Here is a 72,089-nt window from a genome sequence, read left to right as displayed (position 1 = left end):
AAGAACCCAAATGATGGATACAATATCTACTTTGGTGGTGTTTGTTTACAATGCAACCTATCATCAAAGCATTCAGATGACCCCATTCCAAGCTTTGTATGGGCAAGAATGGCTAACCCCACTGAAGTTTTCTAATCCTACCCTAAAAGGTAGAAGATGTTGGAAGAGATGGATGAATAAGTTAAGGTTATTAGACAAAATATCTAGGCTACCAAAGATTAATAGAAAGCATATGCTGATCTAGGAAGACAAGAATGGATTGTCAAGGAAGGAAACATGGTTTTTGTTCATATATGTCCTAAGAAGAGTTATTTATCCTTGGGAAATTTTAATAAACTAAGCCCAAGATATTATGAGCTATACAACATTCTCAAGTGTTTAGGACTCAATGCTTACAAGTTACAACTTTTGGAATACTTGAAAGCTTATAATGTATTTTATGTCATCCTAGTAAAAGCTTATGTGACCAATCATAATCATGTTCTTGATTATCAACAAGTTGTAATGCCAAGCTAGGGAGTCCTTGATTTTCAACATAATAGAATACTATGTAAGAGAATACATTCTTAGAAGCAAAATCCTTAGGTAATATCTCATCCAGTGAAAAGACTATCCTAAAGAGGATGCCACTTGTATTGATGAAGATACCCTATGTAAGAAACATCTCGAGTTCCTTTCGAGATGAGGATATCTCGATTCCTCTAAGGGGAGGAGGATGTAGTGATCTCTCTTTTCCCCCCGCTAGATGAATGGCCACCTAGGAGGGTCCCTCTTGTAGGGCCAATTATTACCCAACCAAGACCTATGACATTTATGAGCAACGGGTAGGACCCCACCGTAAACCAAGGGCTCATGCAACCACTAGCCCCATTAAAGGTTGTAAAACCTAGTATGGGGGTGGCTCTTGATGCAATTAATTATGAAAAATCTACATCAAATATTGTAGAGGAAGTTAAGGACATGATGAAACATTACACTTACATGATTGCTAAATAATATTGGCACATAGCAATGGATGTTAATTTCTTGAACCATGAGCAAAATATAATGGGCATTAGAAAGCCTAATGATACAAGTTCATCAAGATTTAGCTATAAGTGGTATGGTGGTCAGCACCTCTCATGGAATTATCCTCATGTGAAGCGTGATATATGTGGGAAGTTAAGACCTATGGCTAATATATGTTGGAGTAGAATTAGTTTACTACAAAAAGGCAGTCAACAACCTAGGCGAGTTAATCATCATGCAAATTATATGAATACTCAAGGAAAGGGCCCTAAGAAAATTTTGCAAAGGGGAAAAGTGAAGGATATTATTAAGGCTATCAGAAAGCCAAAAGAGAGGATGGTGTGTGTCAAGAATCGCGTGGTGGAGAGGGTTGCTCAAGATGCTGCGCCGAACACACATAGAATGCACAAGGAGAAGCTCACTCAAGAGACAAGAAGAGAGATGGAGGCCAAAACGTTTTCTTGCTGATTTCTTATTCTTCTTCCACACTCTTTACAATGTACACAAAGTATAGATAAGATACAACATAAAAGGAAAGTGGCCTACTAAGTCAAACAATGCATAACCGACTACACTAGTCGAATGGCGCTATAACTATGCCAGCTGTAAATAGGTGTAACAACCTGAATATAATAAGTAATGAGTCAGTGGCCATGTGAGAGTCATAATGACCACCGACGTGCTAAGTGTAGACGTCTGGACCCATCTAACCAGGCGGTCCATCATCCATGTCCACATGTGTTGAGCTTGCCATCTCAACACTCCCCCTCAAGCTCAACTGCATCTCTGCAACTCCAAGTAAGCTTCGAAACTTTTGAAGCTTCTCTGTACCCAATGCCTTCGTGAAGATATTAGCTATCTGATCCTGTGTGCTGACATATACCAAGTCAATCTCACCTGCTAGTACCTTCTCTCTCACAAAGTGGTAGTGTACCTCAATATGTTTTGTCCTGGCATGGAACACAGGGTTCCTAGCCAACTGTATACTGCTCATGTTGTCACAATAAATGACAACTGGACCTTCCACCTGCACATCCAAATCAGCCAGTAACTTTTGCAGCCATACTACCTCACATGCTGCAACAGCAGCACCTCTATACTCAGCCTCTGTACTCGACAAAGCAACTGTAGATTGCTTTTTGCTGCTCCATGCAACTGCTGCACTACCAAGAGAGAACATGTATCCGCTGGTAGATCTTCTATCAGACATACTACCAGCCCAATCTGCATCTGTGTATCCAAACACCTGTACATCTGTACCTGCCTCATAGAAAAGTCCATAATGTAATGTGGACTTCACATATCTCAATATGCGTCTGACTGCATCCAAATGTGGCTTTCTAGGTACTTGCATAAACTAACTCACAAGACCAACATCATAGCTCAAGTCTGGCCTTGTAATGGTCATGTAGATCAAACTCCCCACTATCCTCCTGAACATAGTAGGGTCTTCTATCTCATCCCCAACATCAGCACTCAGCTTTACATTCTGCTCCAACAGGACTGAAAGTGGTTTGCATGCAGTCATACCATACTTGGACAACATATCCAAGCCATACTGTCTTTGGGACAGCCATATACCATCATCACATCTGATCACCTCAATGCCAAGGAAGTACCTTAGCTCACCTAAATCCTTCATCTCAAACTTCATCTTCAAACAGCCCTTGACTTCAGCAATCCCACTATCACTATCACCTGTAATAATCAAGTCATCCACATAGATGACTATGATGACCAAACCTGCATCTCCCTTTCTCACATAAAGTGAGTGATCAGCATCAGAAACATAAAAGCCAATATTGACAAGATACTCTCTGATCTTGTCAGACCATGCTCTAGGTGCTTGCTTGAGCCCATAGAGTGCCTTCTTCAACCTGCACACATACGTGGGATGCTCTAAATCTTCATAACCTGCTGGTTGATCCATATACACTTCTTCCTGCAAGTCACCATGCAAGAAGGCATTCTTTACATCCATTTGCTGCAACCTCCAACCTTTGGCTGCTGCCAAAGCAATCACACATCTGACAGTTGCCATCCTAGCAACTGGACTGAAGGTTTCATCATAATCTATGCCATATGTTTGGGCATAGCCTTTTGCAACCAGCCTAGCTTTGTACCTGCTAATAGAACCATCTGCATTGTGCTTAATCTTATAAACCCACTTACATCCAATAGCTTTCTTTCCCTTCGGCAATGATACTAGATCCCAAGTCTTATTGGCCTCTAATGCAGCCATCTCCTCATCCATTGCTGCATCCCAATGAGCATGACCAACAGCCTCCTCAAAACATGTGGGCTCAACATCCTCAACTAGTTTCACCATATAAGCATAATGGTGAGCTGCATAACCCTCAAAACCAAATCTTTTAACAGGGTATCTCACCCTGCTAGACTTACGTACCACTGGATCACTCAATGGAGTCTTTGCATTAACACATGCTCTCTGCACACCTGGAGTCCTCACTGAAGGAATGCCAAGCTCATCATCCAAGCTCTCTGAGCCACTGGAGTCTCCATCAAGAACTGCATCAATGCCTTCTGACACTTTATTCTTTCCTTTGTCTTTACCTGTAGTGCTACTAGATGCACTCGAAGATGTAGAGGTACTCCTTAGTCTCCCAGACCAAGGACTACCAGATGATGTCTCTGGTCCGCTAAGAGTTCGTGATTCTTGCTTTTCAGCCTGCACATGAGTGTCATGATCATCATCATCATCCAATGCATCACCACTAGATGCATACCAACTGCTCATTTCATCAAAGATGACACCTTGCTCACTCTGAACTTACATTTGACAAGGTTGTAACAGCGATACCCTTTCTGCTCTAAAGAGTATCCAATAAAGACACACTTTTCAGCCTTTGGATCCAGTTTCTTCCGCAACTCATCAGGCACATGAACATACGCAATGCAGCCAAACACTTTCAAGTGTGAAACATCAGGCTTCTTACCTGTAAAACATTCTTCGGGGGTCATACCATGAACTGCAGCTGTGGAAGTTCTGTTCATAATATAAACAGCAGTATGAATAGCCTCAGACCAAAAATGCTTAGGCATATTCTTTTCAGCCATCAAGGCGTGTGCAACTTCTGCAATATGCCTGTTTTTCCTTTCTGCAACCCCATTTTGCTGTGGGGTATACCTGCATGTGAACTGTCTCTTTATCCCATGAGACCTCAGAAAATCACTGAACTCATTTGAGAGGTACTCTCCCCCTCCATCTGACCTCAGGCACTTTACTTTCAAGCCTGTTTCTCTTTCAACTGCAGCCTTGAAAGTTCTAAAGTGCTCAAAAGCTTCACTCTTTTCCTTCATAAAATATACCCACAGCTTTCTAGAACAATCATCAATGAATGTGACAAAGTATGAACTGCCTCCAAGAGATACATTTTGTGTAGGCCCCCAAATGTCTGTATGCACAACATCAAGGATATTTCTGCTTACATCTCTGTCATGTGAAAAGGGTTGTCTTGCCTGCTTACCAAACTGACATGCTTCACATACCTTCTGAAATTCTGCAACTTTAAATGTAGGCAAACCTGTAACCAACCCTTTGGACTGCATTAATTTCAGCCTTTGTACATTTGCATGTCCAATGTGTTTGTGCCAAATTTCAATGTCTGCAACAACACCTTTTCCTTTGGCATACATAGCAGCATTCATAGTAGGAATTCCAGCATCTAGAGTGAACATACGTCCAACTCTACTTCCCTTTGCTACCAACCTACACTTGTCATTAAAGTCTTCTACAAAGCAGCCCTTTGCATTAAATCTGACTTGCAGCCCTTGCTCTACCATTTGACCGACTGACACCAAGTTCTTTGTAATAGATGGTACATGTAATACATCTGAAAGACTCTTTGTCTTACCATCATGCAAGGATAAGGGAACTTTTCCAATGTGTGAAATTGGGTGGCATGAGTCATCACCCGTCTGCACATAACCTGCATTCTGCAAATCCTGCATCTCTCCAAACCATTCTGCATGGCTGGTCATATGATTGGATGCACCTGAATCAACATACCAAACATCTTCATGCGTTCCCTTTCCTGTAACAGCATTCAGCATATGCTGCATAACGAACAAACGTTCATTTTTGTCTTCATTCTGTCGTGAAGACGATGCATAGTTTCCTTGCTGCAACTTACCACTGCGGATATCATCTCTCTTAGCATAACATTGGGCTGCAATATGACCTGTTTTGCCACAGTAGTGGCACACAATACCAGAGTTGTTAGAACCTCTGTTCTGCCATCCACCTCTTCCTCTAAAGCTCCCCCTGCCTCTAAAGTTACCACGACCTCTTGAAACCTGCATATCGCCAAATTGCTGATTCAATCTGTTTTGCTGGTTGTCACTACCACCTCCTATACCACGGCCTCTTGAAGAGAACCTGCCACGTCCCCTTCCAGAACTGGAGTAGAAAGCTTGGACCTGTTCACCACTTCTTTCAGATGTCTCACTCTGCATGTTGATCTCTTCAGTGATCATAAGGGAGACCAATTCATCGAAATCTGGAAATGGCTTTTTGACATATACGGAAGTTACAAAAGACTTCCAAGCCTTTTCATTGTTAAGTCCACCCAAGGTAGACGACACCAAATCATCATCATCGGGCATTGCATCAATCGCTGCCAATGCATCTGCAATGCTTCTTACTTTCAGTGCATACTCATTGATAGACATCTTCCCTTTCTTCAATGTATTCAACTCTTGCTTGAGTTGAATCTTTCGTGCCTTTGTATTTACAGAAAACATACTTTCAAGTATGGTCCAAGCTGCATATGCATTCTCTGCATTTCTAATGTGTCCCAGCATGTTATTGTCAATTACTGCAGATAACCAGTACATGACCTTCTTGTCTTTTGCATTCCATTCCTTTCGTGCCTTTGTCTCTTCTACAGTTGGAGGATCACTCACCTCCGGCTCCTTTTCTTCACCTGAAACGAACTCGTAGAGGCCTTTTCCAATAAGGAAGTTCGTGACACGAAACTTCCATGATGGGTAGTTATTCTTGTCGAGCTTCTCAATGATGGGGCTTCCACTGTTCTCTGCCATTATCACAAAACTAATACCAAACAGCAAGCAAATCTTCTGCAACCCTTGACCTGTAGTGCACAGCAATACACCAGACAGCCTTTTTTACTGTCTGCTCAACAATACATGCAATCTGCAACCAGTTTGCAGATAAACGTTGTGTTTACTCACTGATAAACACCTTTGAACTTACAGATCTGAAATCTGTGACATGCGCACCCACGTTCGGTCAATACAGTTGAAGTCACAGTGTACCCCGAAACTATTGTCCGCAACCTTGCGGCTCTAAAACGGGCCCTGAAACGGCCTCAAATGCCCAAAATCTCTGTGGGCAAGCCCTAAAGGGCTTATTTGCAGAATACACAGCGCTCTTCGCGCACACCAAATCTCACTGCAATCTGAGATTTTTGCTCTGCCCTGCTTCCGGTGCCTCCACAGGTACTATCCAAGAGAAAGAGTGGAAGGATGGGAGAGCTTCTTACCCGTGGCTTGCTTGCTCGAACCTTGCTTCTTCCCCTTTGCTTCAACCTTCGAAATCAGCCTCTCTCAGTGGTGCGGCTCTGATACCATGTCAAGAATCGTGTGGTGGAGGGGGTTGCTCAAGATGCTGCGCTGAACACACACAGAATGCACAAGGAGAAGCTCACTCAAGAGACAAGAAGAGAGATGGAGGCCAAAACGTTTTCTTGCTGATTTCTTATTCTTCTTCCACACTCTTTACAATGTACACAAAGTATAGATAAGATACAACATAAAAGGAAAGTGGCCTACTAAGTCAAACAATGCATAACCGACTACACTAGTCGAATGGCGCTATAACTATGCCAGCTGTAAATAGGTGTAACAACCTGAATATAATAAGTAATGAGTCAGTGGCCATGTGAGAGTCATAATGACCACCGACGTGCTAAGTGTAGACGTGTGGACCCATCTAACCAGGCGGTCCATCATCCATGTCCACATGTGTTGAGCTTGCCATCTCAACAGGCAAGAGAAGAAGACTATTGCAAACTTTCATGACTTTGACCTAGAAAATGCACTATGTGAAATCAAGCTGAATATGAGCATACCATAATTAACCCAGTTCATTACGAGACAAACAAGGAGTTCAAGAAAATTCTATGAATGGGTTATGTTGTAGAGCTTGTTGTTGTCAATCAAGTGGACAGTGAATGGTGGGAGTATGTGGAGAAACACTACCCTAGGATGCATGCGTATATTTTTCATGAACATAATGAGCATGCACTTATTGGAAAGGTTTGGTCAACTCATCCAAAAGGATCTGACAACGATATTAAAATGGCCGATGATAGTTTGAGACATCCAAAAGGAGTGCTATCTCAAGTACATATAACTATATTTCATATTGAGTGTGTTTTTTACTCCATGTTATTCAATTTGTTAGGAAGCTAAGCTATTAGTTGTTGCTTGGACCGCCATGGATCTTACACTATATTTTTTGGGTGGATATCCCAACTAGTCAATCGATCTTTAGGCATCTTCAACTTCTTCATTCCTGAGGCTCCACTCTTGAGACTTGTCAAGGATATTTGTGATAGGTATAGTATCAATGTTAGATGGTAGAATAGAGCATTGGCTTGCCTTCAAGAATTTATAGAAGACTTCTTGGTGGACTTTCTTTAGGATACCTATGTTCATTCTACCCATGCACACATCATAACAATGGTGGACAAGAACATGCACACTACAAAACTTCTCAGGTACAGGTTTGTGTTGGTCCCAACACATACAACCAACAAAAAGGCCTATGAGATTCTAAATATTCCCTCTAGAAAGAGGCCAAATAAATCCAAAAAAATCATAGATGTCCTACATATTGAAGAGGGGAGAGAGTGAAAATGATAGGAAAAATAAGGAGGCCAAGGTTGTATGAAGAGCACCCTGCCACGGCACAAATAGAACCACGAACCGGCTAGGTAGAGGCTGCAAATACATTGCTGGCCATGAAAACCTGCAAGAAAACTCTCATTCTCACCAAGAATCCATATCCTCAAAACACACAAGAGGAAGGCACACAAGAAATTGAACCATTCTTCCATCCTCACCCTCTTCCTCTTCCTCACTCTCCATTAGAAATGAGCATGAAGCACAAGAGAGGAAAGCAAGAACAAGAAAGATGAGAGTTGTGCCAAAATGAGAGAGGGAGAAATGAACCGTGACAAGAGAAGATAAAGGAAGAGAGAGGGTGTAACCACCTCAACCTCCCACCTCCCCAAATCCCACGGATACAACCACCTCCTTTTCCTTTCTTGAATTATGAAATTCAAATTTGCATACATTGGCTAAGGTCTAAGGACCTTTCAATTTTTTTAGCATGAGACAAAAGATTTGACCTTTCCTTTCCTTTCAACATTTTTTTAATGTGAGCCTTTTGGACTACACATTTTACATTGCTTCATATTTGATTTTTGACAAAGAGGTACAATTGCAATGAGTCATTTTACAAAAAGTTGTTTCCATGTGAGCACATTTTTGTGCCTTTATTTGCACATATTTCCTGGTCATCATTCCTCCCACGCTTAAATGTGAAGCGTCCCCACGAACAAATTTGAAGAAGAACCACAATCAGCTCTTGGAAAAGTCTTTGTCTTCATCTTCGTCTTTGGTCTTCATTGTCTTTGAATTGTCATTGGATTTGGATAGGAAAATAATCACAAAAATACACACACAACTAGGACGTTGAAGCCTAGGTTTAAACACATGCCAAATAAAACTACAAGAAAATACCCAAAAGATAGGGCTTTTCAACAATTTTGCATACAAGAACAATTTCACACTAGCATGAATTGAAAAACAACCAAACATGAAGTACAATAATAGAACCTCGAAAAGATATGAATATGAAGCATGCCCTTACAAAGGATATGACAATAGTTTTCTCCCACCCAATTGTATTGAAAAGGAAAGAGAGGTAGGCTGTATTGAAAATAAACTAAAAATTAGGAAATAAATCTCTTGTGTGATGAAGCTGAGCATTGAAATTCTTGATTGAAAAGAAAGAGCATAAGGAAGAGGAAAACCAAGCATTAAAACAAGGCATTATAGAGGAAATGGTTTATTTAGATTAAATAGTGTTATATTAATGTTCATTTCTGAATTAAACCTTTGAGGATAAGGCAAGAATATGAGGCTGCTAATGACGTTTCATGGAAGATAAGGAGACACAGGTCACCCCAACAGAGTGCCGCGTGAAGGAGAAAACATGAGGATCTAGAGAGAAGAAGGAGACGAGGTATCCTGCACTACGTGGAAGATACGCCGTTGATGACCCACAGCCAATGTAGCATTCCCTTGCATCACGAGACTCAATCGTCCTCCATGCGGCTTGCCCTTAGCGCTTAATGTAAAGCTGATTCGCCCTATCCAATTGCTTCTCTTGACAGAAGGCTCGAAGCCCCCATCGATGGCCTGCTTGTGGAAGACATTTCCCTTATTGCACAAATTGGCGTTGGGCATTGTGATACTACCAGTCTTTGAGGCTTGCCCACCCCTCCATTATCTCTCTAAAAACTCCTCTGACTCGAGACTCGAGGTCAGGGAGAAGGCAGAGAAGAATCGATGAAGGTGTTAGAGGTGTCAGACTGACGTGTGCACGCTGAAAGGGGACGTGAGGACAGATGGGAGGACTGCGACGATTTCAGTGTACGCAGAAGCAGCGGCAAGATCGAAGGTGGAGGAAGCCACGGTGGTGAAGGAAGAGAAGGTGTTAGAGCTGGGAATACTATGGCAGTTCTAACGTTGAGTCCCATGGTATTTCCTCTGCACCATATCCTAATCTGTATCATTCGCTTGAGATGCAGATATGCCTTTTTTCGGAGGCATGGCCATTAGGTACTCTTTTTGCAGCAACCATCTTCTTCTCCATCTTCTCATTGATAAAACACTCTTCTTCTTTACCAAACCCATCTTTCCTTCATGAGCGTACAACCAAGCAATAAATCTTTCCATGGCCCAAAATATGGTTGCAAATCCTTCTCTTACAAGCTCCATGGCCACCTCCATTCCCGATCGGTGCACCAAATGAAGAGCACCCTACCACGGCACAAATAGAACCACGAACCGGCTAGGTAGAGGCTGCAAATACATTGCTGGCCATGAAAACCTGCAAGAAAACTCTCATTCTCACCAAGAATCCATATCCTCAAAACACACAAGAGGAAGGCACACAAGAAATTGAACCATTCTTCCATCCTCACCCTCTTCCTCTTCCTCACTCTCCATTAGAAATGAGCATGAAGCACAAGAGAGGAAAGCAAGAACAAGAAAGATGAGAGTTGTGCCAAAATGAGAGAGGGAGAAATGAACCGTGACAAGAGAAGATAAAGGAAGAGAGAGGGTGTAACCACCTCAACCTCCCACCTCCCCAAATCCCACGGATACAACCACCTCCTTTTCCTTTCTTGAATTATGAAATTCAAATTTGCATACATTGGCTAAGGTCTAAGGACCTTTCAATTTTTTTAGCATGAGACAAAAGATTTGACCTTTCCTTTCCTTTCAACATTTTTTTAATGTGAGCCTTTTGGACTACACATTTTACATTGCTTCATATTTGATTTTTGACAAAGAGGTACAATTGCAATGAGTCATTTTACAAAAAGTTGTTTCCATGTGAGCACATTTTTGTGCCTTTATTTGCACATATTTCCTGGTCATCATTGTATAACTAGAGAAAGACACTTTAAGTGTGCAAAAATTGATCAAGACCTCATGGTTTGTAGGGAGGTAGTCTAGACAAATTTTTGCAAACGTTTGTTGCATTTTTATTTTGTTTGTTGGCCACAAGTGGAGGGTCTTCTTTCGAGAAAATATGAAATAATTTCTAATGATATCTTATAAGTCATGAGTCCTATCTTATAATATTTTCATTTTTGTTTGAAGGTTTGAATCTTATGCTACCACTTGAGAAGTTTTTTTAAAAAAATTATGGACCCTCTAGTCTCTACCAAGGAAATACAAATAGTTTTGAAATTTTCTTGCAAGGATTAAAGCCTAAGAAAGTCCAATTTATCATTATTTCTTATCATGAGGGATAAGTTTAATATTCACATAATGCTTTTTGAACATGTTAGAATTGAAAAATAGTTTAACTTATTTAACTTACCTCTAAATTTGGATCCATGCAAAACACCATAATACTACATTTTTGGATCTTAAGTTCAAGAAAATATGTTTAATAAATTCCATCCACGGTTTCCATGAAGATGTGATAATGTAAGTATAAATTTATTTGTGATTCTGGAGTTTTTGTAGAATCCTAAGAGTTTACATCCTCATATGGATGCAAGGCTATTGTGAGTTCCCTAATATTTTTGGATGCAAAGTTCATGGTTAGAGATAAAGAATTATTGTAAGATATCGGCATACTACTTTCCAATATAAAAACTATCTCTTAAATATTATTACTATAATTTTCCAAGTTTACATAGGACTACTACAAAGAAGACTATGTTTGGCTAGTAAGAACTCAAGCAATTAAAGTTCTTCTTGATAGGCATGTTGAGTTCCTCTAGACCTTAGTTCTTTACAAATGTAAAGAGATGCGTTAGCTAAGAAACCATCTATAGCTAAGAAGCATACTCAAGTGAGAAGCCACTTGCAATTAAGAAGCCAATTGCATCTAAGAAGCCTATTATAGGCAAGAAACATGCTACATCTAAGAAGCATGCTACAAGCAAGAAGCCAACTTGTAATATTCCTGCCATAACACTTCATAAAACAAATTCAGGCTTGAAATGTTTTAAAAATTAATTGTTGAGTTATCACATAAGTGACCGCATGTAATATCAAATCTTGCATTAAATCAATTCTGCAATCCGACATGAGAAGACGCCTCATTGAACCTAGCCAACAAAAAAGTAAATATACCTCATAAATAATATTACGATGGCTTGATCATAATATTTCCCGCATTATATTTGATTTGGCATTCCTGATTCCATTTAATGCATCAAAGATCACATTGATTTTGCAATGGCAAGACAAATTGCAAAAGCCTTAATCGCTAGACAAAGAACGCGTAAGAACAAGCATGATATTGAGTAAGTTAAGTATCAAAGAGTATGGCATGACTTTATAAACTAGATAAGTCATGAGGTAACTTGGCCAAAAACTACCAGATGAGGTCGTTTTGATGAAGAAAAGAGGTTTTTGAAAAAATAAGCCAAAAATCATGACCTTTTTTATGCTTGGAGGGAGAGAAAGCATTTTAAAATCATCCCCATGCCACCATCCAACAAGTAGGCACTCAAACAGTATTTTTTATCAAGCTTACTTAGCTCTTGACAACTAGCCAACACGCGTGTGATTATAATAACTAAAAAAAGATAGACTGTGTTAAGGAAGGGAATATTTTATAATTTTTCCCTAAAAGTGACTATCTCTATTTCATTTTGCTAATGATAAATAGATGTATATGACTCTTATAATAATTTATAGAAAATCATTTAGATAATATCATGAAATAATCAATGCATTAAATCACCAGAAAATTGTATAGGAAAATATATACCAGACACGCATAAATTAGGTGCATAGTAATATAATTTGATGTCTGAAAGATGAAAGAAAATTTACACTTATGATTTTTGCATTGCTTAGAATAAAGTTTTCAAAAAAACAATTAGCATTGCATTTATGACATAGCTAAATGAAAATTGATCTTCCTACAGATAATGTTGAAAGTTCGACAAATGATCAAACATGGTCGATTAAACCATAGAATATGAGCAGAATAAAATAAAAATTATTTTCTTACTGAAAACACACACAATGTTAATATTAATGGTTACATTAGCGAGAGCGTCAATATCATGAGTCAACCCACATATGAATCAATGAGAAAACCTTACCTAAAATATCGAGGATGTTGAAGCAAAAACAACTATGAAATACTCAACAACCCTTAAACTATCAGTATCAAGAAATTAAAGAAATATCGAAAGTCTATAAGACTTATTGGACATTCATAGGAATTTGTCGATACAAATTCTAATGTCTAAATAGACTTGGAAAAGCATTTGAAATCTTGCTAAGTGTGGGTTAGGGCAAGGCAACGCATGAATTGCCTGCCATAGGTATAAATGCCCATATTATCTTTAGGGCAAAAATACCAAGTTTTCATAAGAATAAAATAGACTTCAGATTCGCGAAATAACTTGCGGATCCGGAAAAAAGAGTTGCAAGCAAGAATCAAAACCCTAAGAATAAGGTGGGACCTTAAAAAAGAAACCCTAGAATTGGGTGGGTTGCTTCCTATGCTAAAAACACTTGCTGTCGTTTATTTTTTTTATTTGTGCATGTATTGATGGTTGCAAAGAATGATTAATTGTGCTTGTAGCAGTTAGATCTCATTGTAAATATATAATCAAGATAATAAGAGGAAAGATCGCGATATGCCTCCCCCATAGCTAGATGCGAAACCCTACTCCAAGGGGGATTGTTTTGTACCGCCACGAGGAGCTTTGGACCGGCCTTGATGGTAAGAGGTCACTTAGTGAGGAATCCATTAGGCAGGAGGAGGCGGGAATGCCAGGGAGCTCTGGCCGTCTCTCGATTGCTCCTAGGAACTGCCTGACCCTCACGCGAATCAAGATGGGATCCTAGAGTCCCCATCGATCGCTCCTCGGAACTGCCTGACCCTCACGTGAATCAGGATGGGATCCTAGAGTCCCCACCGGTACTAATGAAGGGACAAAAATCTTGGAGGGTTTGCTTTCTTGTGCACAGACAAAATAGATTTTTTGATGAACAGAGGTTTTAACGTCTGCATAGGCAAAAGGGAAAAAGCATTGTAAATAACTTTTGCAAAATAATAAATAAATATGTTTTGCCAAAAGATTGTTTTTCCTTGTCTTTGTGTTGTGTCATAAAATTAAGCGAAGGAACCTATGATAATGGGTTAATTAACAAAGCTTATTTTATATGTCATAACTTAATGTGATAGGTAATTAGAAAACTAAATAAAATTGTTTGTGGGAAGCGGGTGGGCGCGATCCTTGACGAATCCGTCCTACAAATGGGTGGTCCCGGTAAGCTGGGAGCTTCTTTCAAGAGATTGAATGAAACATTAATTAGGAGAAATTAGGTAGATCTGAGCATTGACTTACCTAGGGTCAGATCTTAAAACCTTGATCAATAATTATCTTAGGGGAAAGGTGTAGCGGCTGTGCTACCAAAACTCCATTAAGATTCCTTGAATCCTAACTAGTTGCTGGAAAAAAGCGTTGCACTCCATGAAGCAAGGGTAACTACGATTTTGGACAAGAAGCCCTTATGGGACACCTCCGATGGAGTTAGCTGATACATCAAAACCTCAATTGTCAAGTTAGGACCTCGAGCTTGCAAGTTGATCCTCATGGGAACGGCCGGTACCTTCCGTTACGGGGTGGACTTTGGGAACCTAAACGATATGCCCTGTGCATTCTTGCGAGTGCCGGGAGAAACCATCTAGGATAGTTCCCCGATGGACCACTAAAACGTGCTAGCTAGGGAACTATTAGGTAGGCACCTGACACAACTATAGCCAAGAAGATAGCTCCAAAAAGAATGGCAAGAGGATCACTAATGAAATTTAAGAAAAAACTAATTAAAAATTAGACAAGGGATGAAAAACTAGGCTCAAAAAGTGCACAAGACAAGGAAGGGTAGAAGGCTCCCAAGGAGGAAGCCCAAGCAAAGGGCCTAAGAAAGAGTCCATTAATACCCCTCAAAGCACCCTAGAAAACACCCATAAAATGCTCGAAAGAAGATCCTACATGGAGTCTTAGCCTCCAAGTAGATAGTCATAGTACAATGACATTTTCTTTTCTCAAAGTCCAAAGACACCCATGCACCCTTAGTATTCTTCCATTTTCTATACTGGAAAGAAAGATTTAGTGGTTGCCTTAGAATATTTTATGATAAGGTAATGAGATCCTCTAAATGCAAATAAATAAATTGCCATTTTCTACTTTCTCCATTGACTTCCAATCTGCTCCAAATATTTCAACTAATGTGCTAACTAAGAATTTCCTACACAACCACATTGTTTTTATTCTTTGGAATCTTTTTGCATAGAAAATTTATTTAAAAACATGAATGGGATGAACAAGAAAAACTAACTCTCTACTTGATATTCTCCATTCTTTGTAAAACTTTGAATAACTTGAAGCTCTAGATGGTTCCATCATCTAACTTATCCCAATTTCTCAGTCCATTGAGATCAAGTGATGAAAGCTTGTCCAACCTTCCAAATGCTTGTTAATTTGTTGGAAAAATGTAAGCTATAAATAAAAATAGAAATTCTTTGTAATGGAAAAGGATAATTGACAAGTAGGGAGGGTAGATAAGGTTACCAAATTCAACATACATGGCATTGAATGTACTTGTGAATGGCTTGAGTGGCTACCATTCCACACATTGATGGAAACATATCTACACAGAGTACCCAAACATAGTTTGCAAGGTTAATGGAACAATATAGACTAAAATAAAAAGACACAAAAAAAAATTAATCTTGCTTGAAAGGTAAATTTCATTATCTTACAATGAAGTGGGGAGTTAAGACTTTCATTTAATAAGGATGTTCACAAGGTAAACAAGAAAATTATGTCTTTTATTCATGATTAATTTGCACATAAAGTGTTTTTTAATTAGGCATTGAATGCACATGGTAGTAAGGTATATATGTAATGAGCACACCCCCCTCCATTAGCTCAAATTAACTAGTTGTACCATTTTAAGTGAAAATCCAAGCCATCATAAGATCATTGTTGGAATCTGATCTTGAAAAGTGAGAGACCAAGTTCTTTCTTAAGTCATATGAAATTGGGTCTTTTAAAATTACATAAGCTATTTTAAATCCCCCATTCCATAGAATGTTCTCCCTTGGCATTTGTATCCCACATTTCATAGAATGTGCTTCATTAGCATTTGAACCCCACCATTATACACACAAGCCTTAGTAGGGCTTCCACCTAATGTAGTTATTGTTAAGAAACTAACTATACCATGTGTGTACAATGCCCTATAAATAAATCCATTGTATATATGTTTGAGGTATTCTAGTGTCTTGTCATATGTAGAAAATATTGTGCTACTTGAAGGATCTCCCTATGTAGAAAATATTGTGCTACTTAAAGGATCTCCCTATGTACTCTTTTTCCTCCTTGGATTTAGCTATTCTTCCTTTAAAATATTATGTGCAACTACATTTCCTTTAGACTTATATATTACAACTTAAAACCATCTAAATACTCATTAGCTTATATAATTAAAATATTGTGATCGCCCTAAGGGTTTGCCTCAACTCTAAAATAAGTATTGAGACCTATTTATCCAACTATTTGTGTGGCTCATTTAATATAGGACCTAACAAAGACTTAATAAGCAAAATGTACACCTACCGTGCCTATCAATATCTTGCAAAAAATAACTCTCAAAATGGTTAAGCATCTCACAAACTTCCTTCTATCCATAACTCATAGAGAATATTTCTTCATTTTTATTTCTTAATTATATTGAATATAGAGATAGACTTGTAGATTTATCTCAATAGTTTCGAATTGTGCTATGTAGTTGCTTAGACAAGTATATGTGCTATATACCCAAAGTGCCTTTCAAGTCACTATTTAGGGAAAAAAATAGGGACCAATGATGGTATGTCCATGGTGTAACTCAAAGGTGACTATATCTAATTGTTTTGCATCAACTCAAAGGTAACTATATCCATTTGTTTCACATTATTGCACCAGACCTTTAATCCACTTTTTTTTTAAATTACTACATCTCACGTACTATTGTCCATCATAGCTTTACCTCACATTATTTCATTTATTCCTTTTCAATCTAACATTTTGGCTCTCCACTTTGTCAAATCAAAATTTGCCATGTGGTCTCTTCCACTTTAGTTTGCCTCGTGCTATGATGTATGACTATTTTTTAGAAAATCTCACCAATGTCCAAATCAACAATCCCAAGGACAAGAATGTAAAGTTTCCTATGCTTCTTTTGCTTTTTCACAGTCCATTATTCTTAGATGATTAGGATAGTTCATTGGAGCAATTGTACCTATAAGATCCTTACTTTTTCCTAATAGATTCGAGGCTGAAGATTCCCCATTGCATACACAAGAAAAAAAAGGTCCTCCTTGATGCATACAATGCATCATAAACAGTTGCCAAAGACTCTTTGATTCTTAAAATATTTTTATTGCTATAGTTGTGAAAATATTTCCATTTAATATAGCATTGATTTTTCCATACCCATACCTTAGATTTATTGCTTTACCATAAAGTGGAAGACTCAATTATATAGCATACTTTTAGCTCATTAAGTTACCCTTTTCAAGTACTAAAACATATTTTTACCTCCATGGTAAAGAGTCTCCTTAGGGTTCAATAAAGTAAAAGTAATGTTCTCTTTGAATAATATGATACATGTAATGCTAAGACAACCCAAGACAAAAGGATTTGCAAAACGGTAGTACACATTAGAAGGTACTTCAACAAACATGGTTTTTCAGCTATGCTTGGTACATATAGAAAATGGATTTTATTAGTCCCACTCACTTTATTCCATTGAGTAATTTGGGCTTGATACTTTTAGTTTGTCCTAGTTACTTTGTTGTTCATTGTGTAAGTCAATTTTGATATGCACATGACACAGAATTCATCTCATGCTAGAAGCTTATCAACTAATTACATGGATTGCAAGACTAAACGAACTAAACTACTGGAAGTCTAAATGTATGTTTCCATTTTATTTTTTAATGAGAGAAAATACATCAACTGAATATACCATAAGAAATCTCATAGGGAAGTGAAATTCCACTAATAATTTCATTTTGTGCAAATGTCAAAATGTTGGTCTTCTATTTTGGGCCTATTCTAGAAGCCAAAAAGCATATACAATGTGGTGGGGGTTGACGAAAGTCTAGATCATGACCAAGTGTGCACACTCTATTAACTATGAATACATTACTTATTACTAGTTTCAAAGCAAGTTTTTGAATGTGATCTATAGTTGAGAAAATATTTAGCACATAATGTTTTTTGGCTCAAGAAAGTGTGGTCTACCCACTTATTGGTTGAAGCTCTAACTTAGCCACTTGTTAAATCCAATGGAACATGCCAATATTAGCTCTGATAACTTTAGTTTGGATCATTACTGATTCTATAGTACCAATACATTCAATCTGAAACTATCATTGTGCATAGTTATAACTTTATTAACATTTGGATTCTTTATGGAATAACTAATGGTCCTTACATGCTATCACTGACAAGGATCCCCTAGGACATTAGTGGAATATTTGCATCACATAACATCTTGTTAACTTTGTAGGAAAAATTGTGTTGTAAGTGAAGAGAAGTTGCTTGCAATACTTCCTTCTCCAATGTTGGTTCAAATCTAGAAACAAGTCATTACATGTAATGATGTAAATGAAACACACATAGCACAACAAAATTAAGTACCTCTAAGGGAAATGTAAAAATTTATATAAATAATGAGCATGAGAGTCTAGTAGAGTTCATCTGGAAGAGTTTTCTTTTTCAAGAAGGAGCTTAATCACTTAGCAAAGTTCCTAGATGACAAAAAAAAGGAAGATATAACACTATGGAAGAAAATATAGCAAGTTAAGATTCTCAACATGAACATATCATAGTAAGACAATATAAACTTTCTAATGCAACTATTTTCTTTACAATACCTTTGTAATGGAGAGAGCATCACCGAATATAGGAAGGCAAATTTTCCACATTTGCAAAAAATTATAGAGTTTGAGCTCAAGGTTGCATCTTTAAGAGAAACCTTCTATACAAAGTGCATTCAAATGGTATTTAAAAAACCCATTTCCTTACATGTTATAAGCAAATAAAATGAGCCCTTCTTCTAAGGAGATTATGAGTTTTTAAAAATTGCAATCAATTTTTTTTTTTGTAAATGTAGATATATAGATTCAACCAATTATTCCCAATAAACTAATCATTTTTTTATCTTACTTTGTACGCATATATTTTTTGAGGTGCACCCCTCATATTTTGAGTTACTAGGAACCACCCAATCTTGATGCTAGGAATTTCCTTGAGTTATATAAAAGTCTCAAACATCTCATTAAAAGTGACCTATCAAACATGGAGACTCTTTCTTGAATTCTCATTGTTCTAGAAATGATTAAAACTCCTTTACTTATTTATGACCAATTATGAGCACATATATTTCTAAATGTCATAATATAGCACCATAGTGAGATTTATAATGAAAAATCTATTGGTTGGTAGAAATACTTATTCTCTATGATTACTATAATCTTCAATATGTTTTTAGGTCTTGTCACTTTTTGAGAAGGCTCCAAAAATCACCAATTATGTGCTATGGAACATGTGCAAGGTCTTCAACTCAATCCCATATGGCTTTATTATTTCACAAAGTCACATTATGCATATCTAGAAAACTCTTATTGAAGGGTCTATCTAGCTCTAAATCTCCCTAATTTAGCATGTTCACATTCCAAGAGTTTAGTAACCCATGGCTAATTGTTGTGTATATCATTATATCATCTAGATATTGATACAAACTACCCAGAAAATGGCTATTATGAAATCAATAGTATAAAAACTTACGTAAATGCATATTACTTTTGTATTGATTTCTTATATATTCTATTGCTCATTTTCTAATGCCCCTTTCACTCATATAGCCAAACCAAGGGTATAGAGGGAATGCAACTCTTTAAGCTTGGTGATATTTGGCTACAAGCTACAACTCAACTTCTAGGTAAGATTACATTTTCCTATGTATCTAGGCCTCCCATCAAAGTTGATAAGCATGGTGAATGTGTTGAGAATAGTGTTGAGGATGATGTTATACTAGGACATAGCTTGAAAATTGTATACACTTGAGTTTAAGTTTATGCTCACAAGTAATTTGCAAATTGAAGCTATTGAGGCATGGATAAATATATTTAGTTATTCTTTCAAGTGAGTTAAGATCCAAAAATGGAGGTCAATGCCCCAAATTTTGTAAAAGAGGGAGTCCTAGTCTAGCTTATTTTTATCCAAGGAATTAAAAGCAAATACTCCTAAACTCTAAAAATTGGGGGAATCCATAGCCAAAACTGTATTAACTATGAAAAGGAAAGAAGAATAGGAAATAAATCTTGAAACACACCCCAAACAAGTGAACTCTATAAGAAGTTGGGAAGAAGATATGTTTGGTGTGGAATTATTAATAATACCTTGTCATATTGCAATAGGTATAAAAGGGAGAGACAAATAAAATTTCACATATTTTGAACATTAATATATTTATTGTCTCTTACCTCATCTTCTTGTTCACAGTATCTATCACTTCTCTCTTCTTTCTTGTCTTTCTCTCTTCATTTCTAGTATTTCTCTCTCCTCGTTCTTCTTTTTCTCTCCTCTGCTCTTCTTTCTCTCACCTCTCAATTTTCTCCTTGACAAGTGTTATCAGAGCCTAGGATTTTGGTCCATTTTATTTTATCATTTCAATTTTATTTTCTCCAATTTTTCTCCATTAAATCTTGCACAATAGATACAAGAGTCACCTGGCAAGTACTTGTAGGAGTTCTACTTGAAGCATAGACTAATCTTGGGGCTTTGACAAAGATCTTGGAGAGATTTTGCCAAGTCGTGGCTAAGATACTAAGTCATGCATCCATTACAGTCTAATTTGAAGGTAACTTGGTCAAATAGGAGCTAACCGGACTTGGAAGAGAAACAAACTGTGGTTACTTTTCAAGGAGAGGGTTCTCTTTCCCCTTTCTTGGAGCTTTCCTATAGGTTCCATAGAGTTTTTATTCAATATCTCTTCTTACCACACAAATCTGAACCTTAAAACTTTATCCAAGTTGACAATCAATTTCTTTATCTCACAGGCTTCAAGCCTACAACCATTCTGAAGGGATCATTGTTGTCTAGGTAGACAAAATAGCCTCAAAAATTGTGATGCAATTTTTGGCCTAATTCTTGCTCAATATCTCTCTTCCCTTATTGATTTTCATCAAAGCTTGATTTCTCCAATATTTAGCAAGTGGAATCCCTCAGTAATCATCAAGATTTTCACTCCATTCTTCATCTTCAAGCTCTCTTGAGACCCTAATTGTATAGTCCATGGACAGCCATGAAAGCTTCATCTCAAGATTCAATTTCTTTAAGATCCTTTATCATTTCAATCTAGGATTCATTTTAGTAAAGATTCTTGAAGAAATTGCAAGGATTAAGCAAGAATGGTCAAGATTCAACCTCAAGAGCTTATATGGAGTCAAGATATGGGTTAACAGGTTTAGTGCTTCAATCTTAAGCTTTTGAAGTTTGAAATTTTCTTCTAAGCATTAAATGCACAAGTATTGCAAATTATTTCAGTAACATTGAGCAACCAGAGGCTTCATCAAGCATTTGGGGATTATTCAAGCCTTCGTCAAGCTAACAAGAGGTATTTTCTTCAATTCTTAATCTCTCTCATTCATCCAATTGGTGGGCTTCATCCGATTGTTTGAGAGATTAAAAAATGTAAATTTTCCATCAAACCTCAGCCCATCATTGCTTAAATAATCACATTCATGGAATGCATTGATTACTCGATTCAAACAGTGAATTAGAAGCTCTTGCTTGAAGTTTTAGCATAACATTCAATCCCATTGATTAAAGCCCAATTCATTGATTAGTTTGCTTACTCTAATCCATTGATTTACTAATGATTGTTTAATTCATGGAAAAATATATCATAATCCATTGTAAAGGGTAAGTCACCAGTGAGTCACTGCTTGCGTGGTAAGACCCTCTCCCTATTCATTTTGTCAATTTCAATCCTCTTGCATTTCATGGAAAGAGATGAATGAATAGTTCAATAATTCATATCATGCTAATTGATCAGAGTAGCGTGTTACTACCATGTTGATATTCCCATTGAGGAAAAAGGTGGATGTTGAGGGAGATAGTGGGACAATAGAGAGGTGACCCTCCCCCACTATTAAAGGGGGGAGGGGGACTTTGCCAACTTCCCAGTGATTCAAAGCCCACCATCTAGGGAGTCTGTACTATCATTTCATCCCTCACACATATATAGCAATTGAAAATTTAAATATGGAAGCACTATCAAAGACTCAAGTACATTGAAGATCAAAAAGGGCAAAAGAGAGATTTTGCAGGACACTACAAGTTATATACAGGTTATTATAGGCACCATCTTCATCATTGAAGTACAAATGCAGGTACTACATGTTTTTAGAGGTCCTATCCAACTCCCCATAGGTTTTGGAAGTCCTGAGTACTACCATCTTGCTCTCACATGTGGAAACAGGGTACTTATAGGTTAAAATAGGGTGTATGCCATTTACATAGAATCTCTAGTAAATATGATTTTATCTTATCACCATTCAACAAATCAAGGAGTACAAGAGGTGTTCACAATTTTTTATTTTTCACTTGAATAAAGAGATTGAAGATTAGTCTAAAGCTTCAATAGATCATCCAGATTTGAAAACTCTTCTTGAGGAATATAGGGATTTGTTTGAAGTATCTACTTCATTACCTCCTAAGAGAGCAGTGGTGGATTACCCTATTTATCTGGAGCCAAACTCAAAGCAAATCAATAAGCCACTCTACAAATTGTCTAAGTGTGAGCATGAAGAAGTAGCCAAGCAAATCAAGGAGCTTCTAGAGATGGGCCTCATTGAACCTAGTTCTCAGCTTATGCATCTTTGGTCTTGTTAGTGAAGAAGAAAGAGAGATCCTTGAGGATATGTATTGACTATAGGGATCTGAACAAGATCTCATTGAAGAACAAATACCTAATACCCAAAGTTAATGATTTTCTTGATGAGCTCAAGGGGGCTAGATTATTTACCAAGATTGACTTGAGTTCAAGGTATCATTAGATCCATATGTGAGAGGGTAATTTAGTTCATACTACCTTTAGGACTGATCAAGGGCTATAACCATTTTTTACTTATGGCATTTGGGCTTATTAATTCTTCAGCTACCTTTTAGAGTTTGATTAACAATATTTTGCAGCCTTTCCTCTTTCAATTTGTCCTAGTTTTCTTTAATGACATATTGATTTATAACAAGACTCTACATGACCATTTATCACATATGAGGAAGGTTTTTGATGTGTTGAGGCATCACAAAATTTTTGCTAAGGAGAAGAAGTGCTCTTTCATGTAGACTATGGTGGAGTACTTGGGTCATATTGTCAATGAAAAAGGATATAGGCTGACCCTAAGAAGGTGTAGTGTGTTAAAGATTGGCCAACACCTACTACCACTACCTCACTTAGAGGGTTTCTTGGTCTATCCTCATTTTATCACCGATTTACTAAGTATTATGTAGCTATTGCAACTCCTTTGACTAACAAGTTGAAGAATGAAGCTTTCTTTTGGGATGCACTTGTAGATGCTACCTTTAACTAGTTAATGAAACTCCTTACTTCTGCTCCTATTTTAGTATGCTTGAATTTTTTGAATGAGTTTACCATATATTGTAATTCTAATGGCCCTGGCATAGGGGCTATTTTGTTACATGAGCATGGAGTTATTGCCTTTGAAAGTCACAAGCTTACAAATAAGGAAATGGCTATAAATGTCTATGACCAAGAGATGTTGGCTATCTTACATGCGAGTAAGAAGTGATACCATTATTTGTATGACAGTCGATTTAGAGTTGAAAGTGATCACAAGATCCTAAAGTATTTCCTCACTCATTCCAATCTTACTCCTAAGCACTATAGTTGGATAGCTACTCTACACAATTATGATTTTGACATCACTCATACGAGGGGCAAAGACAATGTAGTAGCTGATTCTCTTTCTCACATGTGGGCATGTAATGTTTTAGCTATGATTGAGCTACATAGTGACTAGATTGAAGAATTACATGAATAGTTTCTTTTGGATGATGAGCTCAACCATGTTTTTTAGAAATTACAACAAGGTCTCATGGAATCAAACTCACATTATCAGCTTTAAAATGGCCTAATCTAGTTAAATGGCAAGATTGTTATTCCCTCTACTTCTTCTTTTATACGGAAAATTATGGAGGAGATGCATTCTTTGTCTTTAGCTGGAGATTTTGGAGTTTTTAAAACCTATATAAGCAAAAGCCTTTATTGGAAAGGATTGTGAAAATATGTTAAAGATTTTTTCATGAACTGTATGCCTTGTCAACAGAACAATGACAACACCCATAAGCTAGGTGATTTACTACATCCACTACATATTCTTGAGGGAAAGTGGACTCACATTACCATGGATTTCATTATTGGTTTTTCTACTACCAAAAAGGGATGGAATAGTATATATGTGTTGGTAGATAGACTCACCAAGATAGCCCATTTATTTTTACCAAAACACTATTCTCACTGCTTCACAGGTGGATATTTAGTTTATGGAGTAGATCTTTAGATTACATGGATTACCACAGGTAATATGCATGACATAGATTCAAAGTTCATGATAACTTTTGCCAAATAGTATTAAGCTCTATGGGCACTAAATTGGACCCTTCTATTGACTATCATTCACAAGTTGATGGCTGGACAGAAAGGGTAGACAAGTGGTTGGAGACTTACCTTCACCATTTTTATCATGATGTGTAGCATTCATGGGATTCTTGGTTGCATTTGGTTGAGTTTGCCTATACTAACTCTACTCATACTAGTATTGGAATTTCACCCTTTGAGGCTATGTATGGTTATAAGGTGCCCTTACGCCCACAATCATTTTCAATGAGAAAATTAATCCTCATGGGAAAGAAGAATTTGAAATAATGCAGACCCTTCTTCACCAATGTAAGATGAATCTTAGGATGACCTTGTAATGAATGAAGCTAAGAGGAGAGGGGAGACAAAGCTGAAGAGAGAGAAAGAGCAAGAAGGAGAGAAAGGAAGACTAGAAGAGGAGAGAGAAAGACAAAAAAGAGGGGAGAAAGAAGGAGGAAGTCATGGAAGCTGGAGATAAAGGTGAAGAGTATGTTCTTGATAATAACTTGTTTCCCTAATCTAGGACTCTTACACCTTATATACATTGGTCAGTGTCACTAGGTGTCTAATCCCTAGTTTCCATGTATCCAGCTTGTTACAATCCATCCCCACCCAAAAGGTTTTTCCCTCAAAAAATGAAAAGGACTCAGAGGGGAGTGATGGGTGGGTTTAGGGAGTAGGGTGCAGAGTACTACTCTCGGCCACATTACAATGGAAATTGGTGGGTAAAGAGACTAGGGATAGTATGTTGTCCATGACAAGCCTACTGAGGTAAAATTCTCATAACTTTTGATAGGCTACTTCAAATGGGGCATACCACATGTTGAAACAAAGCTTATGAAAAGCACTTTTAGCCAGGTAGAATGCATATTCCTCAGTTTTGAGCAAGTACAAAATTATTCTAAAATAGCGTGCAGACTACAAGCAGCAGGGGGGTGGTCAAACAGGGGCATAACTAGCTAGTCTTCAGTCCATTGGGCCTCTTGAAGGTGACAAAATTCATTGATAATGGTGAATGGGTGCCATGAGGATTCTTCCAAGGGTAGGCCTTTCCATTTGATGAAGTATTCCTTGATGGATTGAGACCTTAAGTGATTACCTCATTGCCCAATGATTGCCTCAGGGATATACTAAATGATATCTTCTTTATCTATGGGGGAAAGTTCTTCCACATAGTCCACTGAGGTTCCCATGAAGAGTTCCAGCTAGATGACATGAAACACATTGTGGATTTTGGTACTGGGAGGAAGCTCTAATTGGTAGAACAAGTCACCAACTCTCTTTAGGATCCGATAGGGGCCATAAAAGTGATGGACTAGCTTATTCCTACTGCCCTCTTTGAGAGTGGAGTAACGGGACTTGGGCACTTTCAAGAGGACCAGTTTCCCTTCCTAGAATCCCAAATGACTTCTTTTCTCATCAGCATAGAGATTCATGTGATTTTGTGTCCCTTTTGAATATTTACTTTGCATTACTGAAGTAGGGCATGCATGCGATCCAACTCGGCTTGACTCTGAGGGTTGATCTTATCATTGAATAAGACTATAGGGAGGGGGATCTTATACCCATCTACGGCCTAAAAATGAGAAAATCCAATGCTAAAGTGGGTGGAGTTGTTATAGGCAAACTCAGCCAAGTGGAGCCACTTATCCCAACTATGTTGTACATCATGGTAAAAGTGTCGCAAATATGTCTCAAGCCATTCATTTACTCTTTTAGTCTAGCCATCAGTCTGAGGGTGGTATGCAATGGATGGGGCAAGATTGGTACTCATAGATGTGAAAACTATTTGCCAAAATTTTCTCATAAACTTAGCATCCCAATTATCTACTATGACTTGTAGTCATCTATGCAACTTGAAGACATATTCCATAAACTGAGTGGCCACTTGAGAGGCAGTGTATTGGGTATTAGATGGGATAAAGTGGGCATCTTTGGTGAGGCAGTCAACTACCACACAGATATTGTTCCAACCTTTCTTGGTCACGGGGAGGCCAGTGATGAAGTCCATTGTGATATGAGTCCATTTCCCTTCAGGAATAGGGAGGGGCTGCAAGAGACCAACAGGCTTGAGTGTGTTGTCCTTGTTCTACTAACATGGGACACATTTGGTCACAAAGTCCTTGACATCCCTCCATAAGTATTTCAAATAAAAGCTCTTGTAAGTCTTGTCATATATTTTGAAAACATCCAAATGACGAGTAATGAGGCAATAATGCATCTCTTCCATTATCTTCTGTGTGAAGGGGGAAGTGTGTAGGATGGAGATCTTGCCATGAGACTGAATAAGGCCATGCTTTAGCTGATATTGAGAGTTTTTAGCTATGACCCCATGCTGTAATTTTTGGAAGATGTGGCTGAAGTTATGGTCTAATAAATAAGCTTCATGAAGCTCTTCAATTAAGTCACTATGCAACTCTGAAATAGAGGATACTTTGCACGCCCACATCCGAGAGAGTGAATTAGCCACTATATTATATTTGCCTCGAGTGTGAGAAATATCAAAGTCATAGTTTTGTAATATTGCCACCCATCGTCTTTGCTTAGGAGTCAAAGTAGACTAAGTCAAGAAGTATTGGAGGACGCAAGGGTCACTTTTTACTTGGAAGCAGCTGCCATACAAATAGTGGTTCCATTTCTTGATAGCATGAAGGAATGCCAACATCTCCTAGTCATACACATTCACTGCCTCTCCTTATCATCAAGCTTGCGGCTCTCAAATGCAATCACACCATGCTCTTGCAGCAATACTACACCAATACCCCTGTCGCCATTGGCATCACAATGAATAGTAAACCATGATGGGGGTGTGTCCTTTAACGGCCTAAAGCTATGGTCAGTAGTGGCATCCCAAAAGAATGAATCCCTTTTTAAGTGATCAATCAAAGGTACTACAATGGTGGCATAGTGCTTAATGAAGCGTCTATAGAATGAAGAGAGACCAAGCCATGCAATGAAGTGGTGGTGGACTAAGTAGGCCAATCTCTAACACATTGCATTTTCTTCGGGTCAGCCTGTATGCCATTTTTGCTCACAATGTGTCCCAAGTACTCCACAAATGTCTACATGAAGATACATTTGCTCTCCTTAGCAAACAAAGAGTCGATGCTCTCTCAATATGTCAAACACCCTTCTTGTAACTTGCCCACTCGAGCTTTCCTTGGTAGGTTGCTCTTAGTAGTCCATCAAGAGATGTCCCAAGAAGTGTCGTCTAGGATTTTCATAAAAATCCTGGAGTTTGCTTACTAGGCTCTCTTAGGTCTATCCCATAGTCAAAGTTTTGGCCGGTCCCACGAGGATAGACCTGAGTCTTTCTGGTCAAATCTATTACTAATGGTTGAATAGTATTAGAGGTTTGAGATTCCATCTCCTATAGAAATTTCTAATTGAAGCGGACTTACGTTGTGTTGGATTCAAGAGAATGGGAGAAGTATGACACTTTAATCCCTTCTACTTAGGGTTCTAAAGTGATGTGAGCCAACCTTTCTAATCTCTAAAGGTCTATCAAAAAAAGTGATTTTTATTCCTTCTTAGGAAAGCTCTCGACTTATCGAGACCACCCAACCATAGGTCTAGATTTGTTGAGGGTCCATCCTCCCACTTTCTTTGAGAGAGTAGTTTTTAGTTACCTAATTACCTACCACTTTAAGTTCAACATATAAAAACAACTTCTTTGAATTATCTCCTAATACACATTCATTACACGCCTTTAATTCACGACACAAAAATAGAGTAACAAAAAGATTATATGCAAGAATTGAATAAAATGTTATTTCACGAATGCAGCTTTTATTGCATGTTCATGGGACGAAGGCCTGCTAGCTTTTTTTTTAAATAGTACTTGAAGATCCATGACAAGTGCTTGGTTGATGGTATTCAGAGCTTTGTTTGTAATACCCGTACTTGCCATTATGTTTGTAGTAATTGTGTCTGCAGTGTTATTGGCAGCTCCTGCCTCCATGATCTTCGTAACTTTCTTCTTCAAGGCCATGGTCTTTAATTGCAAGTATTGAAAAGGGGATCTTGGCGAAGGAGCTTGGGGGTAATTAGATTGACGAAAGTTTGATTTATGGGGAAAGGTGATCACTAAGATTTTAGAAAACTCGAGAAGAGTCTTGATTCCACAAAGAAATAGGATAGAAAGGATGGGGGATTTGAATTCAAGAGCGTGCAGAGTATCCTCTTCCTTGTCTTTGTGAGAAGGGTTCCTGTCCTCGTGCTTCTCTTGCCCACTTCCTCTCACTCTATACTCCTAAGAAGGGCCTCTCCTCTCTGTTTGGAATGCCCCAATGGCTTCTCATGCCTCGTATTTATAACTAAATTGAAGGACAAGGATTGTGGCCAAGAAGAAGAGCTCTTTATGGAGGGTATCTTCGCAAATTAGTAATCTAGAAGCTTTCAAGATGCAATCTAATGCTAGCGATTTGATCTTTAAGTCCCATAGAGGCTACCAAAGATGCCATGACTAATTTTCCTAGCTCTCAGATGATCTTGCTTCAATCCAAGCCTCTCATCAAATTGAGAAGAGGGGGAGATTTCTAGAGTTAACTACTAAATTATTGAAGGTGAATTAAGGATTTTTGATTCAGAATTAGAGGGTTCATGGCATCATTTTTTTCCATTAAAAGAGAGGGGAGGGGGAGTGATGGTCTATTCATGACATCTTCTTCTCCTTCTTGTTTATTCATAAGTTTTTTAAGCTTTTAAGCTTAAAGATTTGTAATTTATTTGACTTGCCAAGTTTAAAATGTGTTTGGTCAAATTTGACTTATGGCTCACAACTCTCGTTCACGTAGTAACTTCCGTGACGGATGGCTATAGTCCTTGTCAATCCCAAAAAATGTTGGGTTACGAACATTGGACCATTTTTCTCAAGGTATTCTTCATTTAATGATTTAGAGTTCTTCAAGTCCATTTTGTGAGAAGTCAGGAATATTTGAAATTAAAGTCGAGATATCACAACCTCTCCCCCTTACAGTAATTGAGATGTCCTCATCTTGAATGAAACTAGGGGCATTGGTTACATAGTGATTTCTAGTCAATCCAAGTGGAATCCTCTCCAAGGTAGTCTTTCCATTGGACGACGAGATACTCTCTAAGAGTTTTGCTTCTTAGAGTCTTCTCCTACATATCAAGTATCTTTTCTAGTTGAAGTTCGAGGACTCCTTGACTGGGCATTACAATTTGTTAGTTGTTAAGTACATGGTCTGGGTTAGGAACATAAGCTTTCAATAAACTAACATAAAATACATTGTGTACTTTCAAGTTATTAGGGAGTTGCAGCTTGTAGGCATTTGGTCCTAGACACGTTAGCACCTTATGTGGCCCACAATACTTGGGACTTAGCTTCTTGAATTCCCCCAAGATAAGGAACTTTTCTTTGGACAAACTCGTAGGAAAACCATGTCACCTTCTTTGAAAATGCATTCTTTCCTTCACTGATCGGCATATGCCTTTTGTTGATCCTTGGTGGCTTGAATATATTGCCTTATAGCTTTCACTTTGCTGATCCATTTCTTCTAGCATTTGCCTAGATGCTTCTACCCGTAGGGTAGGATTGGAAAAATTTAATGGTATAAGACAATCTTGCCCATATAGTGCCTAAAAAGGAGCCATTTGAATACTTTGATGGTATGATGCATTGTAGGAAAATTCAAGTAAGGGTAGGTATTGGATCCACCATTTGGGTTCCCTATTACAATAAGCTCTCAGTATGTCCTCAATAACTCGGTTGATCTGCTCTATTGGACCATCGGCTTAGGGATGGTAAGAAGCACTGAAGCAGAGCTGGGTTCCTAGAGCTTTGAACAAACTCTTCCAAAAGTCTGAGGTGAAGAGAGAATCACGGTCACTAATGATTTTTTGGGTAATCCATGTAACTTGAAAATTTCCTTAATGAAAAGCCTCGCAATATTGAAAGCCTTGTAATTGGTTTTTATAGGAATAAGGTGTGCAACTTTTGTTAACATATCAATGACTACTGTTATAGAGAGATATCCTCCTTATACCGAAGGTAACCCAACTATGAAGTCCATGCTAATATACTCTCATTTCATTTGGGGGATGTCAAATGGCTCGAGCTTTCTTGGCAACTTGACATATTCAATCTTAATTCATTGGCAGTTTAGGCATTTGGTGACATACTTGAGTACATCACCCTTGAGTGTTTCCCAATAGAAGATTCTTCTGACTGTATTAAGAGTCTCAGCATAACTAAGATGAATGAAAATGGAGAATCGTAAGCTTCCCAAAGTCTCAGCATAACTAAGATGAATGAAAATGGAGAATCATAAGCTTCCCAGAGTATTTTCCTTTTGAGTTCTTGACTTGCAAGAATACATAGTCTTGTCCTATAATAGGCAAGCTCCTTGTTTATGGAAAAATCTTGATATTTAGTCTTGAGTTTTGGATTTGAATCCTTGATTGAAATTTCTCTTAAAAATCTTTGATAGCTTGGATCTTTCACTGCCTCATCTTTAGCCATTTCTATGAGAGGGTTACTGCGCATAAAAAGCATTGTAGTAAGAGTTCTAGGCCTAGAGGATTTTTTTAGGATTATAGCATTAAGGAATGATTTACAGCTTAGGGCATCTGTAATCACATTCTCCTTACCTGGTTTATACTTTATTTCAAAGTAAATTCATGCAAGGTCTCAATCCATCGACGTTGTCTCATATTGAGATCTGGTTGAGTAAAAATCCACTTTAGGCTTTTATGATCAGTGAACTAGAGAAAACTTATTACCAAGCAGGTAATGTCTCCATAATTTAAAGTCATGAATTACAGCAAGTAATTCTAGATCATGTGTGGCATAGTTTCTTTCGTGGATCTTTAATTTTCTTGAAGCATAGGCTACTGGATCTTCTTCTTGCATAAGCACACAATCCAAAGCAAGAGAGCTTGCATCAATTATGACTTCAAATTCTTTGCCTAGGTCGGGTAGACTTAAGATAGGGGAGGTTGCCAAACTCTGCTTAAGCTTCTCAAAGCTAGATTGTTCATCGAACGTCCATTAAAATGGAGACTTGCTTTTTGAGAAGGTCAGTGAGAGGCGTGGTGATTAAGGCATAGTCTTTAATGAAGACTCTATACCAACCCATTAGCCCTAGAAAGCTTCGCACTTCCTTGAACATTGTTAGGGTGGCCAGTCTTGTACATCTTAAACCTTGGCAAGATCCACTAAAATGCCATCTACTGATACTATGAATTGTAGATATTCAAACTGCTTCTTGAAGAATGCATGTTTCTTCTTTTTAGCATACAATTTGTGGGCCCTCATTGTTTCAAGAACTATTCGTAGTTGTGGCCCATGGTATTCTTTATTCTTGGAATATGTTAAGATATCATCAAAGAAGACGAGGATGAAGTCGTGAAGATAGGGTCAAAAAATATCTTGCATCAACCTATTGAAGGTGGTAGGAGCATTTGTTAACCCAAATGACATCACAATAAACTCATAATGACCATACCTTGTGTTAAAAGAAGTTCTAGGGATATCTTCCTCCCTAATTCTTATTTGATAATATCTTGATCTGAGATTGATCTTTGAAAATACCTCTACTCCTTGGAGTCGGTCAAGCAATTCATCTATCCTAGGAATTGGATATTGGTTTTTCACTGTCACCAGGTTTAATCCACGGTAATCGATACAAAGGTGTAATATTCTGTCTTTCTTTTTTTGAAATAGTACCAAGGCTCCCCATGATGAATTACTTGGCCAAATGTATCCCTGGTCTAATTGTTGCTTGAGTTCTTCTTTTAGCTCAATGGCTTCACAAATTGACATTTGGTAGGGCCGTTTGCGATGGGGGTAACGCCTGGAGTGAGTTGAATTTTGTGATCTACTTCCCTTGTTGGTGGGAGCTCTGGCTAGATCTTATGGAAAAACATCTGTATATTCTTTTAGCCAAGATGGTTGATCCTTGGCTTCACTATCATGCTTAGCCTTGTTGATTTTAATTTCCAATCCCTTTACTATTCGGGAGGCTTTAGCCAGCTAAACCTTAGGGTTTCCTACTTCTCCCTAATGACTGGTTACTTGTTCTCCCTTTGAGTTTTGGAATGTGATTTGGCCCTTTCCGCAATGGATATGGGCATTATTTTGGAATTAACCAATCCATTCCTAGCAAACATTCGTAAGCCCCGAGGTTCATAATTCAGAAGTTCATTTTGGAAGAATTGCCACCCATGGTGATTATGAAAGAGTGGATACTTCCATAGTCAATTAAAATTTGAAAGGATTTACCATGATAATTTGCTAGCATTTGAATTACTTAGAATTGGCGATTTGGACCCTTCTTATTGAGAGTGGCATGTACTCTGGCTCTTTCCATATCGGATTCCATGTGGGATCTTTATCATTACTGACCTCCTTTAGGTTTATTTTGGCAACCTTTCCCTTGGCATCTTGGCCTTGCCCATGAAACTTGCCTTGGCCAAGATTCGGGCAATACCTCTTAAAATGTCTTAGTTCCTTGCAATAGAAGCACCTCGGAGTCTCATTGCTCCTTCCTATGGGTATAAAGCTTCCCACTGCATTTAATTTGGCCTTCTTTGTCTTGTTTGGTTGGTACTACCCTTGGGCTCTTTTTGCATAATCTTGGAAGTTGCCCTTACCCTGACTATTTCTATTCCAAAATTTTGCACTTCTTGGTCTTTGTTCAATCTCCTAAACTATTGGAGATGCTCGAATCAATGCATCATGTAAATTTGATGGCCTTGTTGATTCAAGATGTGTATTCAGGTGTGGATTTAGACCATTGCAAAATTTGCATACTTGTTGTGAAACATCCATCGTAGGTGCATATTTTAGAAGTGTTACAAATTTGTAGTAGGCTTCTCGGCTCAGGCTAAATTGCTTTAGATTTAAGAACTCATTCATCTTTTGGGCTTGATATGTGGGTGAAAAATATCTCCTATGCACAACATCCTTAATCTTGTTCCAAGTGATAGCGCTTTCAGACGTTCTTTGGTCCTTGCACCATTGTTTCCACCAAAGATGGGCATCTACTGTGAGTTTTAGTTTGGCTATCATGGCCTGATTTGACGGTGCAGTTCCTACAACAATGAAATAGTTTTCCATAGATTCTATCCATGTTTCTTCTTCAGCTGGAATGTCTCTCCCTTTACCATCAAACTCTGGTGGCTTATATTGCTTGACAAGAAATTTCTTCTCTTGAGCTTCTATAATATTGAGGTTCGGGGTGACGTTATAAGGAATTATGCAATTTTATGATCAATTTTCTCTCCAACCATATTCAAGAAAGATGTTTATGTACTTAATCTACCTCATTAATTTGGGAAGGAAATTACGTACTACTTTCTTTTGATAATGATCAAGGGTTTATGCTTCAAAAGAGACATTTAATTTTAATCAAAAAAATCTCATCGAACAAATAATATCTATCCGCTATTTTTTATTTATCAAACATATGGACAAAAATAACAAATGTCATAAAATTTAAAAGTTGATCAAGAATATTTTTTACGAACCCAAAAAACAAATCTTGTTGTATGTTTACCTTATTCACTTCTTTATGGTAGTCTCATCTTCCACCAAAATAAAGGGAATCTTTCCTACAATGCCATGTTTTTCTTTCTCCTTCCGATATATTTCAACAATGGTGTCAAAAATATATCCATGTATATGATGTATGAAGTGGGTGGCTTGTCTATGGGCTCTCTTTGTCGTTGAGAGTGAAGGGCCATTGAGGTTAGTAGTGAGGAAATCATGCAACCTTGGTCCACTCCACATCTTTGCAACCTCAAACAAAGCTTTGATATTTACACTATATCGCTGGTCTCCCTTTGATCGTAACATATTTGTAGCTATGTCTTGCAAGAAGACCCATAGAGCAGGTTTTCCACCAAATTTTCCCAATCTATGGGCTTCTATTATATTGTTACAAAATCTCTTTACATCTCTTCGATTAAGAGACTCCATGTTGGCTTCATGTAAGCTCCTTATTTTCACTGAAAGAGCTGCAAGTCAAATCTTATGCTTGCATAGTTTAAAAGAAAGTTATCTTATATGCTTTTTGGTGTTGTTTGTTTGAGCTCCTGTTTAGTGAGATAATCTACTCTTCTTCCAGATCTGGTTCCCCTATCCCCTCTCTTCTCTTGGGCTAAGTTCTCCCTATATACTCTCATCCTAAAGTCACAAAGCTTAGATATACCTTTGCAATGAGCATAAGAGAAGTTTGTGAATGGTTGCCCACTATTTGAAATATGTGGACAATCAATGTGATGAAAGCAACCATCTATTTGAAAGCATGTATTTCCATAATTCAGATTTTCCCTAGTAAAAGGCTTTGAAAACCAAAGTTTTCCACTACATTGATCATCTAATAAAGATTTCACATTGATGCTCTTCTTGCTCACCTCAATTATGTGACTCCATAAATCCCAACATAACAAGTCTAAACTTACCAATGAATTTTCATCATCTTCATGGTCATTTAGAGATGAGGCCAATGGATCACCCTATGTTGAATTTCTAGCCTTTGTAGAGACTATGAACTTGCTCAGAGATGTTTGTTTTGGATCATGCACTATACCCTTTCAAGGACATCCATGCAATCCTGTGAGAAATGGCTTGGATTTTTCCTCCTCCTTCAAAAATGCCTTTATGTGCAATATTGATTTTGTATGCTCTATCAAAATTGTATATAGGTCGTCAGAGATCTTGAAGGACACAAATGTAGCCACATCTCATCGTACTTGCACCTTACATGAGCAAAGCTTTTGTCTTTGAAGTCATGTAGCATAGCTTCAATGACCTCAAAATCCCAATCTACATGAAAAGTAGAGTTATATTATATAATGAGTTTGATATTTAAAAGCCTCATCTAATGCACAACCTATTTTTCAATAGAAAGAATTACATATATGAAATCAAACAAAGAAAAAAGATAATACCTTCATGTTTCTCCATGTAAGAATGTAACTTCTCTATTGAAGTCTCTATTTATTTCTCATCATCTAGCTCTTGATCAACTATAGTATATTGTATATCCACTTTTGTAAGCCCTTGAAACATAAGATAATTTTTTTCATGACGTTTATTCTACATGATGTGTGTCCTCGTGAAGTTAGAAAGACAAGTATATGCTACATGCTTCCCTTCCATTGAGCCCTTCCCATACAATGAGTTACATTCGTTAAACCAAATGCAAACTCGAGATTCTCCATTGATATCTTCATTGTGTAATTCAAACCTATCATCCCTTGAGATTGTTGATTGTTTTAACTTTAGCCTTATTCTATTGCATTCATGTTTCCAATTCTCGAGAGTGCTTGGACTTAACAATTTACTTTTTATTTTTGAAGTGCGGTTGCTTAAAGCTTCATTTTTATCCTCTACAACTTGTTCTAAACATTGTTGCTTATTTGGAGAATGGGGTTCATTCGTCACACTAGCACACCTCTTGATGCAAACTTGAATATTATCACTTAGAGTCCACTGCTCCTCTTGTCACTTTTTAATAATATAATTGACCTCAATGAAGGTAAAAGATCCATCTATGAGCTCATCACCTTCAATTTGTTCACAAATTTGAGCAAAGATAGGTTCGGATCCATCTTTTCTTAGTCTCACAAGACCTAGATTTTATTGAGTATCATTGAAGATTACATGAATCCTATAAAAAGTTCCCATGAAATCCAAATGAAAAATCACTTATTCAATTGTAAAACCTGCATTCAACATTAAAACATTGTTATGGGAGCATATCTTAATTGAACGAGAAAATATGATATTTTTAAGTGTTATCTTTATAAATTATAAAAAGTGGAAAGCATTGTGGAAAGATCGTGGATCTAAACTCTAATTATCAAGATGTGATTAATAATAGTAAACTTCATATATGAGTCAAATGGCTTGAAGCAATCCATACAAATATTACTCAAGCATGTAGAGCATTTACATTATATGTGATGTCATGGAGATGAATTATGGTGCTCATGAGATGGCACTATATATTACAAATTACAGGTTGTATTCCATATTACAAACCACAAGCCTATTCCATAGAGCTTTACAAAAACTTATGATGTGTTTCAAGGCATCTTTGGATCCATGAGTCATAGAGACTAGTAAAACTAGATTAGATGTTTTACAAAATATAGAAAGAGATTGCAAGATGTGGATTATTTAGAAAGGGTGAGCTAGGATAGGGCCAAGTCTACAAGCGGTCTTTGTGCCTTTGTAGGATCAGTGCCACAATTTGTCCTCAAAAAGTCATCAAGATCTGCAAATGACACTTACATGGCCCTATCATTTGCCAACATGCGGTCCTTTGCATTGAACTCTATTAGGTGCATGATCTCTTTATTTGGAGCATCTCTCGGCTCCTTATGTAACCTCAAGCATTAGCCTAAGCACCAAAACTCAACAAGACAAATGATGAGCCAACCAATTACATACACATCTGACTCCTTAATTATCATATGCGAACTAGAATAGTGGGTCATAGATCTCGGGTGCAATCCATGGTCTTCTTTTCCTCTCCAACACTCCTTTCCATCTACACTCATCTATAATGTGCATGGGATCATCTACCCCCCCACATTTCCAGTTGAGAGCTGGTCTTATCATACCAAAAATAAGCATTAGACCCCAATCTATGGTAACAATCCTAGGGGTGCTATCTCTAGTAAAGTCCAATACCATATTGTTAGCATGCAAATCTGAATGGATGACACTAGCACTATGCACAATCTTCATCCCATCTACCAATGCATGAATAATTTGTGGCATATTTTTTATGACACCCACAATTCTGGCCATCTCCTCTACATTGGGCACCATGTCAAGACCAGGTCTGAATCCCATTGATGGCTTATGCAAACACTCGATTATTCTTCTATATTTACATTCTCGAAAAGGACCACACATCAATATATCATTTAGTGTACCACCATTGAAGAAGGAAAATATTGTAGCCCAAGGGGGCTCAAAAGTAAAGGCAATGCATCGCACAATTGATGCATTAACTTTATGCATCCCACACTCCACTTGAAATTGTTGTATTTTAACGTTTTTGGAGCCCTTGTACATTTTGGTGCAATATGCTAAATTTGAAGGAAAATAGTTAATATTTTCTATGGTAGCTTCAACACACTGTCCGAAGGCACCTTGGCCAATAACTCTCCCTGGCTTGAATAGCACCAGAGGGAATGCCAATTTTTTGGTGCACATGGGTGATTCCTCAATGTGCACAATATAGTTCTTGGTCCCTGACAAATCACCTTGTTGCCTGGTGAGACCGAAACTAGGACTTGCACCTATGGTGGTCTTAAGACACTTTGGTATAGAAATTTCACTAGACAAGTCTTTTGCCCTCTTTGAGCGTGCTACCTCCTCTCTCCACTTTGTGTTCCATAAGGCTAGCTTCTCCTTTGATGTAGACGTTGGTGCTAACTCTTTAAGATCTCCTAGCATCTTGGGTGCATTTCCAAGCAGTGTGTGACAAAGATGCAATTTTTTCTATGAATCCCAAAGCACATCAGTGTGACTAAGTGTGAAAGCCCTTGTTGCTGCAACATTGTACACATGGCTACACATTCCTGATTGCAAAAGATGACAAAAGCAACATCGTTACTATTAACAAAGGATATTTGATGTTCTTTGTAAGATGATATGGCCTCTATCAAGCAAATACAGAGAGCTTTGGAAATGTTGAGGGCCATCATAAATCATAAAATATCCACAATAAAGAAAGGCAAGCATATAAGCATGATAAACAAAGGCTTAAACCCTGCACTTGCATATGGACATGACAAAAACCTGACAAAACTTATAATCACAATTAAAAGAAATACATGATTAAAGTATATGAAAAACATTGAAATACACGATTGTAATATAATCTTAAAAAGGAAATACATGATCACAGTATATGAAAAACATTGAAAATGTAACATGGATTGCATTAGATCTTCAATTAAAAACATGATTTCCACCTATGATTGATTCAAATAAATTAGTGTGACATGTGATCTTTGATTGAAAACAAATTTGTGTAACATCACTCTTAAGTTATACTGGTTTTGTATGTAAACCTTGATTAAACTATACAATTGCATGATACCATTTAGACATTGAAATTTTTACATAAACTACATTAAGTCGTAGGTCAACAATTTAAAAAACGCAAAAACATTACCACTTTTTTATACATCTACACATGTGAGGACATTTTCTAGCCGAGTATACAACCTAAATGCCCATTCCATCAAACAATACCAGATAACTAGTGCATCAAGACATTGTACAGCCAAATATGCGACCAAATGCCCATCACTTATTCATCCATATGTAAGCCAAGGCACTATTTAGTTGAATTCACGACCAAGTGCCCATCCATATCCAAGAAGGGAGAAGGGAGGGCATCACAATTAAAATGACACCTCTATGTCAAGTTTATGACACAGTGCCAAGTTGATTGTTGTGACATGCTCATCAAAAGACACTCACTTACCGAATTCATGGCTGAGTGCCTATTTGACAAGCACCTTTCGGCCCTACATACACTTGTCACAAGAAAAGGGTATCATGACATGTACATATTGAATAGATGACATATTCCAATCTACATGTCCTAGAAGAAACAAGATAAAATGCATATATGCAAAAACTCAAACATACAAATAATACATGACAAGGAAGAACCACCTGATGACATACATAGCATATGCTGATCAACAACCTCTTCCTTGCAATGCATATGCATATGAAGGGCACACATATGCACATAGTGAGTGATAGGATAGGATTACCTTATCAATCCTCATCACACACATATGCCAAATACAAGGTGCATGGCAATCGAACAGTCCCTCCTATCATGTGCGCATATGTTATATACGTGGACAACACATGCTTGCATAGTAAGTTGAAAGGAAAAAAATACAATGATGGTAGAGGCAATGATGGGAAGGTTGTGATGGATATATAGGTGTTGAAGGCCGCGATAGATATATAGTCTCAAGTGTGAGCTTGATTAGTACAATTTTTGAAGGCTTAAGCTAGTAATGTATCTTTAGACCATTCCAAATGGGTTTTTTCATGTTTAGTGTAGTTTTAGTTTCCTTTGGTTTCAAGTTTCAATCCTATATTTCATTTTATGTTATAAGATGCCAAAATGACCTCAAGCTTACCATTTTGTTCTAGAGTTTCATGAATAGGAAGTAGTCCATGAGTATATGTACAAAACTACATGTGAGATCCAACACTGGATCATAATCTAACTTCTCATGAAGAAGTGATACCTTTTTAACTTACTGTTCCATGGTTTAAAAATTGCGACTTTTTCTAATTTGGTAAATCTCAAGGTTTTGCTAAAAACTGTAGCCTATTGAACCCAAATTTCAAGCTTCAAAGTTTTCAAGCCTTCGAAAACACGATTGTTATGCAAAAAAGAAACAAAAGTGATGAAGAAAAACTAGCATAGCATAAGACTTACTATTGTAGCCCTTTTATGGTGGTGGTGGATAAGAAGAAAGTTGAGCACAACTAGGACTATTGTTGCTCCTTCATGATGGTGGTGATGATCATGAAGCCACAGATGATTAGGTCTTTATGGCCACTTCACACTAGTGTTTCACCCCTTCTATGGTGGTGGACAAGAAGTAAAGCAGGTGGAAGTTCTAGGAATGTTTCCCAAGTGTTGTTGTTTCTTCACACTTTTATGGCGAGCTGGAAATGCAACCTAAAAACACACAGGAAGAGTGAAGGGAAGCTCTAGACAATGCATATTGCATGTTGCAAGGACAAAAGGGCACGATGACGCAAGTTTCAACTCACAATAGGCACGATGATGATGATGCAGGTGTCATAGCTTGTAGCTCACAAAGGGCATGATGATGCAGGTCATTGCTTTGTAGCTCACAACAGGCATGATGATGTAGCAAATACTTGATAGCTCATAGCTCATAAAAGGGGCAAGATGATGCATGTTGTAGCTTGTGGCTCACAAAGGGCATGATGATGCAGGTCACAGCTTGCGTTGAAGCACTCGAGAGGTCACAGCTCACAATGGCCATAATAATGCATATCACAACATGTGAGGGAGCACTTGATGGTGCAGGTCGTAAACTATGAGGATAAACTCAATGATATAGGTCACAGCTCGCAAGTCGTCATGCCCATCATAGCTCGTGAGGTGGCACTCAATTGTGTAGGTCACACTAGCTTGCAGGGCAGGGCATCATTAGATGGTAGAATGTAGTCGATGATGTAGCTCGTAGGAAGGAAAGACGGGAGGACATCTCACAATGGCCATGATGCAGTTCGCTGGTAATACGATGATGCAGTTCAGAATTTACAGGCAATACAATGAAGCAGTTCACAGTGCGCATGCAATACATAGGTCGTAGGTTGCATGCAATACACAAGTTGTGGACTATAGTTGATGATGCACTTCGAATCTCGTAAGGAGGACGGATGATGTAGCTTGCAAGGAGGACAAATGGGTGCACTCAGTGATGCATATTGCAGCCTGTGAGGAAGCAGTCAGTGGTGCAAGCTGTCGCAAGAAGGGCAGAGGGGAAGGCCCTGTGTTGTTCGGTGGGTTGGCCACGTCTTCAAGGATCTTACTTCATTGGACGGCCCCACCATGTGCAGATTCTTTCTCAAAGGCATTATGGGTAGAGAAAAAGAAAGGGTGGATAAGTGAAGAGAATGGATTAGAAGAAGTCATTGCCATTTGCCTTAAGATACGCTAAGTTGAAAGAGTTATGTCTTCACCCTCTTCATGTTCACGCTCTCACACGTTTATTTTTATCCACTCCTCTTGTAGTGGCATGGGTCTATCATTCTCTGCCTCTCATGTCTTACTCTACACAATTTTCCCACTATTTATAGTTGAAGGGACCTCCATGTGTCATGGAATCATGAGATGTCCTATGGTGGCAATGGGGAGAGGAGGATTTTTTGTTGGGGGGGAGAACTAATGTGTCAACTCTAGAAAAAAAATTCTAATATTTTGCTAAACTAGAAAATTTCATGTATAAAAAAATATCATAATATTTTTAGGGGAGTGGAAGTGTATTGTCGCAAGGGGAATTTGCAGATTTTTAAATCCATGGGTGAGAGGAAGAGACATTAGAATTTTTGAATTTCTATTCACCAAAAATTGGGAAAGGGGGTTGACATTCAAATCAAGGGGAGGTGGGGGGGAGAGTACAAAAATGTAATAGGGGTTGTTATATATACACATAATATGTGTGTGTGTGTGTGTGTTTTTAGAAAAAATGGAGGGGGGACATAAGTGTCAACTTGTCAGGATGGGCAGAAGGGGTATTTTATAAGACATTTAGTGCGCATGCATGTGCACACACACACACACACACACACACACACACACACACACACACACACACACACACACACACACAATTTGAGAAAATAGTGGGGGAATAATGGGACAATACGTTGTCAAAGGAAGAAGAAAGGGGAGGGGGAGAGTGTTAGTTTTTTAAGGGGGATACATCTAGGTTGTTAGGATAAGGGGATTATTTTTTATTAATATAATTAATATATTAAAAGAACTTGAAATTTTGGGGGGTTAATGGATGTCAACTACTTTTAGAAAGATGGGGATGGGGTGTAAGGGTTTGATATTTCTAATACAATTATTGAAAAATTTTAGAAATGAGAGGGAGGGGGATACTCATTGACGGTGGTGGTTGACAAGAGGGGGGGAGGCGAGCTTGGTGGGGTAATGGAACAGTAGGTTGTCAAAGAGTTGAGGGAGAGTAATTGTTAATTAATTACTTAAGTAAGAATTATACTTGGGGGAAAAGTACACAACTCAATCGACAACCTATGACCCCCTCCATTTCTTCGATTCCTTGTTGATTGAATGTCAGTTTTTTTCCCTTGATTTTTTTTTTCTTCTCTTAGCCTAGTCCACATGCGGCTTTCCAAGAATTATCCCTCATCCTTGATGGCAAACAATGGGGGAGGGGATAAACATGAGAAGTTGATGAGGTTTTCAACGAACCATGAGAGTTGCATGTAGACCATGGAAAGAATTTTGATGAGTCCGAGGCATTTGTGCATAGTCAGGGAGGGCAATTTGATGAGAATTGTATAGGGTGCACAAGCAAAATAAATTTCTATATGAAAATAATGGGGCTATTACAAAGATATTAATATTTTTATTTAGGAAAAATATAGCACACTTCATTTGGAGCTGCCTATAGAAACTTATCCCACATTTAGCACAATAGGGTTTGCCATAGAGAACAAGTTGTCTTCTATTTGTAGAAGTACCTTCAAGAAGTACTATTTGCAAAAGTATTTTCAAGAAGATTTAGTGGCCAAGCTTTCAACTTGAGGATCTCTAGACACTTTAAATATGAGAGGCTTATTCTTAAAACTTTGGTTCTAATAAAATTCTTTTAGATTCCTTAAGTCCTTTATATCCTTGTAATGTTGAAACAAAGTAGTTTTTTGCCATCTCTACAATTTAACCCATTGTAATAAGTCCCTTCTTTGTTTTTGAGAACAAAGACCTTTGGGTGAGAATGGAATGAAAAGATTGGAAAGATAAGAAGATATTGTTATTTTTCTTGGAAAAGAAAGAAAAAAATGAGCTATATTATCTTGGTATAAAAGTTGCAAGAGACTTATTTTTTTCACCATTCAATAATAAATCAAGTATCTTTCATCTTTAGCTCCTTGCACAGATTCCATGGCTACCATCTCATTCTCTCTCTTCTTTCTACATTTGTCTCTTATCTTCTAATATTTCTTCCTCTTCTATAATCTTCCATCTTCCCTTTATTCTCTCTCAGTTCACTTCTTGATAGAGAAGATGTTCAATGACGATAAAATAGACTTTGGCGATCTACAAGTAAGAGATATTATGGACATGTATATGCATCCACATGAACAAGGAAATGCAATTACATGTTTGTATATTAGTTTTTTAATTTGGTTTTAGAATTGGTTTTGAAAGGGCGAGCATGAGTGAGAGTGAGAAGAGCACAAGTGGAAGTAAGCGCTATGACTATGAAGGTTTGAACTCAAGAGAGCAAGACCGATGTGTGTGAATGAAGAGAAGAAAATATAAAATTTGCATATGAGTACAACTAGATGAGGAAAGACATATCCTATGCAGTAGGATTCTCATTTGCAGAGATCTTGATAAGTTCTACCTGCTTGTCCTCAAGCACCTCTTTAATGAAGTGATAATGTACCTCAATGTGCTTAGTCTTCACATGAAAGGTTGAATTATGTGCCAACGTGATGGCACATAATTCAAATGTACCTCAATGTGCTTGGTCTTCACATGAAAGGTTGAATTATGTGCGAACATGATGGCACTCATAGAACTCAAATGTAGGGCCGAAGTCATAGAAGAGATTCCAATGCCTGTAACTAGACAACCTACTAATTGTAGGGCCTCCTTGCAAGCCTCAGTGGTGGTTGCAATGTACCCAACCTTGGCAGTAGACAAGGCAGTGCATTTTTACACTCTATACATCCAAGAAACATCTTCCATGACTCCAATATCTTGGTTGCCATAGAAAATGTACAACTCTATAGTGTCCTTAAGGTATCTCATGATACCTTTCACAGTGTCCCAATGTCATCATCCCAAGTGTCACCATGTCAAGAGCTACAGCTCCCACTACAAATGCTATGTTAAGTGTAGTGGCTATCATGGCATACGTCAAGCTACTCATTGCAGATGCATATAGAATCTTGGCCATCTTGGGCCTTTCATAATCTAATTGGGGAAAATTTTCTTGACTAATCTTCACATGGGAAGGTAAAGGGGTGCTAGTAGGCATACCTCCCTACATATGAAATTGCTAAAATCCTATGGATGTACTTCTTCTACAACAAGTAGATGAGTCCTTAAGAGAAACTATATGTAATGCACTTATTAAATATATGAAAAGCATACCCCATATCCTTCATCTCAAAGCTCCTCTTAAGTTGAGTCTTTAAAGCATCTATTTCATCATGAGCACTCCTAGCAATCAAAATATCATCACCATATAATAGCAAAATAATGGGGCTACCATTACGGGCCATTTCTATGTAGAGACATGGATCCATAGTGTTGCAAGTATAGGACTTTGCATGCATGGAGACATCAAACTTATGATACCATTACCTAGGTGCCTACTTAAGTTTATAAAGACTCTTTCTCAACTTACATACTAGATGTTTCTTTACTTTTTTCACAAAGCCCTTAGGTTGGTATGTATAGATGTCCTCATGTAGGGGTCCTAGTGTAGAAAATCTATCTTAACATCTTTTTGATACTAATCCAAATCTAACTATGCAACCAAGGCCAAAACCAAAGGGCACTCATCTTGACCATAGTGGAGACTATCTCATCAAATTCATTTCCCTTTTCTTATTTAAAATCCTTTGCAAAGTTGAGCAAAGGAGGGTAATCAACTTGACCATATTGGAGAAGATCTCATCAAAGTCAACTCCCTTTTTGTGTTTAAAGCTAATTGAGACTTATATGCTAGCTTAGGGTGACCATGAGTGCTCTTCAACTTATATACCCACACTTGCATGGCAATGCATGCTTTCCATTAAGCAAGGAAACCAAGTATGGTTCTTCTACAATAAGCCAAACTCAAATTGCAAAGCTCTCTTCCAATATGAACTATCACCTCTATGCATACCCTCCTCATAGGTAAGAAACTCATCAGAATTTGCCACCATGACATAATGCATAGTTAGCTCATAATCGTTAAGAGGAGATGAGGCTCTAGTAGAGCATCACAAGACTAGTTGTGGAGTCGATACATCCTCTTCTCTTTGTCTATCATCAACATGATATTGCACAATATCTTGGGCCATTAGAGCATCAAAAATAGCCACAAGCTATCTAACTAGGTCTTAGATGACTCAGCATTATTTTGCACTTTTGATTTTCTTTTATCATGCTTATCTTGGTATATCTTGTGGACACTATGGCTATATATGTCCATGTTTCCCACAATAATGACATATAAGCAAAGACTTAGGACCGCGTGATTTACTATAACCCTATTGGTGAGATCTAGAGTTAGACCTATTCTATTGTGGGTATCTACTACGATGGTCATAATTGCCTCTAGCATTATTCTTGCCTTTAACTATAAGATCATGAGAGGCGCCAATAGATGTATCAACATTCTTCCTCTCAACTTTATCAATGAGTAAAGCTCTCTACTTCTAAGAATTTAAAACCATCCTTAGGAGCATTAGTACTAATGGCACTACAAAATGTAATCCACGACATAGGGAGAGTGACAATAAAAAACATAGATATAATATTATCATCAAAGATAATCTTCTACAGTGTAAGTTTACTACAAATAGAATAAACTCATTCAAATGACTAGACATAGAATTTTGTTCCTTCATATGAAGGTCCACAAGATTCTTGAGCTAGTCCAACTATGAAGGAGATCTTTGCTTATCATAAAGATCACATATTTTCTCCCATAACTACCATGCACCACCTTCAATATCAATGGCATTAAAATATACTTACTTAGACAAAGATAAAATGATAGTGGACTTGCATTGCTCATGAAGGTCATCCCAAATGTTAATACCCATATCTTTTGGCTTTATATCTTTGCACTTCAATGGCTTAACTGCTTCTTTTGCACTAAGACATGCCAAATATGGGTCTTGTAATAGTTAATGTTGTTGCCATCCAACTTATTAATGTTAAAGATGGCACTATTCCTAGAAGTACTGGCCATTAGGATTGCAAAATAAAAAGACTATGGATTGTTGTAATTTTATTAAAACAACCTAAAAATTGAGCCAAAAGTGTAGGCAATAGAAGGAGTGCAAATCAATATACTACTATCCACAAAGTGATGCCAGGAGGCATATTCCACGGTGGATTCCGTGAGGTTTTACGGTGGATTCCGTAAACTTAGATGACCGGGGCTCATACACAAAGAGGATTCTTTGTGTGAGAAGTTGATGGGGACGCCTGTCCTTTTCGGCCGTTTCATTAATTTAGTGTGTACATGGGTGATTCCATAGCGGGTGATTCCGCAAAATGCATATTAAATTAATAAACATTTATGAGTTTAGAGTGCGCACTCGTAATAGATTAAGGTTAGGATTTATTTCTAACCAGTTGATTTATTTATGTAGCTGAAGACTGCTAGGTATTCACTTTTGTCGGTTTAATTGTATTATTTTACTAACGATTGTGAATGCTTCAGTTGATGTGTAGAGATAGCAGCAGTGGCGGAGGAAAGCATTGGAGTCTAGCGGATTTTCGACTCTTGGACTAGATTTTGATAGGCGCCACGCCTATATTTTGTTATGTCTATTGAGACATCGATTATTTATTATTATTTTGTATGCGCTTATGCGCCTGGATATGTTATTTCTATTTGGACATTGAGATTGGGCATGCCAGACTCTATGGGCACCGTCCATTAGCTTTATTTTCCTATTTTTGTAGAAAGCAAACTCAAAAGCTAAAAAGCTTGTCATATTTTTGTAATTGGGCTATTATTGAGCATGAAGATTGGAAATATACATAAAATACATGCTTTGTGAAGCGCTCATACAAGGCATGGGGGAGATTGAACCCAATTTGTCTCTTGCCTCTTGTCGTGCATGCTTTTACATGGGTTTTTGTGCAAAAAGGTAGAGTACTTTGTTCTTGGGGACCTTCCAGGATTCACCATGTGAGCTATCTGCGACCGATCTGCGCACCAGTGGTATCAGAGCGGAATAGAGATCAAGAGCTTCCAATCGCTACCAATCTCGGGCGAAGGCGGAGCTCCAGGAACAAACGGGCTCTACAGTCAATCTCGTCGCGAACCGTCAATACAAGCAGACTTCTGGCGATCAAGAACCTCTGTTTCCACTGTCAGATCGCGAAGGACCAAGCTCTGCAGGCGGAGGACCACTCATACATCTCCTTCATCAAGTCGTGAAGAAACAGTGAGGAAATTTATAATTTATCTTTTTCAAAGCTTAATTACTAAGCTTATAAGCTTAACTAGAAGCTTAATAGCTTCACGATTATTCGACGTGGTCTCTGAGGATGTCCGAAATTCGCGCGACGTCATCAAACACATATTTTTGTACTCCACGATCTGCACTGATTACTGACGACTCTTCCCCCTTAATAAGCTTTAGTCACTAAGCTTATTAAGCTTAAGCTTAATTCATTAAGCTAAGTCACACAACTCTCTGCAAGTTACACAGATCTGACAAGTTCGCAAACTCTGGGTCTCGCACTTCTGAAGTCAAGTTCCGTAAGTTGACTCTAATCAAGTTCTGCAAGTTCTACAAGTCGGCCTAAGTCCAGCAAGTCAACAACTCTGCAAGTCTGCTAAGTCTGCAACTCTGCAAGTCAGACTAAATCAGAACTGTCTAGTGCTTAAAACTCATAGAAGACTTGTTCGTATGCAAAAACTTTGAACTGGAAAGTTGTTCGCAGCAAGCTGTTCTACCTATCTACAAGTTCCTTGAAGTACTTTCAGCAAACGGAGACAGAAATATTGCAGAATTTCTAAAAATTGAAGAAGAAATATCCAAAAAAAACATAGCCTTGTAACCCCAAATTTGAGCTACGCTCATCCCGCTAACTGATTTTGAGTGGGAAAGGTTTGTTGAGTTTTACAGGATGATTACCCCACATATGGAAGATCCTATGGCTGAAGACGATCTACCCGAGCCTACCATGGAACAAAAGCTGGATCTTATCATGCTGCAATTGGAAGAAGAGCGAAGAGCTAGGCAAGCCTTGCAAGCGCAATTGACAAAGCTACAAAGAGCGTCCACCGATAAAGAAGAACCTCAAGCTGAAGATTTGATTCGCCGTACCATCGACGCCACCCTTAAAGCACAAACCATTCGCAAGGAATCCAAGATAAGTAAACGAAGTTTCAAGTTTCGCACTTTCAATGGCATAAGAGAAGGAAAGACTGTTTTATCATTCATTAGCCAGTTTGATGACTATTTCCATGAGGAAACTTATCCTGAAAAAGATAAAATCAAGTGTGTTACTAATCATCTGATAGACAGAGCATCACTTTGGTGGACTGTAGTCCGCAAGAGCATAGAATGTCCTGCTACTTGGGAAGATTTTAAGAAGAAGTTCATGCAAAATTTCCTTCCACTGCAATTTCATGAGAAGGCTATCAAGCAATGGGATTTACTTCAACAGCGAGATCGTGAGCCTATTCCATAGTATACAGAGCGTTTTTGGAATGCACTCCTACAGTTACGCATGCTTGAAGACGTACCAGAGACGACACATAAGCGGAAGTATATGTCTGGACTTCTTGGACATTACTACGCTAAAGTGAACATGTTCAAGCCTGCTACCCTTGAAGACGCCATCTCCTTAGCTCACGACACTGAAGATAAGTTACGTGGAAGAGATCGACGACCACAGCAATTCCAAGCAAACGGTAATTATGGATCTAAACAATTCAATTCCAATTTCAGAAGATTTAATCCAGGTCGTTTCTCATCACCATCTTTCCGCAAGAATTGGCCTAAACCACCTGCATTACCATCCACTGTCAATTCAAATTCTAAGCCTATTCCACAAGCAAATCCAAATATACCCAGACTCCCAGCCATTGCAAATAATGTGACCAAAGCTAAGCCAATAGTATGCTACAAGTGTCACCAGCCAAGGCATCTCGCAGCAAATTGTCATTCAAAGAAGCCATCAGCACATATCAACTACCTTGGAGCCATGGACGAAGAAGAGCATGAGGATATGCCAGATTTCACTGAAGAAGAGGATGATATTACTACTACTTCCGACACTTTACCAGGTATGCCTACTTCACATTCATTGTTGACTATGAAATGTATGGTGCATGGAAAAGAAAGAACTATATTGCATGATGACGGTAGTACCCATGACTTTATTTCAGCAAAATTGGTAAAGGAATTGAAATTGCATACAGTACCTACGCACTATCGCATAAAAGCTGCATTTTTAGGCACTAGGTACAATGGCACACAAGAAGTTCAAGATTTAGAAATTCAAATTGGTCCATACATTGAAAGAAGAAATTTCTTAGTTATCCCATTACAGTCAAGTGACATTATTCTAGGAATGCCATGGAGACACCAACATAATCCCAATATAGATTATTCCACACACACAATGAATATTAATTTTCAAGGAAAATCTATTACATTATTTGGTATGCATGCATCTCATATTTTTCCACTGCTTTCGCATACTCAAGCAAAACGTGCACTACGCAAGAATACTAAATCATATCTCATTTGGGTGAATGAATTGCATGCAAAGGAAAATCATATGCACCCTAGGCATAAGGAATTTCTCGCATATTTTAAGGACTGTTTTGCAGAAGACCTACCACCAGGTTTACCTCCATCACGTCCAGAAGACCATAAGATTGACCTAATACCTGGCACACAACCACCTTGCAAAGCCCCATATAGGCACAATCAAATAGAGCAAAAAGAAATCCAGAGTCAAGTTGAAGAATTACTAAATAGAGGCTTAATTCGACCTAGCAGTTCTCCATTCGGTGCACCTGTGCTCTTAGTCAAGAAAAAGAATAATACTTATCGGATGTGTATTGACTACCGAGCATTAAACAAGATCACTGTAAAGAATAGGTATCCTATACCTAGAGTTGATGACCTTATGGACAAACTGCAAGGATCTTCTATATTTAGTAAAATTGACCTTAAGTCTGGATATCATCAGGTGAGGCTAGATATATCCGACATATTTAAGACTGCATTCAGGACACAGTTTGGCCATTACGAATTCTTAGTCATGCCATTTGGATTAACTAATGCACCTGCTACTTTCAGTAGAATGATGAACCGTATTTTTCTAAAATATCAGTATTGTGTGATTGTTTTCTTTGATGATATTTTAGTGTTCAGTCAAAGTGAAAAAGAGCATTATGAGCATTTATCATTAGTTTTTCAATTACTGAAAGAAAATCAATTGTTTGCAAATCCTGACAAGAGTGAATTCTTTAAGACAGAAATAGAATATCTAGGTCATATTGTATCAAAAGAAGGAATTAAAGTTGATCCTAAGAAAATTGACGCAATATTGCATTGGCCTGTTCCTAAAAATGTACATGAGCTACGCTCATTCCTTGGTCTTGCTAGTTTCTATAGGAAGTTTGTACGTAATTTCTCATTACTTGCTTTACCATTAACAAAACTTCTTAAGAAAGGAATTGTTTATCAATGGACTGAAACTCAGCAGAAATCCTTTGATTTACTGAAACGTGCATTAACTAATGCCCCTGTTCTACAATTGCCTGATTTTAATAGACCATTCTTTCTAGTTGTGACTGATGCTAGCGGATCGGGAATAGGAGCCGTACTAATGCAAGACAACCATCCAATAGCATATTCTAGTTCTAAGCTGAAACCCTCTGAGCTTAAATATTCCACTTATGACAAGGAACTCTTAGCAGTTGTACAAGCATTAAAACAATGGAAGCATTATTTAATGGGTTCAGAATTCATGATAAAGACCGACCAGCAAAGCATTAGACATCTACTTAGCCAACCACAAATTTCTGACCGTCATATCAAATGGGCTTCATTCATTCAAAGTTTCCATCCTATCATTCAATACCAACCTGGAAAAGAAAATGTAGTTGCCGATGCATTGAGTAGAAGACCTGCAATTCATAACATTTCTATCATATCTTTTGATTCTTTGATTGCTATGAAAGACACATATCACCAGGATATTACTTTTCATTCTGATTGGCAAAAATTAGTTCAAAATAATTTCATTCCTGTTGATTCATTGTCATATAATGATGGATTCATGTTCTTTGAAAAGAGACTGTGTGTTACTATTCCATTCCGATCTTTTGTTTTGAATGAAATTCATTGTCCCCCATATCAAGGTCATAGAGGTATCATTTCTACATTACGCATGTTAACTGAAGATTTTTATTGGCTGCATATGGATGCAGATGTATCTAATTTCGTTTTTGAATGTTTGATTTGTCAAAGAATAAAGAGACATCATGGTAAATAGTATGGATTATTAATGCCTTTGTATATTCCATCTAAACCTTGGGAACATATATCTATGGATTTCATTATTGGTTTACCAAATACTAAATCTAACCATGACATGATTTGGACAATTGTAGATAGATTTAGTAAGCAAGCATATTTCATTGCATGTAAGAAAACTTTAACAGCATCACAAGCAGCACAGTTATTTTTGAAAACTGTTTTTACTAACCATGGATTGCCAAAAGTGATTATTTCAGATCGAGATTCTAGATTTTGTAATAATTTTTGGATTACACTGTTTGCAAATCTAGGCACAAAGATTGATTTTTCATCTACATTTCATCCAGAAACAAATGGACAAACAGAAGCCACAAATAGCACTATTTTAGATCTTTTACGTGCATACACTATCTCTAAACCTCAGACTTGGGATACTCATTTACATTTATTACAGTTTGCATATAACAATACACCGCACACATCTACAAAGAAAGCACCTTTTGAAGTTATTTATGGATATAGATTATCTACACCTGTTGCATCTTTGTCTAATAGAATTCAGAGTGCTGATGATATTGCTGTTATGCATAACACTATTTTTTATGAGGTAAAGGATATGATTGCTAAAGCCCAACAATCATATACCAAACAAGCCAACAAGAAAAGACAAGCCATGAATTTCAAAGTTGATGATTATGTTTGGCTTAGAATAGAAAAGCGTAGACTGCAAAGTGTAGATAGACATCCAGTTGTCAAATTAGCTCCTAGATTCTACGGACCATTTAGAATCATTCATAAGATTAATGACAATGCTTTCAAGTTAGAACTGCCATCTCATTGGAAAATTCATAATACATTTCATATTAGTTTATTGAGATCATTTAGAGGCCAATTACCTATCCACCCTGTTTATGAAAACCCACCCTTATTAGAAGAAGAGACTGAAATACTTGAACCAGAAGCCATCATAGACACTGACTACATGACCACTAGAACTGGCAGAAGGTATTCTAGATATCTAGTGAAATTTAAGAACCATCCTGTAGAGGAAGCACAATGGATGCACGCTAGAGACTTAAATGCTTTCCCCACTCTGTTAGCTCCACATTGAGCTAATAGCAATTGAGGTCAATTGCTATCCCACCCCGGGGGTATGATGCCAGGAGGCATATTCCACGGTGGATTCCATGAGGTTTTACGGTGGATTCCGTAAACTTAGATGACCGGGGCTCATACACAAAGAGGATTCTTTGTGCGAGAAGTTGATGGGGACGCCTGTCCTTTTCGGGCGTTTCATTAATTTAGTGTGTACATGGGTGATTCCATAGCGGGTGATTCCGCAAAATGCATATTAAATTAATAAACGTTTATGAGTTTAGAGTGCGCACTCGTAATAAGCATATTCCACGGTGGATTCCGTGAGGTTTTACGGTGGATTCCGTAAACTTAGATGACCGGGGCTCATACACAAAGAGGATTCTTTGTGCGAGAAGTTGATGGGGACGCCTGTCCTTTTCGGCCGTTTCATTAATTTAGTGTGTACATGGGTGATTCCATAGCGGGTGATTCCGCAAAATGCATATTAAATTAATAAACGTTTATGAGTTTAGAGTGCGCACTCGTAATAAATTAAGGTTAGGATTTATTTCTAACCAATTGATTTATTTATGTAGCTGAAGACTGCTAGGTATTCACTTTTGTTGGTTTAATTGTATTATTTTACTAACGATTGTGAATGCTTCAGTTGATGTGTAGAGATAGCAGCAGTGGCGGAGGAAAGCATTGGAGTCTAGCGGATTTTCGACTCTTGGACTAGATTTTGATAGGCGCCACGCCTATATTTTGTTATGTCTATTGAGACATCGATTATTTATTATTATTTTGTATGCGCTTATGCGCCTGGATATGTTATTTCTATTTGGACATTGAGATTGGGCGTGCCAGACTCTATGGGCACCGTCCATTAGCTTTATTTTCCTATTTTTGTAGAAAGCAAACTCAAAAGCTAAAAAGCTTGTCATATTTTTGTAATTGGGCTATTATTGAGCATGAAGATTGGAAATATACATAAAATACATGCTTTGTGAAGCGCTCACACAAGGCATGGGGGAGATTGAACCCAATTTGTCTCTTGCCTCTTGTCGTGCATGCTTTTACATGGGTTTTTGTGCAAAAAGGTAGAGTACTTTGTTCTTGGGGACCTTCCGGGATTCACCACGTGAGCTATCTGCGACCAATCTGCGCACCACAAAGTGAAAGCACTAAAGTACCCAAGACAAGTATCTATCTACAAAGAAGTAGCTCGAAATCATAGCAGTGGTGTCCATAAATCTATAGGGAATTATGAGGCAATTGTAGGTAAATGTCCAAGATAAAATGCTTCTACTTCCAAGGAAGTCTAAATAGTAACAAGACTTAGAATGCAACTAGTAGTATCCAAGAAAGAGCATATAACTCCAAGTACCAAATATTGATAGAGAACACAAAAGTATAAGATATATAAATGCATCCCAAAAAAGGGGGTAACCAAGTACATAAGCTAACTATGCATAAGAGATATCCAAGCAATGTCAACATCTAGTAAGCTACAATCAACTCACTGCTCATAAATAGTGAAGCTCAACACATAATATAACATATATCCATGATGATAAAAAACCCCTCTGATAGAAGTAAGTACCAGGTATCCCAATATCAAACAAACTTAAGATCATAGTGATCAATAACTACAAAGATAGTGTCGACATAGACCAATGAGCATATGGAGGGATGCAATGGTCTTTAAAAGCCAAGCTCTAAATGGAAAAATTTTAAAAATACTAATGGAAGAAAATTTAAGTATATGAGAGAAAATAAAGCTAAATGCATGTATATCATAGCATCCAAAATCCCAATGATACTAGATATTACATCCAATAGCATATAAATGACATAAACATTTCCCCTAAATAGCATATCATTGACCACTATGGCCTCTCCCAAATATGAATGTAAAGGAGTTTAAAATCAAACCTCAAAGACTAAAGAAGAGCATCCTCCCTAACCATCAATACATTCTCCTAGCATCAAACTTCAATGAATAAGCATCAATGAATCATAAACATTCCAATGTTGGCTACCCCAAATTGTGAACATCATGATTGTCCACAACTGTTAATCATGGCTGATCATTCTCTTCCCAAATAATCCCTAAGATGGATTTGAAAAAGTGGGAAAGAATCCCCAATATTTAGGCAAAGTAGATGAGATGGAGGTTGGAGCAAAAGACAAATGTAAAAGTAGGGAAATCTCCTAAAAATGCACTGAAAATTGCAAGGGCTACTCCTAAGTCTTCTTCTACTATGGTTGAGTTTAGAGGTCACTTCGTAGTGATTAGAATGCCCTCCTGGAGTTGGAGAAGAAGTTAGAGAAGGTAGGGAGCTAAGGTGCACCTCAAATTGATGAAGACATGGTGAAAGACGTGGGTACCATGAAAGCTTGATTGAAGCTCTCTTTCCCAAGTTGAAGTAGAATGGTTGAAGCTCCTCAAATTCCCAATTTGATAATAGTTGAAAGGGTGTGTAGGAGTAAGAGTGAGAAGAGTACAAGAGGAAGCAAGAGCTATGGTTATGGAGGTTTGAAATTAAGAGAGAAAGATCGGTATGTGGGAACCCCAATAGTCAAAATGTGTGACCCGCCTTCACTTTATTATTCCATAGTACATAATAAAGAATAAAGATGATAGTGAGTTGGGTGGCCACCACTTGTAGTGTACAAGTGTGCAAGCATTAAGTATAAGATAAATACATGTAGCCAGACACACATGGCCTTTAACCCCCAACAAGTTTATGGTTTTAAGTAGTGCAATTGGAATGGCAGGTACATTACTACTTCAGCACAAATGTAATCTTGTCACAAATGCAGGTGTTGTCTTTGCATTGTTGTTCATTCATTTTGCCATGGATTATGATTTGAATGAAAGCTTATAAGTTTCCTCAGAGGAAGAAAGGCCAATGGGGGACTTGGATTTTCATCCCTTAGCTTTTGTGCAATATGTCATTGGGATAATTTCTCCATTTGAAGACATTCAGTTTGTTCCATCTTGCTACCTTGATGGCCAATGGAATAGTGTGAACATCTCGTCCACTTCTAGCACCAATGCAATGAGATCATATATGAAGAAAAGGAAACAAGAATGGATCAAAGACCATTGCTTTGATATCACTTATAATGAAGGGACTTGAGAGGAGAGAGAAGATTGTAGAAGTGAGACAAGTATAGTGCAAAGGAGAAAGAATGATTGAAGAAGGAGAGAGAAATACTGAAAATAAAGAGAGAAAGACTAAGAAAGAAGAGAGAGATGGTTGGCAGTGGAAAGGATAGGTGAGAAGCATGAGAAGGTGAAAGGACAAGTTGTATTATATAAAAGTTTTTTATACAAGTATCCTTCATAGAATTTATACTAAGGTCAATGTGATACTAAGAATTTATTCAAATATGACCTAATTTAGTTCCTTATAGATTAAGGTAGCTCTAATAATATATAACATTAACACTGGAGGAGGAAGAAATTTTGTGTGAGATGAAGAGGTTGTTAGCATACAAATGGCATTGAGCAGTAGAAATTACTGGCTTTATTTCTATAGAAAATCAGGTTATGGCTATGGTGCATGAGAGAGAGAGAGAGAGAGAGAGAGAGAGAGAGAGAGAGAGAGAGAGAGAGAGAGAGAGAGAGAGAGAGAGAGAGAGAGAGAGAGAGAGAGAGAGAGAGAGAGAGAGAGGTCTCGAGGCTTTGCTCTTGTAGACATGAAACTACACCTTGCATGCAGGTGGAAAAGTTGTCACCCTCTATAGTTAGAAAAAGAAAGAGTATAACACAATGACATTGAATATGGCCAACCATATATCTAAATTTGCATATTTAAAGTAGCATCTGAAACAAAGAAAAAGAGAGATGCATTAGGGGGAATATGGACTCAAAAAGGGTCTTGTAAAAAATTGATTAGGTATCTTTAATCCTGGATTAGTTCCTCTTCAATAGTCATCATTGCATACATTTTTGTCCCCTGGCCCCCCTACATTCCTAGGCTCCATCCATGTTTTGCGCTGGACTCTACCTAGAAAGGAGGGGAGACTCCTCTTTCTTTTCACCCTAGTAGTAACTAGCCCTTTTCATCCTCCAAGTTGGGACTACCATTCTTCCAAAAGTGCCATATCAGCAACTTGGATTTATTTTTTCCCCAAAAAAAGACTTTTAAATTTTTTACAAAAATTGGATTTCCTTTCCTTAAAAGGTATCCACTTATATTACAAGCTGAAATACTCATTTTTTGTATATTTTTTTGCATTAAAGGTCCTTTATATTAGTTCATCCTCCAAGAAGGGAGACCACTGCTCTTCCAAAAGTGCCACATCAACAACTCAGATTTATTTTTGTCCCAAAAAATGAATTTTTAAAAATTTTCTTAAAAATAAGTTTCTATTTCTCAAAAGGCACCCAATAATTTGCAAGTTGAAACACTATGCACACTTTTTTGCATTGAGAAGACCCTCAAAATCAACCCATATTTTTTAATACCCACACATGTGATATGAATATTGTCGAGATAGTTACATACATACTTTATACTATACTACTCCTCCTAATGTGGCTCCTAATTGCCACATTAGGAGGATTGACTAATTCTTACCCCCAAAAGTAACTTTTTTTATCCCTTCTCAAAATATAGTCTTCTCCATCTTTAGTGGTATCTAGCCATATTATATATACATCTAAGTATTTTTCATGCTCTCTTTTTTCCTCTAATCCTTCCAAATTAATATTATCCATGGAAACTTAATCAGATCCCATTTTCTCTTCTACTCTAATGGAATCACTTAGAGACATAAGCAATTGTAAGAGAAAGGTGGATTTGTATATTTGTGTAGATGAAGAGTAAGCTATTGCAAAGGCCTCTTATAGCAAGAGTGGCCTATTGCAAGAACTACTTTCCAATATTGTTTAGAGGGAAAGAAAAATATTGATTTTTTGGGTGGATGGTTTCTTGTATTCTAATGATCCTAGCGCTAAGCTAAATCCACCATTCAATTCCACTTCTTTGTTGCTTACATTTGTTGGGCATGCTGAAAATGGTCTACTAGATTATTGCAAATGCTTAGATGGAAATATTCATATGTATCAATATTATCAATCAATATTATACAGCAGTTATCAATCTTTGTTACAATCCCAAGGTTCTTTGAGCATGGAAAAGACATGTGCAAGCATTAAGGTTCATTATTTTCTATTGAAAGACAATATGAATCTACTTTATTTCCTAAAAGTATCTATTTTTTCTCAGGAAAATTTTCAATGATGCTAGAGGCCAAGATGAGGGTCAATAAATGGAGCTTTTAAAGGCATTCTTAAAACACAAGCATTTGATTGGAATTTTAAGAAAGCCTCAATATTAAGCCTTTCAACTTGCTACTTTAAATGAGGTTATTATAGACGTTCTTAATAGTTTATCCATAGAAGAAGTTCAAATAGCATATGATATAGCTAGGGTCCGTCGATAAGGCTATGAGGCCATATACGGTATGCCAAGAATCACGTGGTGTGGGGAATTCTTGAGTTGCTATGCAAAAGGAAGCTCACTCAAGAACACAAGAAGAGAGATGGAGGGAAAGATGTTTTCTTGTTTTCCTCGCACGATATGTACATAAAGCATAGATAAGATATAACATAAAGAAAAATGACCTAGTAAGACAAACAATACATAACTAACTATATTAGTTGATTTGGCACTATAATTATGCTAGTTATTAGGTAGGTGTAACAAACAGAATATAATAGTGATAAGTCAATGGTCATGTGAGGATCATAATGACCACCGATATGCTAAGTGTACACATGCGGACCCATCTAACTAGGTGGTCCATCATCAATGTTCACATGTGTTGAGCTTGCCATCTCAACACTCCCCCTCAAGCTCAACTGTATCTCTGCAACTCTAAGTAAGCTTCAAAATTTTTTATGCTTATTTGCACCCAATGCCTTTGAAAAAATGTCACCCGTCTAATCCTATGTATACTGACATATACAAGTCAATCTCTCCTGTAAGTACCTTCTCTCTCACAAAGTGGTAATGCACCTCAATGAGTTTTTTCCTAGCATGGAACACTAAGTCCCTAGAACTCTATGTTGCTCATGTTATTATAGTGAATGACAACTAGACCATCTTCCTACACATCCAAATCATCCAATAACTTTTATAGCCATATCACATCACATATTTCCATAGTAGTACCTCTATACTCAGCCTCTATACTTGATAAAGCAACTCTAGGTTTCTTTTTTTCTGCTCCACATAACTGCTACATTATCAAGGGAAAACATGAATCTGATGGTAGATCTTTTGTTAGACATGCTACCAGCCAATTTGCATCTGTGTATCCAAACACATGTATATTCTTACCTACCTCATAAAAAATTCCATAATGCAAATTAGACTTCACATATCTCAATATGCGTCTAACTACATCCAAGTAAGCTTTCTAGGCATCTGCATAAACTAACTGACAAAGCCAATTATATAAATCAAGTTTGACCTTGTAATTGTTATGTGAATCAAACTTTCTACTATCCTTTTGAAGATAGTAGGGTTTTCTATCTCATCACCAACATCAGTATTCAACTTCACATTTTGATCTAATGGCACTGAAAGAGACTTACACGTTGTCATATCAACTTGGATAACATATCCAATCCGTATTGCCTTTAGGACATCCATATGTCATCATCACATTTGATCACCTCAATACCAAGGAAGCACATTAGCTCACTCAAATCATTTATCTCAAACATTTTCTTCAAAAAGTCCTTAACTTTAGTGATCCTATGGTTACTATCACATGTAATAATCAACTCATCCACATAGATGACTATGATAACCAAGCTTGCATCTCCCTTTCTCACATAAAGTGAGTGGTCATCATTAGAAGCATAAATGTCAATGTTGACAAGATACTCTAGGTGTTTGCTTCAGCCCATAGAGTGCTTTATTTAACATGCACACCTATGTGGGATGCTCTAAATCCTAGCAACTAGACTAAATGTCTCTTCATAATCTATGCCACATATTTTAGCATAGTATTTTTCAACAAACCTAGCCTTATCGTTGCTAACTAAACCATTTGCATTATGCTTGATTTTGTAAACACACTTACAACTAATAGCTTTCTTACCCTTAACTAATGGTGCTAGATGCATACCAACTACATAGCAACTGCTCATCTCATAAAAAATAACATCCCTGCTCACTTTGAACTCACTTATGGTGACAAGGTTATAACAATCATACCCTTTTTTCTCTAAAGATTATCTAATAAAAATACATTTTTCATCCTTTGCATCAAGCTTCTTCGCAACTCATCTAGCACATGAACATATGTAGTACATTCAATTACTTTCAAGTGTGGCATTAGGCTTCTTACCTATAAAGCATTCTTTGGAGGTTATGACAACATGTAAGTCTCTTTCAGTGCTCGTGTAGTATATTGTCATAATATAAATAGTAGTATAAACAACTTCAAACCAAAAGTATATTATCATATTCTTTTAGCCATCAATGCTCGTGTAACTTCTACAATGTCTATTTTTCTATTTTGCAACCTCATTTGGATGTGGGTTATACTTGCAAGCAAACTATCTCGTTATCCCATGAGATCTTAAAAAGTCACTAAACTCATTAGGGAGGTACTTTCCCCCTCCATGTGATCTCAATCACTTAACTTTCAAGCCTATTTATATTTCAGTAGTAACCTTGAAAGTTTTGAAGTACTCAAATATATTACTCTCTTCCTTCATGAAATATACCCATAGCTTTCTTGAACAATCATCAATAAATGTGATAATATATTTGTTGCACCAAGAGATATGTTCTTTATAGGCCCCCAAAGATATGTATGCACAACATCAATTTGTTTCTCCTTATATCTCTATCATGTGAAAAAGGTTATCTTGCATGCTTACCCCAAAAGAATATTTTTCACATACTTTATGAAATTTTACAACTCTAAAAGCAAGGGAAACCCTATAGCCAATCCTTTGGACTACATTAATTTTAATCTTTGTACATTTGCATGTCCAATATATTTGTGCCATATTTCAATGTTTGCAACCACTCCTTTTCCTTTAGCATGCATAGCATCATTCATGGCAAGAATTTCAATATCTAAAGTAAACATGCGGCCAACTCTACTTCCTTTTGTGACCAATTTGCACTTATCATTAAAGTCTTTTACAAAATAAACATTTGCATTAAATCAAACATATAATCCTTACTCTACCATTTGGCCAACACGCACTAAGTTCTTTGTGATTGATGGCACATGTAATACATTTGACAAACTCTTTGTCTAGCCATCATGCAAGGACAAGGGAACCTTTCCAATGTGTGAAATTGTGTGGCATGAATCATCACCCATCTACACATAACTTGGATTTTTTAAGTCTTATATCTCTCCAAACCATTCAACATGATTGATCATATGATTAGATGCACCACTAGGCATAGCCATGCCATAGATGAAAATGTATTAATACAACACAATGAAGCCATAGCTAGAAAAAATCAAATGTACAATGAGAATCATAGATGAGAGATTGTTGTAAGAAATCCATCTCTTGCTATGGAGGGCATTGAGTATTCACCCTCAACGTTGGTGGGGAAGGCAAGAACCTTCAAGCTCCAAGAAATGGAAAATTTTACAAATGTGCTAAAAAGAAGTTTACAATGGCACACTCTTTCCTTTTATAATCCCGTCCCAATTAAGCTAATTTTTCCTAAGCTAAAGGACACAAAAATTGTTTTATTACATTAGGATATACAACAAGGATAAAGGAAATAATCGGGTAAAATAGTGATAGGAAATGGTGAGGGGTTGGTATAGATAGTTGGGTTGGTTTGGAAAGTACATAGATGGAGCAAGGAGAGTGATTTGAAGAGGGCATGGTAATTTATAAGGAGAGGAGGATGAGATGAAAGGGCTTAATACTTTGAGACCCAGCTATTCTCTCTCTCTCTCTCTCTCTCTCTCTCTCTCTCTCTCTCTCTCTCTCTCTCTCTCTCTATTTTTCTATCTTACGTGTTGCTTACTCTTTAATCTCTCCCTATCTTGTCTCTCTCTCTCTCACACATATACACATTCTCTATCTCTCTATCTTCTCACTCTCTCATTCTCTCTCTATATGTCTCTCTATCTCTCTATCTTCGCACACAAACACATACTCTGTGTGTGTGTGTGTGTGTGTGTGTGTGTGTGTGTGTGTGTGTGTGTGTGTGTGTGTGAATCAAATTATTGTTTAATCCTAAGGAAAAATTATCCCCTTCCAAGCCTTATGGCAAAGGTTTTAATATCCTTAACTAGCATGTCTCCATCTCATTCTTTTCTTTGACATGGCATATCTTTTCTTCTCACAACTAGCCGAGTAGATCTAGTCCATCACTTTTGTGATCAAAAGTAGCTTTGATTACATCATTGATGATGTTTGATGGGGACGAAAAATAGTGAGATATACAATGATGGTGCAAGTTATTTGGAATTGAAGCTTTTAGAGCTATCATTTTAAATTTTTTAAAGATCAAGGTTATTAAATTATCTTAGATATTCTTAATGTCTGGTAAAGTGGTATATTTACCTTCTGCAAGGCATCAATAGAGGTACATTGTCATTGAGGAGATCATTGTCATTTGTTCAATCTTTAGCTTGATTGCATCCATGGCACTTCTCTTTCATAAATTTTGAATGGGTCATCTATGCTTGCTACACTAGCTTGCTACCTTTGAATAAGCCTCAGCGGTGGCTGAAAGGCCATATCTCTTTATGAAAACTCCTCATTCTATGGTTCATGAGTATATTAGTTATAATCATAGATTAAGCATCCTTAAATGCTTGTATAATGGACAAAGTCATAAATGTAATACTCCGCCGTAAGATTCTCCCCCCTTTTAAACCAAACTATTTTTTTTTTTAAAAAAAAATGTCAGCACTGCTAGCTGGCGGAGGGAGGGGGAGTTGAACTGAGCGTTGACGTAGGTAAAGAAGACAACGACGGAGGAAGGGCTGTAGTAGAAAGTCGGTTGTGATAATGGCATGCCAACATGACAAGGGGGGAGCCGTAATATTAAGAAAAGAAGATGAGGATAACGGGAACTGCATTGACGGTTGACGAGATGACGTGAGGCTCGACTCAATGACAACGAGGACGATGTTGAAGCCGAGACGACGATCATAACAGGGAGGAGTGCCCCCTCCAACCCCCCCCACTATCTCTCCTTCTCACCCAGGAGTCACAGACTGCATGCCGGGAGGGGACCCTCTTCTTCTTCCCCCCTAATTGCCAATTTGTAAGGAAGTAAAAGAGAGAGAGAGAGAGACAGAGAGAGAGAGAGGGGAGGGAGAAGGAAGAGGAATCTTAGAGTAAGAGAGGAAAGGGAAGAGAGAGAGAGAAGAGGCTCAAGGAAATTCCTCTTGGACGGAACTTCGAGTACCCTCTCTCCCCACTGCAATTCCTGTAATCTCTCCATCAGCTACCCCTCTACGTGGCAGAAGGTTGCGAAGTGAGGCAAAGCGTAGAAAACTCTCCACAAAGGAGTGCTCCGAGAGAAGAGGAGGCCCGCATTCCAAGCTTCGAAATGGCCCCAAAGCAAAAACTCTCCAAAGTAATTGGAAAAGCCGTGACTATAGAAGGAGGATCTGGCAAAGATGCCACCACCAACACGAACGGGTTATCGAGTGTAAATGCTAATTTGGCACTCCAAAACCAGGTACCGCTACCATGTCTAGTACTTTGAATCAAACATTTAAGCATGGACATCATTGGGAAGAAGTCATACTTCGCATCACGTAACTTGCATAATGCGAAAGGTAGTTGAAAAGGCTTTAAAAACATGATTTGCCACGAATAGATTAATCATCTACTGGTTGTTGTAGTATTAAGCCAAGTATTAGGTTCTAACTTTTGCAAATACATCATAGATTGTCAATGTACATAAATATTCCGTGTAGGTCAATTGCATCATGTAGACCATTAGAGTGAATTAACTCGCATTTATGATGAACACATGTACACTCCCACTTAAATACTTAGGTCACGCTTTATGATTTGCATAAATGCACTAGAAGGAATTTTCATGAATGGGGATCCTGCATCATATCATCAACTCCGGAAATACTTGCACCTAGATTTGCATGGCATCATGGACAATTTTGGTTGCACTACATAATGGGGATTCATCTTAAAAGATAGATTTAAGATGCACATGTGAATTGCTAAACTAAATTGCAAGAGGTAGTTCGGTAAATGAAATTCTATATGATAAATAAGGCTAGGGTTTAATTTGACTCAGCTAGGATTTAATCGTAAATAGGTCAAATTGTTATAACGACCATATTTTGACTTAGAGTCAAGTAAGCATGCTCTTTGGTCTCTATCCCAATAACCAGTCATGATGAGTCCAAAACACTCTTCGAGATATCATTTTCAAAATATGATACATCACGAAGCTAACACAAGGAAACTCAAATGTTGTATCCACAAGAAGAACGACCATTCGCCGCGTTACATTCGATGCTCACAACTATTTAAGGATTTTAAATGGGCTTAGTTTACTCTTGACTTGCGAGATGAATGAACAAAAGTTCATGTTATCTTAAGGGAAGGAAACCCCAGGGTAAACTTAGAACCTTGATAAAATTCTAAGGTGGGAAAATGGCTACCAACTGACCAATTGAAATCCTAATTTGAATCATCTAAGACCTGGATCTTAAGATAAGAACCAAAGTTTAGCAACTTAGGGAAGATACCATCCAAAAACTATAGCGTAATTGCTCACTCCTATTATATAGGAGTGAGGTTGGAAAGAGGATATTCTCTATCCCTCAGAAGATAATGGAAATTGATGCCAAGGTAAGAAAGACCCAAGAAGGGCAACGCCAAGCATTCAAAGATGGGAACTCCACCTTAGCAGGTGTCATGAGCACTCTCCTTCATTATTGTTTGTGCTTGTAAATCTAGATTCAATATCTGTGAAAGGAATGTATGACCTAAGCTCACAAAAGAAATTTGAATAATGAATCAGGGTGAATTTATGGAGGACGCACCAAGCCACCACTAGCTAGCCGCCAATCCTAGCCAAGGGGGTTCTAAATAACCGTGACGGGAACGTGGACCAAACCCATCACGAGAGGTCTCTTCGTGGGTTAGTTTAAACGTAGAAGGACGCTTCGATGCTAGGGGGCTCTAGCTATAAATTCCTTGCCTTTGGGTCCTACTGTAAGGTGCTCGTCTCTATCGGCTATCCATGCACGTTTTTAGCTGGCCATTGAGAAATGAATCTAAGCAATGCTGACCGGCACTCCCATAGAATGTTACGGGGTTTGTCTCCAAGGGTTTCTTGAGTCTACCTCACAATAGAACTTTCGTACCTGAACCCACTAAGATCAACCTGAAATTCGGGTCCCTAGTAGTCAAGGTCTCCTAACATCATTCTAGCGTTGATTCTTGGGCATCCTACTTTATGTAGAGATACCCAAGCCGAAGCAGATCCATACTGCAGTTGGTTCAAAGAGAATGGGAAATGAGAGGGATGCATTACTCGATCTCTCTGCCGGTAGGGCATAGTCCCATTACGATCCCCTAAAACGGCATGAATCAAGGTTCTATCCTAACAATTTCGAAGGGTCGATTGTCGGTAAAATCTTGTGAGAAGCCTCCCAGTTCTCTGGGACCACCCTACCATAGGATAGACCCGTCGGGGGTTCCACCCACCTGCTTTCCTCAATAGCTTTAGTTTTCTAATTAGGTCCTATCACATTTATGAGTGACATCTAAAATCAGCTTCCTTAATTAAGCCTTTTAGGAAACATCGTTCATTTGCGTAACTTATGGCACAGACATGAAAACAGAGCAAGTAGTCCTTTTTGTAGGGGAGCTATGGAGCTCTACCCCAAGACCTACGGACCGCTTATTGATCAAGCGTTTCAATCCGAGCGGCCATGGCTACCTCTTACATAGCCGATGTGCAATGCCTACCTTGTGGGTGTAGTGAGCTTACCTTGATGCTCGATCGAGTTCCCTCCTCTCTCTCACACCCCGGTAGCTCCACGATCCTTGTGGCAAGCTCAAGCAACCTCAATCCCTCTCCGTCAAGCTCCATCCTCCATAGCAGCGTGAGACAAGAAGAGAGAAGAAGAGAAGGGAAGATGAAGAGAGAAGATGGGGAGTTTCTTCTCCACGATCCCTCACTCGCACACACTCACTCCCTCACACTTCCTCAATCCCTCACTCTAGCATAAGCAAGAAGGTAAGAAGCAAGAGAAGAAGAAGAAGAAGCTTTAGCCACACCCAAGAATGAACTTCCCATTCACTTTTGAACTTTATATACATGCCCTACTTTTTGGGCGGTCATCCCCACTTTTTACATGGCCGGCCATTAGCCTAGGCCCTCTTTTCCTATTCCCCACCATTCTAACTTATCCCGTTCCCACTAATGCATACAATTGGCATGAGAGTGAGCCCGACGCTCTTTTTACAAGGATTCGTGAGTGCCTTCATATTTAATGGCACGCTTTTACTCTTTTCTTTTCTCGACGTGACACTGTCGTTCAAATTTTCAGAGTCTAACCTCCCTCCAGAACGCCTTTTCCTTTTTTTGTCCTATGCCTTCTTGGTTGTCTCCTTCTTCCATTTCTCCTGCACTTCTGCTCCATTTTTCGTTCCTCTATGCTGCAGTAAACATTAGCCCACTCCTAGCGGAGTGCTAGTCCCATGGTACTAGGGTGGGGAGCAATAGGGTAGTTAGGATTGGTGCTAAGTGAAAAAGGCAGGTAGATGACCACTTATCAAAAAGGCGAGGTGCGATGAGAGATGATGGGGTGTTGGTGCCTGGTGATTTGGAGAGATTCTGGCTTGCTTTGATCTGCATGAAGATGCTCGGCTGTGTTGGCACAGTTAGAATTTGTCGTCGACGATGACTGCCAAAACCGGGCTCCGTTATCCGTTGAAGAACACATGTAGCCAATGGCGGCTCGACTGAGTTACGAACAACCTGCAAGAGAAAGTTGTGCACTCCCTAAAGGGGTATTTGTCTCATAGTGAGGTGTAAGTGCATGTGCAGTGGAACTGGGAGGTGGGTCTAACCTTGGGCAAGCCCTTGGTAATGTCTCACACTTAAGGACCCAGTTCGTGCATGGTTGGAGGTGTAGTGTAGTGCAGAGCTTAGGGGGACAGGTCTGAGAGTCCTACCCTTGATGTGCCCTAAGCGTGGAGTGGGGCGAGGGGCTAGGGGTGATCCCTAGGTGCCATGAGCAAAGTGTGTGCTTCTCTCTCTTTTTTTTAAAAATAGAAGACGTTTGGCTAATGCCGATCACCGTCAGTTGGAGCACGGGGGGGTCGCAGGCATTGGGATAGGAAGGAACGGCTTTGGAGATATTCTTTAATTGCAACTCGGGCCTTCAGAGGGGTGGATGACAAAAAAGGGTGGTTACATCTTATGAATCGGGTGTCATTCATGTTTTCTAAGAGCTCCAAGCAAAAGGAGGGGAGGAGGGATGCCCTCATCATTAATCGAGTCATGGCTCTACTATCGATGCCTAGGTTGATGTCAAAAAAGAGAGGGGAAAGGTGAGCTTCTTCAGCGGTAGGCTTTTGTTGTAATAGGAATTTGAGTAACCTAAGATAGTTGCAGGTGGTTTGGAAGGCAGGATCGGGGCAGGAGGAGAAGTCCGCGAGGAAGTGCGTGATGGATGGAAGAATATCGTGATGTCTAAAGACTAAGCATTCCTTGGGAGTTTGGGCATTTACATTATATATTTTAGGGAAGTCAAAATCCTCGTGAATGGCACGGTCATAGTCCACTCCATGCCGGCGGGTGTAGGGCATGTGGGAGGGGTCATTTCGCTCCTCGAGGAGTGAGCTGCAGAAGGCTGTCCAGGCGTCAAAATTGGTATCCCAAATCCTCCGCGCCACTTTGGCTACGCCTCGTAGCCTTGGAGGATTTGGGAATCCGGTTCACCTTGTCTTGCAAGTAGTTTGTTGGCTCCTGCCTCCACCGGGTCATAATTAGGCTCCTTTCTTCCACCCAACGGTTCGCTAGGTCATTGGCTAGCTCCTTGATTTTGGATAGGACACTGAGTGATAGCGCCTTGTCCAATGAGCGTGGGTAGGAGAAGGACATCTCAAAAGGCCTCGTCTGAAACTCTCGGTCACGCCAGATGACCAATTCCTGCGGCCAATCAATGGGGTTGGGGTCGCATCGTAGTGATACTGGCTCGTCAAAGAATTGTCTTGGCAGTGACTGGGCTCTGCGTTGTGTATCCTCTGCCAGCTCCTGTCTCCTTGTGGCTGCCACAATGCGCTCCGGCATGTGTGCCTCTTCAGTGTCGTCTAGTGGGAGGTTGGGTAGAGGGGGACTAGGAGCTTTCTATAGTTCTTCATCGGCCTCTTGGTCTGAATCATCTAGGCCTTCCTCCGTATCTTGTTCAGCCACGGCTAGGATTGTTTGCAATGGTGGTGTGGGTGGCTCCTGCTCTTCGAATCCTAGGTCCTTGAGCTCAACAGTGGAGAGGCCGACACTGCGCAGGTAGCTGAATTGTTATTCTTTGGTGAGTCCCGTGCTGGCAGGGAGCTCCCGTTCCTGAAGACCATACCTTAGCACCCGGGTAGTCAATTCCAGTTTTCTTCTCACCCTCTCCACTGAATCATTGCCATGTGCTTGCGTGACATGGAGCACGGTGCTGAGGAAGGCTTGCCTTTGGGCATGGGTGCATACATTGGCTGCTTCAGCTCTAGATCGGGTAAGCACTTTCTCGCACTCTGCCACCGCCAAGCATTCCGTTAATTGCCTGATTCTGTCAAAGTTATTTGCTTCCCAAGCGTTGTCCTTTCATCTCGCTCGCCAGTGTGGTCATCATCTGTTGTTGTTCGTTCGTTAAATCCCAAAGTTGATGCCACTCCCTGGACTTTCGGGCCAGCTGCGCTTTGGCGATTTCCTTCTATTGAGTTGCGATGCTGAATTTATTCTCTGCCTCATTAATTCGTTCTGACCTCTCCTGTGCCAGCTGCTCATGTCTCTGGATTTCTGCAAGGTGCATTCTCCGTTGCAAGAAATCCATGGCCATGAGGGCCTCAATGTCTTCATTGGCAGATTGCAATGCCCCCTGCAGCCTTTGTACCTCCTGTTGTTGTTCTTGCACTTCCATTGCGAGGGTTGAGGACTGGCCCTGCGACAGGAATTCTATCTCTCTTTCTAGCCTATTTTTCTCCTCGAGCACATGCTCAAGCTGTGCCATGGCGTCCCCCTGCCCCTCGCTCGGTTCACCTTCTTGAGTTGCTAATAGGCCGTACCCCTCTAGTCTGTCCGTTCTTTGCTCTAGGTCGGTTACATCAGTAACTTTAAACTTCATTGCTCAGCCACCATGTTCTGTTCCTCATCCTCCAACCTCTGGCATAGGCGGTTCTCATTGTCTTGGGCCTCCTTCTTCTTTGCCTCTAGCTGGTCTTGTAACGCCTTGACCTCCCTTCGCTGGTTAGCCTCTTGCTTTGAGACTTCGAGCTTTAGGGCCGTCGAGGTTTCCCTTTCTTTCTCCAGCTCCAATATGGCCACCTTCTTTTCCTCCTTTGCCGCTTCCAGCTGCACTAAGAGCTCAACCACGTAGGCATCGTAGTCTGCTCCCGGTGACAAGGGGATGGGAGCTGTGGTGGTAGATGCTTCGAGTTTTTGTCGTTTAGGATCTTTTCTGGATTCATCATCGGCAATGGCAGGTCTTTTCGTGTCGGGTTCTGGAACAATCTCCGCCACCTTACTGATGAGCATCTGCATCATGCTCATCAGTTGGGCGGTGTCCGGAGAAGGCGCAGGCTGTGTGGCATTTGGGGTGTCTGTGGGCATCAGCATGAAGGAGGGAGGCAGGGGATGGAGCGGTGACTTTCCCTTGCCTGCGGTCATCGAGGCTACTCTCACGCTGCCACTCGCTTCAACTTCATAGCGAGGACCATAGGGGTGGATTTCTTCTGGTCTGTGAGCTTCTTCAATAGACCTACGAGTAGCCTCAGCCAACTCGGCCAGTTCCTTCATGCTCAGTTTGTAGGCTTCCTCTTCCGCCCTTCTTTGTCATTCCTCTTATGCCCTTTTTGATTCCTCTTTAACTCTTGCGAGTTCTTCCTCCTCCTCCTTCTGCAGTTTGTCTTCCAACCCACATGACTCTTTTCGAGCCCTCTTCACCTCGGCTCACTCCCTTTTGCTCAGTGTCTTCGCCCTCTTTTGGCCCATGTTGTCCTTCATTTGCGTTTGAGGCCCGGCCTTTTGCGGGGTGATACTTCAGGGTCCCCTACATCGCTAGCCATCCTTTCACTTGAGACTTCCTCCTCTCGACATGGTGAGTCTTGGTGCTCAATCTACTTTCCTTCCAAGCCAGCACCCTTGATGGCCTCGTCAATGATTGTTGTAAGTATGCCTCCGTACATGATCATGGAGGCCTTGATGGCAGGTTTTTCCCTCGTGGATCGCGCGGTGGAGGCTGGGGAGTCCCCAGCAGCTGGCTGGCGTTGCGGCTAGAGCTAGAAGGGCTGTGAAACTCTTTATTGTCTTCTAGACGAACCCGTTCAAGCCCACCTCTTCTGGGACCCCTGCCGCAATGCTTTCCAATAGTGATACGATGATCGTGTTCATCAGGGCGTTGTACCTGTGGCTGGAGAAGAGAGAATGGATCATTTTAGCCTGCATCCTTCTCGCCAGGTCTGGAATGTCGGCCAGACTAATTCCATCGACTGTGTGTACATCTTCCTTTTTGACTCCCAGCATGGCGTATACGTCCATTTTTGGGCATCTTTCCTTCTTGGGCATGAGTCCCAGGGCTCTTTCGACAGTGGTGACGTCAAGGGGTACCTGTACCCATCTTTCTTGATTACCTTCCCTTACCTTGACCATGCTACAGCTTTGTTCTTCATTGAAATTTCTCAAGAAGTCTGTGCACATTCTATAAGTGTTCTGTGTGGAAGCAGGCTTTTCCTTTGCTCATAGTGCACCCCAATTGATGAAATCAAAAGGTGAGGTAAGGATGCACTAAATGCCTGATGCAGGCTCCACCTCACTGCCTCCGATTGTGGCCTGATGTGGCTTTTGGTGCAGGTCCTGGCCACTCTAAAGTCTTACAGAAAGACCCTGCTGCATTCGCTATCCTACTTCAGGGTTGGTTAGTTGGGTGGCTGGTCACCGAACGTTGCATCCAATCCCGATTATGTCAGCCCAGTGTCTAGCTATTTGGGGTGATTCTTCGGTCACCTTGTCTGGTATCCAACTTCCAAGATCAAACTGGGTTTCCTAGAGGGTCAAAGATGTCACCAGGACACCCAAGACTATGGCCAAGTGAGTCACCTTCTATTCAGGTTCTAGTGCTCTGGTCCGATTCTGGGAATCGGACGGGTCTAGCCCAATTCTGGGAATTGGACGGCCGATCCTGGGAATTGGAGGGGCGGGTTTAGTCTTACTTTGGTTCGGCTTCCCTGACTCGGACGGGGGGTGTTCCAACCACTACATTGGGTCAACTGGCTCAGGTTTGGGACTCGGACACGTGGCCCGACTTGGTGGGCTGATCCGATTCTGGGAATCAAATTCGACTGGTCCTATTTTCAATTGGTCCAATTATGGAAATCGAACGGTCCAACTCTCGCAATCGGACGGTCCGATTCTGGGAATCAGATGGACTGGTCCGACTACGCAGTCGACGGCCCGTAAGTTGCGCAAGGCGCCTTTAGGTTAATGCCTACTCTATCAAATCGTGCCGCACTTTCCAAATCAATGTGAGCGATAGAGGGAAATTTTTGGCATATCCCGAAGCGATGGGGCACTCGATCGGTCAGCACTTCACAATCTCTCGTAGCTCTCGCTCTCTCCCAGGATCCCAATCTCACAGTCGTCTCAGAAAACAGGGTGTCAAATGTGGGCACCCTAGTCTGCTGTACCCCTTATTACCTCCCTCAGTCTGTTGTAGACTTAGAGACTAATCTCATATACTCCACCAACCAGATGTTTGAATTTGCACCCCAACTTCCCTGTCCCCAATAGCAGCAAAACCCTTCTGTTCCCTTCTTTTTCCTATCCTACCCTTAACCTATTGCAACAGAAAATAGAAATAGAAATAAAAACAGATGGTCCTACTCTACATTCAGCAGCAAATCAAAATACTTGCTCCAGGAATTAAAACCTCCTAATCCTCCTAACTATCTCAAGCACCGATTCAGGCTGCAAACCCTACTGCCATGCTCAATATGCTGCGCGTGGCACTCAAGGCTCGATTCCGTCTGTCCCGGCAATGGAACCAAAATGTAGGGGAGCTATGGAGCTCTATGCGGAGACCTACGAACCACTTATTGATCAAGCATTTCAAGCCAAGCGGCCATGGCTACCTCTCACATAGCCGACGCGCAATGCCTATCTTGTGGGTGTAATGAGCTTACCTTGATACTCAATCGAGTTCCCTCCTCTCTCTCACACTCCGGTAGCTCCACGAT

At 38.9% G+C, this 72,089-nt stretch overlaps 1 pseudogene; it reads right to left on the bottom strand.

Moving 5' to 3' along the window:
• Positions 1 to 35,034: 35,034 nt before the first annotated feature.
• Positions 35,035 to 67,944, bottom strand: LOC148018375 (uncharacterized; annotated as a pseudogene).
• Between the last annotated feature and the right edge of the window lie 4,145 nt (positions 67,945 to 72,089).

This window comes from Lygodium microphyllum, chromosome 21 (assembly GCF_053477565.2).
Source record: "Lygodium microphyllum isolate KBCC chromosome 21, Lygodium_microphyllum_v1.1.10, whole genome shotgun sequence".
NCBI lineage: Eukaryota > Viridiplantae > Streptophyta > Polypodiopsida > Schizaeales > Lygodiaceae > Lygodium > Lygodium microphyllum.
Note: the sequence above shows the minus strand (reverse complement) of the source record. Positions and strands in the feature narration are given on the sequence as shown.